The sequence below is a fragment of the Argopecten irradians genome, chromosome 15 (assembly GCF_041381155.1).
Source record: "Argopecten irradians isolate NY chromosome 15, Ai_NY, whole genome shotgun sequence".
Taxonomy (NCBI): Eukaryota; Metazoa; Mollusca; class Bivalvia; order Pectinida; family Pectinidae; genus Argopecten; species Argopecten irradians.
This window is the reverse complement of record NC_091148.1, coordinates 21566697-21631076: the sequence shown is the minus strand read 5'-3', so window position 1 is coordinate 21631076 and position 64380 is coordinate 21566697. Positions and strand designations below refer to the sequence as shown.

Genomic DNA, 64380 nt, shown 5'->3' with positions numbered 1-64380 from the left:
CTTAAACAAAATACTCAACATCTAATTATAGCTCAAACTCGAGCATAATATACAGGGACGACACCGGATATAGGAACAAAGTGTCGTCATTACGACGATAGCACCTCTGTTTCATCACCACGCATGTGCATTTGTCAATGAATCTCATTCCCAGATTGGCTGATCTGATATGTGCCGTTTGTTATAATGCTTCATAATTTTCGTCCTAAGTCCAGCTAGTCATCTTCTTTTCGCAGCGCCAGAATGAAATTACGATTCGTAAAACACAAATTAACTACAATGATGATGTCGCTAACTATAGCGATACTAACTAGTTAGTTAGACATAAATTTTTCGTCACTGTGGTTTTCCCTACATATTCTAAGTGGGGTCGCGCTGGCAGAGTGTTTAAGATATCCCAACATGTTACCACAAGCCCTACTTCTGGGTCGCGAGTTCGAATATTATGTGGCGCAGTTGCAAGGTCGGAGTTATTTCATGTGTACTTTTTTCTTTGAATTTTCCTGATCTCATTTATTGGTTAATGTTTACTAAATTTGCCTTACTTATAGAAAATCGCTTACACTTTCATCTAATATTTGCTTAATTATCCATTTTTCATTTTCATAATGTCTTTATTTTTGTGCACCGCTTAACATTTATGACGTAATTTCCTTCTCTATCTTACAAAATGGTAACGAAAGTTCTTCTTTTTTGCTATTAAAAACACTGTTTTCTCAAAAAGAACATAACGGATTATGTAAACATTACATGTATGACCTGAAAATATAGACAATTCCCTACATCTCTAAGTAAGTAGGCCGAATTTGGTTGAATTTTATCGATGGATTAGATCAAGAAAATTCAAAGAAATGAAGTAAATACACAATGTGTATAGGAGAAAAACGTCATTGACGAATACTTATGTCCCATGACTGCAGTTCGCTCCGCTTAGAGTTCGGAATGTAGAGGAACATGCTTATGAGCTACATATAGAACTATAATTTGATTTGCTTACAGAAATAATTGTGTAACATATACAGAAACACTATATCATGAGGATGAAATTACTTTGCTTTGAACGAATGGTATATGGATTCAATATACGGTTTATGGATATTTTCAATATCTTGACATCATAATTGTAAAATCGATATATGCATATATGATTTGGTAATTGTAAAGCAGGAAAGTGTTGCATTTTCATTGCTCGAAGTTTACAGAGACGAATTTTTGCCGATACAAGGAGTATTAGTAAATATTAGGGATGTCAACAAATACTCGAATATTCGTTGAGTCGGTTAGTATTCCCGAATTCGAATTAAAAAAACGATATTCGAAAAGAGAGGAAAACATCAATGCAAGTATTAACAACGTATCGTACATGTATATCTACAGATAAAATGCGTATGTATAGTGTCCCGACTATTATATGTGTTTTCCTAAAATACATCATCGATATCCCAAGGGTTCCGATCACCAACTATCTCTATACCCTTGGACTATGTCATAGTAAGAGTGGAGGCAACAGAACAGAATAGGTAATTTAGGCCTTTGAATCACATCAAAAGGGCCGTATAACTGTACACTGTGGTTGAATGTGTGGCTTTGAAATTGGGCGTCGCTTTCTCTGAAGTCTTCAATGGAAATTTTTGCTGGCCTGTGATTTGTTCAGATTTTTCTCTCTGATCTGCTTTCTGCTTTACTTTGAAATAATCCAGTGGTGTAGAAATCGTAAGTGATTGGAACCCCTGGAGTATCGAGGATGTGATACATGTGACTATATATTTTGTACGGTCTGGAGCGTATTTTAAAGATCTTAAGTGAAAAAACGACGACAACAGGTTTTTTTCACCCAATGATAATATAAACACAATAAAAATGGTGAACAGATGTCAAATTCGGGAAAGATCAAACATGACGTATAAATCAAGTTTCGCGGCATAAAAAATAGGAATGTGTTTCATCTAGAGACTAAATACCATTATTGTACCCCAAGTTTAAACTTCACATCGGTTGGATTGACGATTCACGTTTTTTCAGTGTCGTTTATATAATATATATAATAATATATGAGCATGAGCAATTTACAATATTTTCAACATCTAAGCTATCTTAAGAAATTATGACACTCAAAACACTTTTCAAAAATGCAAACATGGTGTTACTTAGAGGGGAGATGTATTCTATAATGGTGTTTCGGACTTAATAACTAACACCGATACTTGATGGCGTAAACATTAATGCAAATTGATATCTTGAGATAAAGTTTAACCTTTTTCTGTGTCTAAAACGAAAATTCGAATGCCATTATTCGAATAATTTTGTTGATATTTATATACATCTCAGATAGGCCATATTTGACTATGTTCTTCTGTTTAATTGCCAGGTAAAATTATTAAGCGATGGTTATATTAAACAAGGTCAGGTATAATAAATAAAATATATAATATAATTACCTTAAATTATGCCCAGTTCGTCATTATCTCGTTTTGAGTGATAGCTATATCCGGTTTCGTTCTATAGCCTTTTCATGTACACCACGTCGATGGAAAATATACATACAATGCAGTTGAAACGCATTGTGCTCTAAGGACTGCATGCAACTAGTTGAAGAAGTCACTTGACTTTTACTCTGTATTTTAATCACTCTGCGTAGATGTCTGAAGATATCTTTTTACTACATCTACACACATATATATATTAATAATTTAAATATTTTGTGAGATCGTATGTCATTTTAACTACCATAAAAACTCTAGCCTCAGGTAGACAGATCACATCATCAAAAGGCTTTAACATCAAATTGCACAGTCAAATCTGTGTGATGAGACGCTCCAAGGAATAGACAAAAATGTGTCTTATTAGACAGATGTCTTAATATACAGGTTACCATAGGATCGCGACACCACATATATACTTTTTATTTCCATGAATATTGAAACAAGCAAAAACACTGGGATTAATTGATTGGCTTCCTTGTTACGGAAGCTGATGCACGTGGCGGTTATTTTTCGGGTAGTTTTGTGTGAAGATTTGCGTGATTTCACGAGCTTTTGGTATGGTTACGAAAAATTCTTTATCTTAGGATATAAGTTTTACAATGTGTAGACATCTCATTCATTCTTTACTACACTAGATCTGCAATCTGATTAAAACACAGATCCTTATAACCACTACGTTCAATAGAGGATCTGACAATATCCCATAAGGGGTCACGTCCAGATGACCATTATACCACGTGTGTTTCAGAGCAAATGCAGTTTCTACACCTTATAACAGCAATTAACAACGTCTTTTCGCCCCAGTACACTTAAACATACATATACAATTAGCTTTGTTGTGCACTTCGGACGAGATGACTACATACACGAAAATAATTTGGACAGCTTTTTCAAACTATTTCGTCCCCAGTCAAGATTCTGGCAGTGCCAATTTGATTGGCTATTTCAAAAGGTCATCTTGACGTGACCCCTAAAGGGATGTTCTCAGATCCTCTTATCCAACGTAGTGATTATAAGGATCTGTATTTCAATAAGGCTGACTTGATCTGTTGAGCAATAACGGATTGAATTGAATTGTTGGACTAGTACCTGTATACCCAAGTCAAAATGTCACAGTAGTTACTAGTGAAACAAATCATGACAAATGGAGAAAACTTAGAAACGGGTATATTGCCCCATCACTGCCCATTGCCTTTTAAGGGTTTTAGTGGTGAAATCTGACGATGTGATGCGCTACTACTGACATTACCCACATCCCTAATACTCCAAAACTCTTTAAGCCAGATGATATTACCATATAGAAGAATATTTAAACGCCTCAACCTGGATGATTTACCTATAGAAGATAGAGTAAACGTGCTTTAGCTGGATAAAGTAGAATGTAAAATTCCTAGATGATATTCACATAAAAATTATATAGTAAAACTCCTTTAGCTGGATGATATCCACACATAGTTAATATGGTAAAAATCTTTTAGCTTGATGATATTTACATTGTAGTTTATATAGTAAAACTCTTTTAGCTGGATGATATCCACATATAGTTTATATAGTAAAACTCTTTTAGCTGGATGATATATAAATATATAGTTTTAGGGTAAAACTTCTTCAGCTGGATGATATCTACATATTGTTTATATACTCCTTTACTCCTTTAGATGGATGATATTCACATATAGTTTGTATTGAAAAACTCCTTTAATTGGATTATATTTACATTGTAGTTTATTAAAGTTAAACTCTTTTAGCTGGATGATATTCACATATAGTTTATATAGTAAAACTATTAAACTGGATGATATTAATATATAGTTTTAGAGTAAAACTTCTTAAGCTGGATGGTATTCACATATAGTTTGTATTGAAAAACTCCTTTAATTGGATGATATTTACATTGTAGTTTATAAAGTTAAACTCATTTAGCTGGATGATACAGTATTCACATATAGTTTATATAGTAAAACTATTTAAATTGGATGATATTCACATATAGTTTAAATAGTAAAACTATTTAAACTGGATGATATTCACATATAGTTTATATAGTAAAACTATTTAAACTGGATGATATTCACATATCGTGACGCCCTCAGCATATCATCATCGTCTCCGCAAACATGAGCTGGCTTTGGGGTCTATTTTTCTTTGCATTATTAGATAATCACGGATAACATCCGCTTACAATCGGAGACTGCCATGTGCTAGTGTAACGCTAGAATAAATGGACTGATAAGTATGTTTCATTTGTAGCATTATAAGTGTACTTACAGGGATAGATAAACGTGTGCTTTATTGATTATAGCAATCTATTATTTTGCATTGATAATTGATTGCTTGTATCTTTAGTTACACATAACTGTGGCCATTGTCTAGCTGAATGAATAAATCTACAGTACTGACAAAAAGACCTGGTTCATATTGAAATGCCACATGCTGCTCCATGCTAGATTTAAAGCATTAACAGGTATGGTGACATCTCGTCCCCACTTAAGCACATCTTCACGGATCAAGGAAAAGACTGAGGAATCTCCATCGCCTATCAGATTTATATATGTCTGATACTGTGATTATTTGCCTTGAGAAATCCCTCCATAACATATTCGACATTATCGCCTGACTGGACTTATCCCAATTCTTGAAACACTGATGTGCTTTTGGCGATACTCCTTCTGTTGCGGCGCGACTACATATATCGCAGAACGTGTATCTCAGTCTTATATAAAGCATTTCCTCAGGGGTTGCCCCAAAGATGATGGCGACACCTCCATTAGCGTTGCAGCTATGTTTGTGAGCCCCTTTACTCCACAAGCCATCGCATAGATACTGAGGGGACACCTACAATAAACCACTTATTTATAGTCTAGGGGTGTGACATTGCTTATATTGCAACAAAAGATCCCAGAGCAATCTTACCACCTACCATTGAATGATGTATATCAGTCAAATGGATGGTGGGTCTTTTTTGTTCTTTCTATCCTCTTTCATTTTCAGTCCCACAATGAGATACAAGTATGGACCACATGATTACCCTTCTTTTTAAGGAATATCCCACGAACAGCTTTTAAGAAATAGAAATAACAAACTGCCCAAATCCATAACTGTTGCCTGTTTGCCATTTTGTTTTTGCAATTGGTCTCAAAATCAGTATGCATATGACACAAGTAAGTACCAAGAGGATTCTACGTGTGAAGTCTGTGGATATCCCTTGAGTAGTTATCAAGAAATACGAATAACAACCTTTCTGAAAATCAAAGATGGCCGTCTGTCGGCCATGTGTTTATCAGGGCAATTTGAGTAGCCCACCATCTGATGGCGGGCTTACAAAAAGTAAGGATGTATCAAAAATCTATCGTAAGAGAAATATCGCGATTCGATATGTATTTCGATGCACGCCTATAGTCTATATTACAGTCAGACCTTCCATAGCGACCACCATTGTATTTGGACCAACTGTATAAAGCGACTAAATTTTGATACAAATTGACTAAATTAAACACAACTTGATATGTGTATATAAAGGCCACTTGAATTTAAGTAAATACCTTGACCAATATCAATTGGCTATGCAATATACCACGCAATTCAAAACATCTAAATTTGTATGCATATATGTTGTAATATATTGTGAACAGGAAAGAAGAGTCTCTAACATTGATGGTAACTAGGTCTAATCCAAATTTTAATGGATTTTCTAAGTAATTGGAAAGGTAAGTGCACTGTTTCTGTATGAGAGACACTTCAAACAATTTTTCTCCAGTAAAAAGCCAGATGTCCCCTTATTATGACAGGCACTAATTTAAGATCAAATATGGTAATTATTAGGTATTGTTTTGGGCAAGTAGAGGTTAGGGAGAGGGAAACAATACTTCATATTTATCTATATTTGAATACAAAAAAAAAACAAGTTGTAATTGGATAAGCCTAATCGATTCCGTTGGATTAAAGTAGGGTGCCAGCTAATATGTAAATCGAGTGTTATTCTGTTGATTTTCCAAATGTTCCAACAAATCTGCAACTTTTTAATAGTATTAATAGTTAAAAATAATTCTCAGCAAGTCTTGCAACAGAAGCCCTGACATATTTTTCCCTGCTACTCCGGCTAATACAAAACTAAAATCAACATCATAGATCTATAGATCTATTCCTTGATATTTGAATTACATACCTTAATGATGACTTTCATTAGAAATAGCAATTGCCTTTACATCATCAATGGAACATTCTTTTACTTTATTTAAATACTCTTTTCAATTTTTGAGAATGTGTTAGCGCTAATAAAACACGTACCTCGCACTACATAAACGCTACACACCGCATACATTAGAGACCGTCCTTACATGATCCCTGCTGTTAATAGAACATTAATCAAACAAACAAACAAACAAATGCCACTATTACAGGGAGATACAACACGGATATACCGCAGTCTTCCGAAACAAGGGGTCTTCTTAAAATGACACTAGCTGATAACAGGACGAAAACTAATAAACGAATCCAACCTGAAGTGAAAACACACCTTTGACCTTTGTAATAGTTTGACTATAAAACGTTATCTACGATTGACCTTTCTGGGCCTATTTACCAATGACAAAAGTTCAAAAGGCTATCAATGAGATAATGTAAAACATTCCGTGGACATCACACAAATCATGTCTTCAAATGACCAAGGTACTGTACTTTTATATTGTAAATTAATATTAACTGTTAGAAGTCCATACTTGTGACTTTGTAGGTTTCTGAATTAACAACAAAATGTTTTAATACAAATGTAGTAAATTTCTTAGAGTTGTGTGTCCTATAACTTTCGCTCTTTTTGTCATAGTGAAAACTTTTCAAGTGTTTTATTTTTCTCCGTCTGTCTGAGTTTTAAACTTTCTTATTTTACTACTTTTTATAAATTGCAGCACTGGAAGTATTTTCAATTATAAAAGTGAAAATTCTTTTTAACGTTTACAGGTAAAAAAGGCTCGAAAAATGCCGAATTATTCCGGATTCTTCCGAACATCGTCGAAACAATTTCGAAGTAACACGAGAAATGTGAAACCAAGAGAAAATTTCAAAAAAAAATCATAAACAAAACATGTGTTCGACCTCAGCAGACTGGATCTACAAAGGAAATAATGCTCGCACATAACAATATTTGATACACACATTACATTACGGCACTGTGTGGATTTTATGTTTCAAATATTCATTCTGTCGACATATACCAGCATAATTTGCTCATATTAGGCAGAAGGAAAACGTAAACAAACACATAATACGGTAATTACCTGGCTCACCACGTGCAGGTCGTGTCGAACGTCAGTCATGTGATACGATTTGGAATCCGACAAAACTCGAAGTCACTGATCATAGCGGTGATTGAAGGCGCTTTATTCAAAACTAGGAATATATGATCCCTACATTTCGGCTCTCATATAGGCCGACATATGCTCTTTAGGAGCTTAATCATCAAGTTACATGTCAATGTTCAAATATCATATGTTTAGGTGACATATCGTTTCAATGAAATTTGAATGCAATATGACTTTAATGTTCCTTGCTCCTTGTTCTGATATCAGCCTTCGGGCCATGCGACTCCTGAGCTGATATAGTATCGGGCTGATAAAAGGTGCGACATCAAAAGTGTCATAAAATAATCTCGATCTGATTAAAATACAGATCCTTATAACCACTCCGATCATTAGAAGTATTAATACAAAGGATTTGTAGTTTAATTAGATTGAACATTATATGTAAATACTTTTCACAACATATATATTACTTTAATTGACAATGGCAAAAATCATGATGAAAAGAAATAGTGTTGTTGTATTTTCAGTCAAAATGGTCTCCTTTTTACTCGTCATAGTTATGGCCACACAGTTTGGCGTGACGGGGCGAATACACCCGATAGTCCATTCAAGATTGGGAGCCATGCGCGGGATAGTTGATAACAGCGTGAAGCAATACAGAAGTATACCTTATGTTAAACCACCAATCGGTCCCTTAAGACCTTACGTCGGTACAGGCTGTTCCATGGAAGGGTGTGAGAGATACATTGTACTTCAAAATTCGGCCCTTCCTGCATTCAGCCACCGTATCCAGAGACCGACAAATTTTTGCCGAGCTGGAATCAATCTGAAGATTGTCTGTTTCTTAATGTATATGTACCTGGCAATACAACAGTCGGCTCTAATAAACCTGTCATGGTTTGGGTTCATGGCGGAGCCTTTCTTGTTGGTCAGGCCATGTTGTATGATGGCTCCTTTCTAGCAAGTCAAGGAGATGTAATTGTCGTGACCGTGAATTACCGTCTTGGAATATTTGGATTTTTAAGTACAATGGATTCACATCTTCCAGGGAATTATGGTCTATGGGATCAGCGTCTTGCTTTACAATGGGTTCAGGAAAACATCGCACTATTCGGAGGAAACCCTAAATCTGTGACCATTTTGGTGAATCTGCTGGCGCTATCAGTGCATCATTACAATCAATAAAACCTTGGAACAAGGGATTATTTCAAAGAGCAATAGTGCAAAGTGAGACAGCGATGATGAATTCCGCAATTAGGAAAACAATGTTAGGACATTTGCAAATGACGCCGGCGTAATGCTTAACTGTTCGACGAAGACGAGTGAACTTGATGAGGATTTCGTAAGATACATGCTTTCATTATCCTCAAACAAACTTTTAAATGTTTAAAATTGTTTACTTATTAAAGAATCTCTGAACTTCGGTCCAACTGTTGAAGCCAATATGGGACCTGTGATTGATAACATTCTTATTCCCAATAATCTGTTAAAATTGCTAAGCAAAAAGTCGTCACTTTCTTTCAAATTCCTCCGATCGTTAGACTTTATGGCTGGGAATGTAAACCAAGGAGGTTCGCTGTTTCTCCTAAGGCTTGATATCAAAGTCTAAGAATTTCAATGTAACAGTAGGGGTCCCAACAAGTGAATGTGTTGACTATCTGGTGCCTGTGATTACTGCTACTTATACAGCGGCGACAAACCGAACTATAGCAACACACAGAGTGTGTTCCATGTACAGAAAGCCAGACGACGCCTCTCAGGCAAACAGCGTGCTGGACTGCTTTTCAGATGTTAACTTCATTGTACCAGCCACTGAAACATTAAATATTCACCCCGCAGACAACATTTTGACATCTACATACCAGTATATGATCAATCGACCAACTATAGATAACTCTTCGCTCAAATATCTTCCATCTTGGTTCATAGAAGCACCACAGGCTTCGGAAGTGTTTTTCTTGTTCGGGGCTCACGTATTTCAGACAAAATTCAACATTACTGTTTCAAGCACTGACTTGGCATTATCACATCGGATGATTTTACACTGGAGCAACTTTGCAAAAATTGGGTAAGTGTTGTAAAATAGAACGGGCGAGTTCACGTGAACCTCGCGGGTTGAGTTGAGGTACGTAAATCTTATTTATAGAGCCTTGTGCGAGTGTCAAATCATGTTAGCCTTCTCTGAGAGAAACTCTCCGAACCCTGGGTCTGAGCTGGGTTAGACACGGGTAGAATTCAAAGTTCAAATTACCTAATTCTAGTTAAAACTATCGCCGTTTTGTTGAAACACGCACCGTTTGTGCACTCGCCCACCATGTCCCTCTGTAAAATAGAGTCCATGGTTGAAATTGGAAAAGTTGGAAAAGATGAAAAAAAAAAAAAAAAAAAAAACATGCTTTACGGTGGAAGAAATTGTTTACAGTCAAGGTTTTTAAACGGAAATAATTGTTGTGTTGTCAACTATATAAAATTTTTGTTTGCTTTTCATACTTTTACAGGAACCCAAATATTGACAATCATCCGATGTGGATTTATTACGATATCCAACAAAAATACTACATGGATTTCATCCAAGCCGTCACGTTAAAAACCGATCTATATAAGGACCGCGTATCGTTATGGTTAGGTACAACGGCCAACTCAACAGCGGCATGGCAGTCTCCTATCGTCGGGAGGGAAACGTAACATCGTTAAAAGTAAAAATATCATAGATATTCCCAGCGAAAAAACAATACAACCAAGACCCAGCCAGACCTGCCAGATTAACGTCATAACTGAATTACATTTTGAATAAAAAAACCCAGTCAGTTCGACTACTGTTATAGCTGAGTTTCTTTGTTTGTTTGATTATTTTAATGTCCTATTGGCAGTCAGGGTCATGAATGGTCTTAATGGGCCTTAATGGTCACCTGAGTTCATTTAGATTGAAAAAAGACATATAAGCACTAATATACTGGCCCTTGAAGTCGGTCAGTGATTTTATAAATTTGACTTTTAATCTATAAAGAATATTTGCTTACATCAACCCTTTGAACTCCGAAGATCTTTTTGAAATTTTATGTCATTTTGACCCTGTATGGCCCCGCCTATCTGGTCCCTAAAGGTGTCAGCGAGGATTGATATGGAGGGTAAAAAAGTTTGACTCATTTCCTATGAAAATTGAGCAAATAATGTTCATAAATGTATTTTTCATATATAAACAAAAGTAAACTTGACCCCCCTCTCCAGGGGGGAAACATGAGACCCCAGGGTAATATAATTCACAATTTGGATAGAACACCTGGAGACATTCCATCCATTAAGAGTATTTTATTATACCATTTCGAGAATTTAAGAAGAAGATTTTTTTAAGTTTTAGCCTATTTGCCCCTTTTGGCCCCGCCCCTCTGCCTATATATGAATATAATATTAAAGAGACAATTCACTCAGGCAAATTCTTTTACATAACCAAGAAGCAAATATGGCATAAATGTATTACATTTCTTATGAAACATATAACGTAAAACATTGACAAATTCCACGACATTATTAAGTATTTTAATTAATATCATTGAAATATCAAATCGTTGATCAATACGATTAAGCAGGTACAATATGGACTCTGTACCCATACCCGAGCCAAAGTCACGCACGTTAAACAAATGAACTACATAACCACTGAGAAGGTGATAAAATGATTTTTAGGCAAGACAATTCACCTAATACACACCACATACATGGGAGGCCGTCCTTACATGACCATAGCTGTTAATAGGACGTTAATTAATCAAACAAACAAACAAACTTGGGTCTAAATTTCTAAAACGATGGTAGTTGGTCATATCATATTAATTGTATTACTAAATCTGCTTATAAAAACTGATACTACTTAAGAAATTGAAGTAAACAGTGTCGCGACACTCATAATCTGTTCTTTATAAAGCATATATACGTCCATTGTTGGAATATGCATCTGATGTCTGGGATGGTTCATTTAATGATCCTGAAAAACTTGAGAAGGTACAATTACAGGCCGCTCGCATAGTTACTGGGTTGCCTGTATACACATCAAAACAGTCTATCTACTTTGAGACAGGGTGGGAATATTTATCCAAACGCCGCAAGAACAATAATTTAGCAACACAATTTAGAATAAAAAAAACATGGCTTCATGGCTCCTAATATTATTTATCAGGCATCTTACCAAATCAGAATATCCAAATCTTTAGTTATGTATGTAAATACGTTATAGACACAAACCGTTTTTAATTCATTATCTTCCATTTTTTGGTAGACGCCTCATCTAAATTTCACTGTTTCTCTGTTAGAAATAACTATTGTGCATGAAAACCGGGTAAATCTCTTGAAGTAACGAATAAGAGTACATCGAGAAACAATCGTCAACAATCACAGTTTGTTATTTAAATTTATTTAAACAAACTATCTTTATGTATATTTCAGTACTAAGCAGCAACACGCCTTGAATATGTGTATTTCGTACATTTTATATGTATGTTGGGAGAGGGCTTATCAATAAGTTGAAAGAACTTGTGCCCAATCCTTTTGTCAAATACCAAAAAAGGCAAATAAAATGTGTAAATCAGTGACCTGTATTTTAATCAGATTGAAAGGCAAGGTAATAAGATGTAGTTATATCGATGTCCTGGAAGAATCTCGCTCCATAAATGTCCTTCATCCTAGTCATTAGAACATTCAGGATGTTGGTTCCGACCAACATTGGTGCATTGCTGTTGGAGTTGCTGTCTGGAACGACAAGCAGGATGCAGGACTCCATACGCTGGGCTTCGTCAATCCCATACTTCAATGTCAACTTCTACGATACCGTCGTAGGGAAGTTGCTGTCCGTCAGCGCACAGTCACTCGATGTTGGGGACGGTCGATAATTGTTGTATCTCAATGTCGCTCAAACGTGTTTGATAGAAGAACTGGCTGATAGTGGAAACTATCGATCCTGCGTGAAGTAGTGCCTTGGTATACCCGTGCATTTGCCGTTCCAAGTCAATCTTTTGTCTTGGGGCGAGTCATCTCTCTGCCTTTCATCTGCTCCCCCAATAAAGGCTTCCTGGCGTTTAAATGGTTCTTAGAGAGTGATCCGTTCTCACCTTTCAGTCATTACGTAGGTGTCCAGACTGGTTACTACGCCAACATATAGGCTCGTCTTTTTGACTGACATTTTAAAGGTCTTCTCAGTTTACCTGCCGATTCTGGTGATACTTTGGGAAGGGGCTTGTACCTGGTATCTCTCGGTCTCTCCGCTTCTCCTGTCAGCAGGTGGATCATCAACTTCAGCTCGTGTCAAACTAGGATTTCTGTTCAACTGCTGCCTTAGCTGGATTTGTCTTTGCATTCTCTATTTGCTTCTTCTATTGGTCTTTCCGCCCTACGAACAGCTCACTCAGCATGTTATTCTACTCCGAGGTGGGAAAAGTGTGTCTGACATGCCATGGAGATTAGGTCTTCTAATCGACAGTCTCCGTCAGTGAATCTTCATCTTTCCCTTGCCTAGCACTATAAGAGGCAACTTGGACAGATACTAGCTCGTCGACAACTTTATTGGTGCTCTCCATCTTCTGAAGCAGGTCTTCTACACAGTTCCTGATCCCAATCTCATAGCTATCCTGCTAGCTTCGCCTCTCAATGACCATCTCACGGCTGCCGCTATCTGTTCAGGTTTTAATTCCTCTTTCTACAACGATTCCACCTCATACATCTAAAGGTCGTAGGTGACATCCCTTTCCATCCCCAGAAAAGATAGGAATTGTTGGAGGCTGAATCAATAGGAATAGAGAATGGGGTTACTTCTTCGTTGTCTTCGTATTTGTGGCAGCTTCCGAAACTTCAGATTAGGGATCATATTGCTCTGGAACCAGGATACAGTCTGAACCGAAGATGCTTCTTGTCTGACCCTTATCTGCTTAAGAGCTGTAGCGATGTTCATTACCTCCTGCGGGACTAACTTGCTGGAGGATGTGGCCTGGCTGGGTATGTCCATGGTAGTCATCGCTATCCATGAGCTCTGTCTCTGTACCAAACATTCTTCTAAAACAATATATACACGCTTTAATAAAATACTTACCACCTGAAAGAAAAAGACCTTTGGTATATGTGAAGTGTGGCTAGAAAAAGTATAAGTGATGTAATGCAGGATATGATGATAATCGAGGAAATCCAATGATTTAAGACAATGCTATGAATGGTAAGAGTTCCTGAAATTAAGACAATGCTATGAATGGTAAGACAATGCTATGAATGGTAAGAGTTCCTGAAATCAAAAGTACTACTATTGCCTAAGAACACGAGTAATTCTGAAGGGATGGGGAAAACATGTACATTCACTCAAACACAAAGTCCACATTATCTTAACAAGTACGTGTACGGCAAAATGAAAAAGACAAACAACTGAAATCTGAACTCCATGAATCAAGAAACCACACAGTGAACACAGAATATATAAAACATATCAAGTTTCTTCTCCTCTTTCTCCTGAATTTTATCGGCTACTGTCCTTCTTTTCTTTCTTCCTCTAGCCATCGTTTCTTCCAAATTCCGTTTTATCCGTCTCCTTGTCATTCTAAAAATATTTGTCTGGTAAGTATCATTGAAACATGCCTTTACCAACCAAAAATGAAATATGTTTATACCAAACTTTGATAAAGGCTTTGAAGTATATACCAGAAACAACATAAGCTAACCCTGGGGTTAGGGTTAAAGTTATGCTGCGTATTGAAAAATTATATGTTGCAAAAAAAATCGATTAAAGTTAATGGGTTTAATTTATGTTGCATTCGATTCAGTGATTTTCCAACATGTTTTATGTTTAAGTTACATTCAGTTGTAAAACTAACTGACTGATCATGAATAACTAATATTAGATATGTTATTTATCACTCCTAACATACAGTTTAAAGTGAATAGTCGGGCAAGGAAGGCTAAAGTTGGTAAAAATGGTGTGAATGTATCCAGTATAATTTCTTATGAAATAGAAAAATAAAATCTCTCGTTAACATCTCTCTGCATGCGAAGAAATTAATTTCAATTGTAGGAATCCTAAAACTACAGCTATGTCCATGGTTACATTTCCACGGAGCCTCGCTTTCAAAGAGTTATTTTTAGAACTTTTCCATTATGTCAAAGGTCAGAATTGGGCAACGTAAACAGAACTTGACCGTCGTTTGGATATGTGAGGACTTTTGGAAGGTCAATGAACGCTTTTTGGACTGGTTTTCTTTGCCCGACTATTCACTTTAAGGCTATATGACGGTATTTCTAACGGTAATAAACAGACGATTTCAGATGGTGTTACTTTGTCCTGTCACCTTTGTAATTGAAAAAATGATACTATTCAAAGATGCATTATAAGTCCATGGTTAGGGTTAATTTATGTTGCATCAGTGACTCTTAATTCAACATAAGATGTGTATATTGTTACTTAACTTAACCCTTATCAAATGCAACATAAGCTAATCCTGTGATCAGGGTTACATTATGTTGTGATCAGGGTTACATTATGTTGTGATCAGGGTTACATTATGTTGCGATCAGGGTTACATTATGTTGTGATCAGGGTTACATTATGTTGTGATCAGGGTTACATTATGTTGTGATCAGGGTTACATTATGATCTTGACAGTACATTGTAACATACTACAGTGTATTTACCGGAAGCAACATAAGCTAACCCTGTTAGTGTTACTTTATGCTCCACCTTTTCAGAATAGTACCATGCAATATAATGCTAAAAAATATGTTTCTCGTGTAAAAAATAATTTATAGATAAATGATTTTTCTAACCACTGCTTCTTTTAGAAATAATTCTTTTTTTATTATTATTATTATTGGTACAAGTACCTGTGGTTCCTGTGTTGGAACAATTGACGGACGGACGCGGACGGGTTGTTTTTGGCGGCGGGATATTAAAATCGGCCACACCGGTATAGGATATGCGGTTAACCTCTGTGGCTTCCGCTGCGGGTTGTGCGTACGATTTGTTACTTCGGCTATTGCGTCACGACGAGAGCATTTCTCTGTAGTTTTGATTTTGACAATTTCTACTGCCTTAATCCTGGTAGGACAGCCACCATATGCAGCACTATGCTGCCCACCAAAGTCATCTTCAGATGTCAAGGCAATATAATCCATTACACTCCTTACTGGCCTTGACAGAATCCGCCGCTTTTACGATGCTTTACTACTGCTGCCATGTGGTGACAAAAATTCACTACGGTCCAATCAGAGCGCTCGTTTCTTTCTTGAAGGTCGCTAATTTTATAGCGCTACTTTCGCTTTCAGACAGCCACGCTGTTGATTTGCAACGGGCGCTCTGATTGTGCTGTCGATCTTCACCACAGCCAATCAGCGCGCAGATTTCCAAGGCACCGTAAAAGCGGGTCAAGTGACCAAGGGATCATCGACGTATGTCGGTATCGCTTGGTAGGCGAAGGTGACCACAGTTGACACACTTTTTATTTTGCTCGTATATTCTCGAACTTTATGATTTCCCCCACACTTTTGAAATATTTGGGTACCCCTACACTTGACCGCTATATGCCCACATCGGTTACATCTACTGTTTAACGTTGTGTGAGCAGTATCCGATGGATACCCGATCGGGCAGGGTTTTACAGTTAAATATTAACCTGACAGCAGTACTGCCTTCACTGCTATCATATTGTCTCCCTTTCATGTGGATGACTTTAAAAACTTCTGCCTCTGAGGCATTGTAAAATCTCGGCATTTGAGAACTCTTGAGAGACTCCGTATATTTACCTTCAACTTGCTCTGGCTCTTTTACCTTTACCTTGTACTCACCTAGTTGCTTTTCTTTTAAGAGTTTTTAGGTCATCTGAACCGAAGGGTCAGGATGACCTATAGTCGTCATATTTCGTCTGTCGTCGTCCGCCGTGTGCCGTGCGTCAACTTTTCACATTTTGAACTTCTTATTAAGTTCTACCAGGAATTTGGATTTGGCTGAAACTCACATGGTCCCGACAAAGTGTTGTTATTTTTCGGGTCGATCCGAAATCTAAGATGGCCGCCATCTTGAAAAGGCGTTTTGAACTTCTTCTGAAGTTCTAACATTGCGATTTGGCTGAAACTTGCATGAAATGATCCTGACATGGTCCCGACAAAGTGTTATTATTTTTCGGGTCGATCCCAAATCCAAGATGGCCGCCACAGCCGCCATCTTAAAAACACATTTGGACTACTTCCTTGGGTAAAGAGGAACAGAGCTTGTATAGATTTTGGCAGGGGCAGGCCCAATAGCCTAGGGGGGAAAGAGGTAAATCTTTTAAATGGCTTCTCGTCATAGGGTTCTACATGCCATGGATTGTAACCAAGTTTGGCCAGAAACATATCCTTGGGGTAAGGGGAATAGAGATTGTATAAATTTTGGCTCTGACCCCAACATGAACATAACATAAAAAACAAGCTACTGCATCTTTTATTCATAATACATGTAGCTGTAGTGCACCGCCATCTTGTTTTCATTCCACTTTTAACTTTGTTATGAATTCAGTAGACCAAAAATCTGATCATTTGTTTCGGAAGAATATAGTGGCGCATGCGTGCTGCCTTTATACCGTCGACTATTTTTACTCTCATTAAAATGACTATCAAACATAAACATTTGTGTCTATTTTCTAGATATATTTATCTATATTTGCATTGTTCGATATTATATGGAATTGATATAATTTCCGAAATAAGTCATCGAAACTTGTTCCGGTCAACTCCGGTCGAATAGTTTTTTGGCGAGGTAATCACCTCGCCATTGTGATCGTGGTTGCAAAATTCTCTTTCAGTCAATTTCCTCAATACGATTGGCTTAAAACTTGCTCGCAGATACTAGCGCTCCTAACGGCAGTGTATTCAACAACTTTGATTTTACCGGGAATTTTAAATAGCAAATTTTGAATATGAAAGTTACTGAAATAAGCGTATCTGTAATGTTGAAATAGGATTAGTAGATTACTGCTTTCATATCCTTACCATATACATTATCCAAATGATCTTAGGTTGGAAAATTTTCACTTGAATTGTTTACAATGTATCTAGACTTTTCGTCCCGAAAATGTTGTTTACAACGCATGAAGACGTTTCGTCCCGAAAATGCTTCGTTTCGCCCCACGCGTTTAGTCCCTACTAGTGACAATTATCCCGCAACGGAAAAAATGAAATCAATATTTCACCTCAAACATCAAAATTGTTACAATAATGATTTTTGTTCTTTGAATCATATTAGTGCGGGAGCAAATAAATTTCAGGACGAAATGGAGATTTGTTTATCACGGCTGCGTTATGCCACATGTACGTGTAAATCCACAATGGAAGAAAGACAACTCTAACAAAATTTAGGATAAACGTTGTCTACTGCTCAAATAGCGCGTGACAGACGATGAACATTTTCTAAATGTGGCGTAATCTTCCAACTTACGGCAGTTAATAAGGTATGAATATTTACCCCATCCATAATTATCGATAATTTTATAAGCACATGTATACATTATCAGATTATATATACATATTAAGCACATTTAGAGGTTGTCACTAAACCATACTTTAAATACATTTTAGCTTCTTTCATCAAATGTAGGCCTACAGGAGCTTGACGTTCTGATAATATATATACAATGTAGCATATTCAGTAAACTACGTAATTAACGAAGTAAATATTTGAACCGAATGACTCAAATCATACATAAAATGTTCGTATAACTCGAAGTTAGATTTTTTTGGACTACTACATTTGTAGATCGATGAAAATGCCGATTTCTTTTTCATAATTCTACCGTAGAACGGCATTAAAAAGCTGTTTCAATCAACAACAAACGTGGAGAAAACTGTTAAATGTTTAGCAATTATCCTGAGTTATATTTTATCAACAATCATCAGAGATTAGCAATTAAAACTTACATAAACATACTCCCGACTCCCACTTGCATTGTGTGATCACTCGAGCGAAACTAATCTCTACCACATGACACAGTCTTACTAATGCACTCACACAAAAGCATACATGATCACTGTTTTTAGTGCGATTACATCTTTGGGTATGAACAATATATGTTCTTTGATTTTTTTACTCGGCAAAATAGACTTTACGCCTTTCATATTCAGCATCCGCCAGTTTTTAATAACTTATCAACGTGCCCATGCACACCTGCGTATACTTATACTTCTTTGTGCACATTATCAGATACATTATATGACAACTGCTATAAATTACAATCAATTTATGAAGGACAAAACTCTAAAGAACAGGAGGACTAAAGAACAACGGGAAATAAATTTCAATAATATTTACTCTAAACTGGTATTGATATTTATATAAAAAAAATGTTTAATTATATGATATTAGCCTTTTCAGTAATTACTCTGTTAATACAGTTATTGTTTCCTTATGTTTTACAGAATGTCTACATGCAAGTATCATTTCAATTGGAACCAGTCCAGGAGAAAAATTGTGTGAACAAAATGAAAGAAATAATTAATGTTCAACTGTGGTAGCTTAATACTTAATTAATACTGTAATAGTTTTTGATCTGAAAATAATTACTAACATCATGTTCAAATTCCATATATACATTTGTATAATACATTTAATGTTGTTTTAAACATTTTTGATCCAAATAATTACCATCATCATGACATCTTCATTCCATATATACAATACACATAAGTGTTGTGATTTGTGAATTTTACTTTAATATGATTTAAGCATATACTTGGTATTTGTTTATTTTCTATGACATGTACATGCTTGAAATAAAAAGAATAAATAAAACATTAAATTTATAACACTATATGACATTATTTGTTAATATTTTTAGAAAACATATTTAGATTATCGTTAATAATACACTAATCATCATCTTCGGCACAATTTATTCAAAATAAATTAAATGTTAATTCGCATAACACAGGTGGTTTTCCCTCCTTGACGATCAATCTTCTCTGATCACTCTGAAAGTGGTGATTTTACCTTTTCTGCAATTCTGCAAGATCAGCTTACATATTGTTTATTTACCTTGAACATATACATGCACAGTATGGTACCTTATTTATATCTCCTTTCCTATTTTCAATATACCTTGATGACTTGGAATCTTATCTGGCGGAAAAAGAATGTTAATTGTCTGACAACTATTGACAAATTATTTACAGATAATATTGAAATGTATCCCAAACTTTTATCATTTTATATGCCGATGACACTGTTCTACAACAAATGTTACACAGATTTGAACAACATTGCATTACATGGAAATTATAACCCAATATCAGAAAGATAAAAGTTGTAATATTCTCAAAACGTAAATTGGTCCAACAACACCAGTTTACGTTATGGGATATATAATTATTTTGATAAGAAGGGTATACATATCTAGGTAATATTTTTAACATTAATGGTAGCGTTTTTTAAAGAAAAGGAAAAAACTGCAGAACAAACAATTAAATCCGTGTTTGCTATCTTTAAGAAACTAAGGAATGTATCTCTTCCTGTTTATTTTTAACTGAAAATATTTTAGTCACTTGTAATGCCAGTTTTATTATACTCATCAGAAGTATTGGGATTTGAAAATACAAATATTGTAGAAAAATTCATTTGTAATTTCCTCAAGTTAGGAAAGTGTATAAAACAATTCATGGTCTATGGCGAGCTAACAAGATAACCAATTGATATTGAAATAAAATGTAGAATGATTACTTTTTGGCATAACTACATAACATCAAATAAATTATCAAGTAATATTTATAAATTAATGTATATTTTACATGAAAATGGACCAGACGTTTTTTAAATGTCTGTAAGATGTTTAAGATATTTTATCCAGAGCTAGTTTAAATCATGTTTGGATATTATATCAATCAACTTGCTGTTTTACAAAAGAATAATTACAAAAACTTGTTAAAAGTAGACCAATTGACCAATTTATTCAGAAATGGTATGACTGTATTGATAAGTCTTCTAGAGGACTGACATATTCTACATTTAAGACATTTTGGCATAGAAAAATATGCCTCTTGTCTGTCTCTGCTGCAAAACAATACATGTTAACTGATACTGTGTTCCCAGAAACTTGATGAGAATAGCAATTCAGAATGGATATTTTAATTGACATCAAATTAACAAGGAAAAGGTTAAAGATGCTATAAAATCATTTGGCATATAACATCATAGGAAATATTAGAATGGGCTCCCAAGAGTTTAGTATGTGTTTTCTTATTTAACACATTGGTGTCCAAGAAATCCTCAAAAGTCCAAACTGGAAGGAACACTAGCAAAATTTATTTCTTATTGTCCAAAAACAAAAAGTGTTGACTTTAGAAATATATTCCTCCAATCATCGAGACCGAGCCATTTAGTACTTTCAGTACTTTGATTCTAACTTTAGTGTGGCCTTCGCGGAAGTAAAGCGCACAAATGATCCAGAATGTGGGGGGAGTGACAATGATCAACTTTCGTTTTGAACAAAACGCACAGGCCTAATCGTGGATATACGCAATGCTGAACGAACAGATCGTAAAGGGTAAGATGTGTAAATAAACAGTAGGGTGTATTGATTTCTTGTCAAGTATTAAAAAATCATCCAGACGAGTACAGATTTTCACATCAGGACAACATGTTGCAATGTAAAATGTAATACAGTATGTACTTCCGAATTTCAGTCGTACTTCAACAATGTTAAAGGTATAGAACGAGGATACACTTTTGATCATTACGTCGTGTCTTACAAGTTTCTCAATATCATTATTATTGGATTATCTCCGTCGATTATCATGACCTTATATATACCAGTATACAGGATATGTGTGGTTATGTACCTAGGGAAAGGAGAAATGGAGTGCTGAGAGATGTGATCACAAGAGCTTGACATTCTGTTAAAAAATATAGCATAGATATAATACAACTTAAGTCCAAACCTATTTGTAAGCATAGCTGTTGATCTTATGTTTCTGTTTATCATTTAGATGTACATACATGTATAAAAAGTAATATGAATTTAAGGCAAAGCCTCAGAAGAGCGCAGCTACATACATGTATAAAAGATTATAACATCATAACTCTATATTGTCTATATTTTTCTACGAGATTAACAAAAATATTTTCACTGACATGCAAATACTATCGATAGTTAGAAAGAATTCAAAACAATCCAAATGGAATAGTTCAATATACTTCAATCTTGTTTTTATCAGATGCAGAGAAAACTTGGCAACATGCCATGCTATCAAAATACGCGCGAATCTGTGCCGTCATCTTGTGACGTCACTGAGAACATACACTGTATATATTGGACAACTACGTTTATTGCGTTGTTCTTGTATATGTGTAAATTAAAACTACTTACAGTAATTTTAAAGCGTATACTGATAACACATTTATTCTAGTACAGAAATTTCAAATCTCGTCGTGCTGATAACGAGAATTAAAACATGGCTGCCTACATGGAGGCGCGAGACTTTTCCCGCGGGACACAATTTCAAAGTCCAAGGGGTACTGGAGTGTATTGGGATCTATATGCTCACACACGTGTTATGGTTAGAAGAGCTTCGCTCTACGCGGCCTTCGGCCGCGCAGAGAGCTGCGCTCTTAATAATTTGTCAAATGTTAGCATACATACACTACATGTATATGTAGATACCAGTATATACATGACATATGTATAGTCGCCAAGAATGCCACGGTTCGGCAGACAAGGCATATCCGACCACTATGTGTAATGGTGGACTGTAAGCGAGTTTGAACATTTCACATACATTTCACTATAGTGGGCTTTTCTGGCATATCACAGTAAAACCAACTAATCTAATTTCTATTAGAACTGGTTTGTTTCTGAAATATGTGCAAATTATTGTGTACTCTTAGACTGAATTGTCCCTTTGAAGATGCTGTACTGCATGCTGATCGACAAACGGTATTTGTTCTCTATAAAAAACAGGATCAGACGAACAAGGCAGAAAACAATGTCATTTGTAAAGTCAAGTACACATTGGCACCTAATGCATCTTGAAATTATCAATAACGTTTTCTAACTTTTCATACTTAAAATATTTGTCCATATACCAAAAGCAAGACAAACTAAGTAAATTCCTATATATTATTAAATGTAGAAATAATATAAAGTTCAAATCCCAAGTTGGGCAGGCAGTTGCCAGGCACTGACTGCTGGTCGGTGGTTTTTCTCCTGGTACTTCGACTTTCCTCCACCAACAAACCTGACATGTCCTTACATGTACATGACCCTGGCTGTTAATAGGATTAAACTAACTAGACCCGCCCTGGATAATATGAGAAAAGAATTGAGTGTTAACGAGAGTCTGTTCTGCACTAAGGAATTTGGTATGAGGTTCAATACTTTCACTCCCTGGCTCTGTGCGCAACATCAAATAGTCCTACTGGTATAGTTGATTAGTCGTTTGATGTACATTTGTATATCAAAAGTATAAAATAACAGTACACTGGTAAGTCATTTGATTGCCTAGTCTGAAGAGTCATCGGAACATGACCCCTAGTGGGATGTTGTCAGATCCTTTATGAAAAGAAATGAGACTATTATAGGATCTGAATTTTAAAGAGATTTGGTCTAAGGGCATATTGTATATAGGTCTACAAAGATTGACTTGAGTCTTTTTTTTATTATCGTAAGCTTGTTTCTAGACTTTGGAGTTTGATTTCTGAAGGCCAAAGCATTACAGATGGATTTTAATTAATATCATCTGGCTTTTTTTGTAGATGTTTCTGAGCTTCATGCTCGACTGTTAGACCACCGTCCAGTTTTACAAGGGCATATCAATTACTTTGTGAAAGAGTTTGAGGTAAGCTCCACCTACATGTATTGGTTACAGCTAGAATGCATTGTAGATTATACAAATTAATACTCAAACTCAAATGTATTATTTATCAGTTAAAGTTGTCTTATGTTCTGAAATCAACTGATTTATGTCATTTAATTGAATATTTTAAAGGGACAATTCACTCAGGCTAAATCTTTTACATAACCAAGAAGCAAAATATGGAATAAATGTATTGTTCTACATTTCTTATGAAACATATAACATAAGATATTGACAAATTCCACGTCATTGTTTAGTATTTTAATTAATACCGTTGTCATTACAAATCGTTGATCAATACGATTAAGCAGGTACAATATGTACGCTGTACCAATATCCGAGCCAAAGTCACGCACGTGAAACAAATGAACTACATAACCACTGTGGAGATGATATAATGATTTTTTAGGCAAAACAATTCACCTAATAAGGTAAACACACTTCTGTCAGAGCGATTTGAGCAGTTCTAGACAAAAGTAGCATTACTCTACGAGCAAGGGACTGGGTTCGGCATACAAGATATTCGACCACAATGTGTAATGGCGGACAGCGAGTGAGTTTGAACATTTCACACACATTTCACCACCATGGGATTTTCTGACATATCACAGTAAAACCGACTGATCTAATTTCCATTAGAACTGGGGGTTTTCCGATATATATACAAATTTTAATGTTATCGTAGAATGAATTGAATATTTTAATGAGTAACTAAATATTAATTCTCAAAAAGCATCTGATTTCCCTTTTTTCATACCTCGGGCATATATTTGATCAAAGACTTTAATGATAAAGGCAATAAAGGTACAAGTACAAACAACAATAGATCAAATGACTACCCTTGTATTTTTGCAGGAGAAGAGAGGAGATCGAGAGAAAGAACGTCTGGAAAAAGCATCAATAGAGCTAAAAGCAATGAACGAAACCTTGCTTCCTGAAAGTTTGGATGCTATGAAGGTGTACTTGGCTAATGTGTCGGCCAAATGTAAGTAATTATTATATATTTAAGAAGCAGTCATTAATACAATAAAATACATTTATAACGAACACGCTTATTTTCCATTCCCAGTCAATGTTCCTATAAGATGTTTGTACATAGTATTATGTATATAACGACCTATGCTTATATCAAAGTGATTTATTTGGTCCCCAGAGGTTCGTTATAACCATGTTTTACTGTATCGCTAATATTTTTTCATTTCCAGTGTAAATGACATTCTTTAGCACCCTAGTTGGCCTTGTCTGTTCTTAGTGTAAATGGAATTCTTTCTCACTTAAATCACTTTCTGCAATTCTGTATTTCCATATTACAGAGTTATCAGGCAACATGGGTAGGTATTGATTGTAATGTCATGCATTTGCTAGTGTAACGTCATGTTTTTCGTAGAAAACAACTTGAATTGCGCAACAAAATTAATGGATACCTATCCACAAGGGAGGTAACTGTAATATACAAAGACTGAATAGTAACCCAAATCAACCCTCTCTGTTGAGAGATAGAAATTGTGCAGAATCCCCAAACTGTTTGTGATAGGAGGCACAGGTGACTGATTCCATAAACAGTGATAATAAATATGTGACCATTAATTGTGTAGAATTTAAATATTTCTCTATGATTTTTTGCAGTGAAAGTTGCCACAGAGGTTTGCTACAAAATAGAAGAAAAAGGAAATAATGTTGAGGTAAACATTTCTGTCGGTATATTTTGTTATATACACGGAAAGTATGTTATATTATCAAAATTGAGTTTGTCATTGGAAACTATTTTATTTCCAAAGCCCTGTTTAAAGATGCTCTACCGCCAACAGAACATAAACGTTACTTCACATTTGAACAATAATTGGTGTTTAATCATGTATATATATTTCTAATTAACACAAAAAATAATATGAAACAATTTATTTTGCTTTTGGTGCATGCACAATCAATACTTCATTCCTTATGCATAGTGCCACAGAATTTTTTCGGGATGCAACTAATTATTTTAAATATTTTTTGTTGTGAAGTAAAATCAGAAGTTTAAACTTTTCAACGGCGGTAATGATGTAAAGTAAGTTACTTTTGAAAACTTAAGAAAAATTCATCTGCTCATGTTTTTTATTGCGAAAAAAATGCCATTTGTTAGTGGTGAAGCATCTTTAAAAAAAAAAAAAATTACATAGTGTTGCAGTCATTCATTTATTACTATGCATTTTGAAAGAATGAATACAGCATAGATTCTTTAATTTAATTAAGTAATAATATAATTTAAGCCAATTGATTTGAGGTTAACTTTGTGCAGTAATAATGTTGTGAAGGGATATACAGCATTCAGTCTTTATCTGGTCCTGTATAGTACCATATAGAACCCTGCATGGGCCCAGTAATGTTGTGAAGGGATAGACAGCATTCAGTCTTTATCTGGTCCTGTATAGTACCATATAGAACCCTGCATGGGCCCAGTAATGTTGTGAAGGGATAGACAGCATTCAGTCTTTATCTGGTCCTGTATAGTACCATATAGAACCCTGCATGGGCCCAGTAATGTTGTGAAGGGATAGACAGCATTCAGTCTTTATCTGGTCCTGTATAGTACCATATAGAACTCTGCATGGGCCCAGTAATGTTGTGAATGGATAGACAGCATTCAGTCTTTATCTGGTCCTGTATAGTACCATATAGAACTCTGCATGGGCCCAGTAATGTTGTGAATGGATAGACAGCATTCAGTCTTTATCTGGTCCTGTATAACACAACTATAGAACCCTGCATGGGCCCAGTAATGTTGTGAAGGGATAGACTGCATTCAGTCTTTATCTGGTCCTGTATAGTACCATATAGAACTCTGCATGGGCCCAGTAATGTTGTGAATGGATAGGCAGCATTCAGTCTTTATCTGGTCCTGTATAGTACCATATAGAACTCTGCATGGGCCCAGTAATGTTGTGAATGGATAGACTGCATTTAGTCTTTATCTGGTCCTGTATAGTACCATATAGAACCCTGCATGGGCCCAGTAATGTTGTGAATGGATAGACTGCATTCAGTCTTTATCTGGTCCTGTATAGTACCATATAGAACCCTGTATGGGCCCAGTAATGTTGTGAAGGGATAGACAGCATTCAGTCTTTATCTGGTCCTGTATAGTACCATATAGAACCCTGCATGGGCCCAGTAATGTTGTGAAGGGATAGACAGCATTCAGTCTTTATCTGGTCCTGTATAGTACCATATAGAACTCTGCATGGGCCCAGTAATGTTGTGAATGGATAGACAGCATTCAGTCTTTATCTGGTCCTGTATAGTACCATATAGAACTCTGCATGGGCCCAGTAATGTTGTGAATGGATAGACTGCTTTCAGTCTTTATCTGGTCCTGTATAGTACCATATAGAACCCTGCATGGGCCCAGTAATGTTGTGAAGGGATAGACAGCATTCAGTCTTTATCTGGTCCTGTATAGTACCATATAGAACCCTGCATGGGCCCAATTATGTTGTGAAGGGATAGACAGCATTCAGTCTTTATCTGGTCCTGTATAGTACCATATAGAACCCTGCATGGGCCCAGTTATGTTGTGAAGGGATAGACAGTATTCAGTCTTTATCTGGTCCTGTATAGTACCATATAGAACCCTACATGGGCCCAGTAATGTTGTGAAGGGATAGACTGCATTCAGTCTTTATCTGGTCCTGTATAGCACCCTATAGAACCCTGCATGGGCCCAGTAATGTTGTGGAGGGATAGACAGCATTCAGTCTTTATCTGGTCCTGTATAGTACCATATAGAACCCTGCATGGGCCCAGTAATGTTGTGAAGGGATAGACAGCATTCAGTCTTTATCTGGTCCTGTATAGTACCATATAGAACCCTGCATGGGCCCAGTAATGTTGTGAAGGGATAGACAGCATTCAGTCTTTATCTGGTCCTGTATAGTACCATATAGAACCCTGCATGGGCCCAGTAATGTTATGAAGGGATAGACTGCATTCAGTCTTTATCTGGTCCTGTATAGTACCATATAGAACCCTGCATGGGCCCAGTAATGTTGTGAAGGGATAGACAGCATTCAGTCTTTATCTGGTCCTGTATAGTACCATATAGAACCCTGCATGGGCCCAGTAATGTTGTGAAGGGATAGACAGCATTCAGTCTTTATCTGGTCCTGTATAGTACCATATAGAACCCTGCATGGGCCCAGTAATGTTGTGAAGGGATAGACAGTATTCAGTCTTTATCTGGTCCTGTATAGTACCATATAGAACCCTACATGGGCCCAGTTATGTTGTGAAGGGATAGACAGCATTCAATATAGAACCCTGCATGGGCCCAGCTTGATCAATACATTGCATTTCAATTATCATTATAGTTAAACTTCAAGGTTAACTCTTAACTTTTTCCATACAGTACTATATGTGTTGCAGAAAAGTAAAGAAAAACAAGTTTTAAGCTTTAGAATGTTTTTGAATGCTGATAAAAATGGACCCATGTCCAACACAGTACTGGTACATATGTTCTGTTTTCCAGAGTGCAATTTTAGAGGAGGGTCGACAACGACGAAACAGAGATTGGGAAGCATATTATGCCAGTCAGCTGAAAAAATGTGAAATTGTGGATACAGATTTTGAGGAACAAGTGAAAACATTACATCATCATTATAATGAACTGGAAGACAAGTTAACGAACTCATCAAACCTGGCAGCTCAGTGAAAACTGGTCAGATTAAAATTCTATGATTAAAGTGCAATAGTCAAACCTGTCTATACTGAACACTCATGACAGGAGACAACAAAAAGTCAAACCTGTCTATACAGACCACTCATGACAGGAGACAACAAAAAGTCAAACCTGTCTATACTGAACACTCATGATCAGGAGACAACAAAAAGTCAAACCTGTCTATACAGACCACTCATTATCAGGAGACAACAAAAACATAGTCCTTTTTTGCCATGTTGTCTTTATAGACATGCACAGTTGTGTTGAAGTTGGCCATTCTGTACCATAAGAAAGTGTTCCTTTTAACCAGGTGGTCTATATGAAAAAATAAAGTTCCTGCAAAATAATTTAGTTTGCATTACATACATTTAGTTTGCATTACATACATTGTATGTGTTCCATTGGCTATCCTCCTCTGTCACTTCCTAAATATGACTTACCCCCTCCCCCAACCAGCCAATGGGGCACAAGTTTAAAATATACAAGGTTGGTTAGATTAGAGTTATTTCCCTTGAATTCCGGCTTTCTCCTTCACAAATAATAGACATACATGTATAGTGAAACAAACATTAAATGGAGATGGGAGAGTTCATTCACCTGTATAAAATATCAGAACTGTCTGTATGTCTATTCCTAGTACAGGTACGCATATACTACTACATTGTATAAAGGAAACTCCTAAGGAAAAAGTAAAGAGAATAGAAAATGATTGTTTACTGTTACAAATCATTCCTTTCTGACAGAAACATATATATACTTATTTAATGATGTTTAATTTATATTTGAAAAAATAAATATATCGTGTTCAACAGTTGATGTAGTTTTTCTATCATATTTTTTTTGTATAAAAATGAAATAATGTTGAATGTGATAGGGAGTTACTTCCCTTTACGGCTCTCTGGAGCTCTGCTACATTGTACATTTGTATATTGTAACTGCAGAACAATGGCTTCAAACTCACAAATTATATGATTTTGATGGATGATTCTAATTTGTCTAAATAGAGTGATATATCTTTTAACACTCACTTGAACACGGGGATCTGAGAATTAGTTACCGATTATATAATCAGGGACCCACTAGAGTGCCCTAAAACCACTTTCAGACGTTTTAGAGGTCTAGATAAAAAAAAAACGATAAAAATCATACTCAGGTGTATTCATCAAATGCAATATCAACCCCGAAACCAGCGCGAAAAGCACGCGAGGAAACTGGACTGAGTCAGTCCAGATGCTATATTGCGAGTCCAGTAACCTGTGTCAAAATTTGATTGAGGGAATCTCCCCTTAGATGTGACGTCATAATTTCTAAAGCATAAAGGGATTTTCCTTCTTCAATGACATCAGGATAATTGCGCAATAATATTAATGTCACTATTTTCAACTTCATCGGGGTATGAAAAACATTTTGATTATAATTAATATTTGAGACTACAATATAAAACAAAATACGTTTAGACGTACAATTCCATTGATTTCCCAATGTATTAAGTTTTGTTTAAATTAAATACCTATCGTCATTGTATCTATTGTGACGTCACAATAACATCAGGGTTTCAGGCCGGGACAAAAGTTAAACTTAGAAACGCGCTCCCCATTAAAATTTTCAACACATATAATACTGTATATATCATATAATGGCTTTTTGTTTTAAATTATACCATAATTATTTTTATTTAAGCGGAGCAGATAAGAGAGAAGAAAAATGTAGATATATATAAATAAAAGGGATAGTGGACATAACATCAGTAGTTTACAACTTATTTACAATTATTTGATACATGTTTTCATATAAATAATTTAAAACATTTTCGCCATTTGACACGTTAAAAACACTAACTAAAGTCCAAAACTTTCAACTTTTCTAGAGGTATGAAAAGAATAGACCAATCAGAAATACGGATGTAGTGTATGAAAACAAAGAAAACTATAGCTTGTCACTGGACATTTTGACGGGCTTTTCACCAACAAGGATTTTCTTTCAATGACATTCATATTAACAAACTTGGTAGCACTTTATCGCAACGTGTTACAGGTCCAATTTCAGGACTCTATGCCTTCCAGATCTTCAGAAGAAGTCGTTTGAAAATTTTAGGATTTTTGGCCCATGTGACCTTGAATGAAGGTCAAGGTCAATCATAGTATCAAACTTGGTAGGCATTTATATCAGCATGCTACAGACTTAATATTAGGTCTCTGGGTCTTCTAGAACTTGAGATGAAGATTTTTGAAGGATTTTTTCGACAAAATTGCACTTTTAAATTTTGACCCTTATTCCAACCGGAAGTTGACATTTTACAGAAAAGTGTTACGTTAGTTATTTACTCCATTTTTTTAAATTTTACATAGCATATCCAAAACATAGCGTAAAGCCGTCAACGATATATTGACATTGATTTAAAACCGAAAGTTAGGTCATAGCGGCCATATTGAATGTTCCATCGGCATAAAAAATGCTGCTGTCACACCTTCAACGCATGCCCTACAATATGGTGACATGTATATACATGGGTTTGTCTCTTACCATTTCGGAGATCCTTTGTTTACAAGTTTTTGTGCAGAAGAATAATAAAAAAAAAACAGAACAGCAGGTCTTTTCACCCATAGGTAAAAAGCCCTAAATGGGCATGAATAATGAAAACAAAAATAAGTATCATAAGTTGGTCGATCCAAGCCTAATTCGTCAGTTACGCTCAATGTTTGTCAGTTACCAACCATTCACCTAAAAATCATAACTCAGTTACGCACATTTGAATTTCAGTTACCCACTAAATGTCAATTTTGTGATGGCTTGTTTCGCTTATTCATAGTCATTTACGTATGCGTTACGCTTCAAATTTTGTTTTTATACCAAAATGATTCATGACACACAAATAAAAACCTTTAAAATATCGCAAATTACATAAACTGAGGCATGTTTAATCTGACCTAAATCACCGTCACCATTTTTGTAGAGCGTAACTACAGTTACCAACACTTGGTTGGGTACAGTGATTTAGGGAGAGATTATTTATTATAAGCTGTAAGCAATTTGAGAATCTTCTCCCTCAGCGTGTTATATTCAAGTAATGCAATGCAACCACGGGGATAACCATGTAAAATAATGTATTGAAGGAAGAGTTGTCATATCCTAAATCACACAATTAGAATACAACTCACGACATTCTCATGGCCTAAATTGTCTAAATTAAACATTATTGTAACGAAAACTCTTTTCATAGAATAAAAAAATTCTCTATAAAATTATACCTGGATACGAGATCCAGTACGCTTAATTATCACTTTTTTGTGTCACAAAACAGCGTCTAATTTATTCATCTTATTTCACTGGATTTAAAATCGGTCAACCACCACAGTTTCTGTTTATTTATAAAACTTGTGGTTGATTCAAGTTTGATGTATACGTCTAAAAGCGTTATCTATGCGGTTAGTCTTTCCGGATGTTTACGGATGTGGTCCTATGTTTCAATGGTTACACAACATCATTGATGGAAAAGTTGTTAGTTCGTGGATTATTCATTGGTCTTCAGATCCTGGGAAAACTAAATAAGAGGTTCAAGAGGGGTAACTTTAGGTATCGATAATTATGGACATTTGATGAGGTCCATATGGTGTTATACCAACCTGGTAGACTCAAATAATAACATTGTTTTATAAAACATTTTCACTGCAGCCCTACTATGTAAGCTTACCAAACGCAGTTGACATTCATCAGTCTATATTTACATTTTCATTGCAGGCCCACTATATGTAACCTTACCAAACGCAGTTGGCAGTCATATAGATAATGAACTTCAAGCGCTTATTATGACGCCATTAACATTGTGATGTCACAATTGTCATGCCAGCGATCACGGCAGGCGGTTGTTCAAAAGACTGTTCCATCCATGACGATAACGAATGATTAATTCATCATAGATGCAAAATTCCTTGGAATTTCATCATAAAATTGTAATCAAATGTAAATATAAGCATTGAACGTCTTTCAGTTGTCATTCATAGCCACTATGAATACCAACTGAACAGAGGCAAATTCAACATGAAACGCAAGTGCGCGCGTTTCATGGAATTTGCCTCTGTCCAGTTTGCGTTCATATTGGCTATGAATGCCAAATGAAAGACGTTCAATGCTTAAATGAACTATCGTCCGCTTATTATGACGTAAATGTCATTGTGACGTCACAATTGTCGTGATCACGGAAGATGGTTGTTCCGTCTTTGACGTTAATGAATTTTTGTATTGTTTTAAATGCAAAATCTCTTGGGGTTTATTATAAAATTGTTATGAAATATTATATTTATCTATTATGGCCTGGTTGAGAGGGCACTATTGCCTCATAGTATTGTCGAGGGATGGAATAGTGCCCGAGCCGAAGGCGAGGGCATTTTCCCATCATGAGACGTTCACGTTGAATTTCCCGCCACTTCAATAGTGCCCGCTTGTCCGGGCACTATTGCAAATAGTACCCATGTGTGTAGCCAATCTGAATACAGTATTCTGTCACGTAATGTACTAAAAACACTGAGCGTCTTACAGTTGGACAATATGAACAGACAAATTATATAGAATATTTATATAGTGAGCTTCATGGAACTTGCTTTTGTCCAATTGGAAGTCATATTGGTTTTGAATACCAACTGAAAAGGCCCCTTTTAATATCTATATTAGATATGAACTGCAATTACTTTGACAAATATTAATTACAAGAAAAACGATGGATATACATTGATGTAGGACGGTTCCTTGAAGAACTCAAGACATTTAATATGTATTGACTTGCACGTGACCATGAATTAGCAAGTGCTGATAGTAAAAAATCAGAGAATATGTAATATATTCTTACATGAAATACTTAACAGGTTGCCAGACGTAATATTTTGGCTATACAATTGGTTGCGTAAAACAAGTTGTTGGTCGCTTCATGTGATTGAAGAGATATAGTACACGTATATAGCTGGAGTACAGTATTTTCATTTTGCATCATAGAAAATAAAAAATTGATATATCATACATTCTCAGAGGAAAAACACAAACAACACTATCAGAGGAAAAACACAAACAACACTCTCAGAGGAAAAACACAAACAACACTCTCAGAGAATAAACACAAACAACACTATCAGACTATCAGAGGAAAAACACAAACAACACTATCAGAGGAAAAACACAAACAACACTATCAGAGAATAAACACAAACAACACTATCAGAGGTAAAACACAAACAACACTATCAGAGAATAAACACAAACAACACTATCAGAGAATAAACACAAACAACACTATCAGAGGTAAAACACAAACAACACTATCAGAGGAAAAACACAAACAACACTCTCAGAGGTAAAACACAAACAACACTATCAGAGGAAAAACACAAACAACACTTTCAGAGGAAAAACACAAACAACACTATCAGAGGTAAAACACAAACAACACTATCAGAGGAAAAAACACAAACAACACTATCAGAGGAAAAACACAAACAACACTATCAGAGAATAAACACAGACAACACTTTCAGAGAATAAACACAGAAGATAGATACAAACAACACTTTCAGGTGATGGATATAAACAACACTTTCCGATGATAGATATAAACAACACTTTCCGATGATAGATACAAACAACACTTTCAGGTGATGGATATAAACAACACTTTCCGATGATAGATATAAACAACACTTTCAGGTGATGGATACAAACAACACTTTCAGGTGATGGATACAAACAACACTTTCAGGTGATGGATACAAACAACACTTTCAGGTGATGGATACAAACAACACTTTCAGGTGATGGATACAAACAACACTTTCAGGTGATGGATACAAACAACACTTTCAGTGGGAAATACAGACAACACTTTTAGATAATAAATACAAACAATACTCTCAGAAGATAAATAAAAACAACACTCTCAAAGAATAAACATAAACAACACTTTCAGGTGATGGATACAACACTCTCAGAGAATAAACACAAACAACACTTTCAGGTGATGGATACAAGCAACACTTTCAGATGATAAATACAAACAACTCTTTGCTATATATATATATGTGTTTGTGTGTGTTATCCTCGTGTGCTTTTCGTACAATAACGCGCTATAAACTGTGTCAAGTTTTGCTTATCAGGTGTTGGCAGGCTGTAGTTTGACCGATGGTTTTCGTCCACGAACTGGTTTTCTCAATCCTTAAATCCTGACACCTTAATTCGCAAACATAGCAATGAGTGTAGAGTATCAGAGCGTAATCGAAGATCTGATTTTAATTAGATTGCAAACATAGTATTTTTATTTCGAGAGCATTATTGAGTATATCCCTCGCTTTAGTTAATCAAGGGGCCATAACTCCGCCAAATAGGGTCCAAGCCCTTAATTGGCACATTTAACCATGTGACCAAGTGCAAAAAATCGCGTAAGATTTGTATAATAGCAGTTATTGCACAGAAACCAAGCGTTACTGAACGGAAACAGTCGAAAATTGTATTTTTCGTTATTAAAAGGACCATAACTCCGCTAAATAATGTCCTATCAAAGTGTCTTTATTGAACTTTGTGGCAGTTATTGCACAGAAGTCAAACCAAGCGTTACAGATATATAGACGGACGAACGGAAGGACAGACGGACGGACCCAAATAAATATCCCCTGTTTCGGATAAAAAGATCAAGCACTGTAGGAAGATTAACCATTATGGTAATTAATTACATGTATATGAACATATGGTACCGGTGTGAGATGAGGTATACATGTGCCAACTGTGACCATCTATATATAATGTATCAAAAAATATTTGTCGTATGTGATTTTCGAAACCGAGGAACAAGGGGACATATACATGTAAAAGCTGTGACTAATCTGTTAATATTTATTATTATTGTTAAAATGAATAAATCCGTTGACGATGTGCTTACCGTGATAACTACGATAAACATGCGCAGGCACCAGTTTGTTTATTTGTTTGTGTTTCCTCAGTTTCCACTCTATGATAAACATGCTATTATTTATGGAAGCAGACAACAACAATAATACCATAGACACCAACCACGAAGCCACGACGGGGAGAATCAGCTAAAACTGTTAAAAATAGAGTCACCATTTATTGTATGTGTTGTGGTCTTTTTAAAAATGAAAATATATGTAGGCATGGATTCTTTTGTTGATATCAAAGATGTTACATTGTAGTTTTGATACCTTTTTCAGAAATAATTGCATAATGAAATGACAAAAAAATAATTGTGGTAAAGTGTATGTTCTAGCAAGAACGTAATCTGGTTAAAATATCGATCCTTATTATCACTAGATTTGATAAAATATTGAACGGAGTCGGTATAAGGTTCTGTATTTTAATCAAATTGGCAAGATAGAAAATTTCATGTTTTAGCTGGAGCTAGGTCAAAAATACAGTTCACGTAGAGTTTCCATATATACAACTGAGCACATTTTGGCACACTACACAGTCACGTTTCTCTCCTAAAGTAAATACTTTTATATACACACATAAAAATACAATTCGCTTCAATTCACTTTATTGTATAATGATATAAGCCTAAAATGTTATTGTCGAGCTGCAAAAGTAATATGCAATATATGTATGTAACAGGAGAAGAGAAAATGTAACAGCCAGACTGGGATTCGAATCGGGACCTCCGAACACTAGCCAAATTCTCTACCATTGTCCATTGATCTAGCTATATATGTACTTGATGGACACGGATGACCGACCTTACACTTACATAAAATAACTATTATAGATAACAATAACTATTCTAATGAATAGGCCGACTTCAGTTTGAATTTTCATTTTTAATATTGAAGCACTTAGGTAACTTAGTTAAGTTTTGTTATCTCCCTATATTAATGAAGAAACCGATTTCACACAAAACATGCGGTTTATCATTAGATGTAGCTACTGTTGTAGCGGAAAAGATATCATGATCACCTTCTGACTGAAAGTCAGTCAGAAGGTGATATTTTTTCCGCTACAACAGTAGCTACATTAGATGTAGATGTAGAAGAGTATAAGATCTATCGAATTTGTTCTGTAGACAAACTTTTATTTGTAGCATATTACATTGAATTTGAGAGAAAAAATCTACACGGAGAAAATGATTTACATGCAATAACATATGAAATTAATCTCATTATCTTCTAATTAAAATTGTGTAGTTCGCACATAAGTGTGGGTGGCGGCAAATCTGCGTAGCTATACTCGACTCAGTGCCTAGACATGGTTATCTTATATGATATTTGTGAGAAGTTGTCTGAGTATTCCAAAGTTATAACCACAATAAATATTAATATGATTTTATTTTATTACAATTTGTAGACACATGTTTACTCACAGAATGGATATAGAGCTCTTTCTATTTTAATTTCAACAAATTCTATTGCAAGTAATTATATAAGATGCAAATGGACTTGGCATCAGGTAAAGCCTATCTTAGCAATCTCCAAACAAATCCGATATGGTACAATTATCAACAAGATATTATAATATCAAATATAACATCTTGAATGAATATTATTATTACTAGTGTATCTCCTTTACCAATCAACCTATAAAAAATCGGGGAAAAAACCCAAAAAACTTTTAGTTTCAGATATGTATACTTTGATACATTTTGCAATAAATATTATTTTCTTCATCACAATGGTCACAGCCATGTAATAAGAGTATTTGTGTCCAAATACGAGTAGGGAATATTATTTCCTTTCTATAAAGGTTGTTTTAGTTCCTATATAATAAGTTCACTATTTTAATCAGTATGCTTCATTTAAATGTGAAGAATAATATATTTCAAACTAATGAATAGAGGTGGTTTTTTTATCCTGTTTTTATTTTTAGAGCAACCGGAGTCTTGTTCTTCATATATATTTTTTTAATTTTTATTTCAAATTGATCTAACATGAATGAATGCAATTTCAAGAATGTTCTTGAACTTGCATTTACATATTATGAAATATCATTTTGAGTTATACAAGACAGTGCTTGCTAAATTAGTCCATATGCACGTATTGACTCAACTTTTGATCAATATGCTAGTTTGCTGAATTCTATAATTTATAGTTCTAACCATTTTACAAAATTAAGTTAAGTTTAATTTGTTTATACAACAACGAATGAAACAACAAGTGGATAATGCATAAATAAAACTCTAACGATATAGTCTGTTACGTACGTTGCACATGTAAATTTATATGCATGTGCATGTATACTTTTTGATAGATACATGTACAGGGGGTAGGAAGCGGGGGGGGGGGGGGGGGCAGGGGGGCAACTGCCCCCCCCACCCCCCGTTCCGGACGGGGGGGGGGGGGCAAACATGTCTTTTTGCCCCCCCCCCCCCCCCCCCATTTTCGCCGACTGAAATGTTCTTAAAATGCATATTTGAAAGAAAAAAGGGTCATCCTGCACATTTTTGTTCTTCATTCTAAAAAATTTTCCGCTGCGCGGCGCATTTCCTAAAACGTTCAAGCACATAATGTTCAAACCTTTAATAGTAGAAATTCAATAGACATGAACTATACTATAAATGTCCATTAAGGGATTCTAGGTACTACATTTGTATTTCAAAAAATGTCTCTTAAAAATTACTTTGTTTATATGTCTTAGCAAGACAATTAATTTATAATTATTTTGAGTTACAAAACAATGTGCCGATGGTGTGAATACGGTATGTTCAGATCGAGCAGGTTTGCACAATGATTGACGACACAATTATCGTTTCTAAATGCAGGTTACTTTAAATCGAAAAATTACCATGGTAAGAACGCTTTAAAATCATTAAAATACATCGTAAAACTCATCTCAGCCATACTAAATCGTAATTTCTTTCCCGGGGAGACCCCCGCACCCTCCAAACACCAAAATTTCGAGCCTTCAGGCGCTCGCAAATTCATCAAAATGCATCGTAAAACTCATTTTAGCCATTCTAAATCGTAATATTTTTCCCGGGGAGACCCCCGAACCCCCCCAAACATCAAAATCTCGCGCCTTCGGGCGCTCGCAAATTCATCAAAATGCATCGTGAAACTTATCTTAGCCATACTAAATCGTAATATTTTCCCGGGGAGACCCCCGAACCCCCCAAACACCAAAATCTCGCGCCTTCGGGCGCTCGCAAATTCATCAAAATGCATCGTGAAACTTATCTTAGCTATTCTAAATCGTAATATTTTCCCGGGGGAGACCCCCCGAACCCCCCCTAACACCAAAATACTTATCTTAGCCATTCTAAATTGTAATATTTTTCCCCGACCCCGACCCCCCCCCCCCCCAAACACCTTCGGCGCTCACACGCTAATTTGGCCAATTTGCGTATTCGTTAATTTCCTTTTAGCGACCCCCACTGTCTATAAATGTGAACAAGGATTATATTTAATGATATATGAAAAAGGTATATAAAATATATTTGTTGTGTGTTGAATTAATCTCCTCCTGTAGGTGCGGCGCGAGGGGGGGGGGGGGGGTGGTTACAAAATATTGAGGACCTTTGCCCCCCCCCCCCCATTACGTTTCATCTTCCTACGCCACTGATGTATCTTTATAATTGTTCAAATTAACAAAAATACCACATTTTTTAATTATTTGATTGAACTATTGTGCATAATTAAAACGATTTCAGCATTTGTTTTTTTTTTGTTTTTTTTTACAAAAGTTAAAAAATAACAGCAACCTTGCCTATGTACATGTACATGTAGATTATAATATCTTTATTTTGTTCCTCACTCTCACCGAGTAAATTAGCTTGCCCATGTATCGTATCTTCGAAAATCAATATAAATTTATTTGTTATTATTTTTTGTTGTTCAATGTTTTGCTGTTATAAATCCTGGGGTGTAAAATTCTAATCCATGCTTTTACGTGTTCCGTCATGCGAATGTGTGCAAATATTACGTACGTTAACGTTGTTGACAAGTGTGAATGAAAACAACAACCATCCACGCATGCGCAACACAACTTGTTTACAACTCTGTTCGGATAGTCACGTGACTTTTACCAATATGGCTACTGTGATGTGCCCCGTCCTTGGGTTTTTAAGTAAACATTGCTTCGAATACACAGCAAAAGATGTCGGCCTGATATAGCAGCAAGAACACAGAGGAAAGTATTGAAGTGTTAATTTTGATATCATTACCTCCGATTGTCGTTAACTGCGCACGATAAAGCATAGACATCCAATCCATATTAGCAGGTGCCCTGCTAAGTTTCGGTGTGTTTATATGCAGTCAGTTGTAAAATGATTACAGATTTTTTTCATCAATTGAATGTACCAACCCTGACAAATCAGATGATTTTCAGCTTAATTCGTTAATCGATTGGTAAATCATCCATATGCTAACATGTATTAGTATTTACGGAGTGCCTGCTACGTATTGGCCATGAACTTGCTAAACGATCAGCTGTGCTCGGAAGGTGGGGCTCACCCACACAAAATGCCACATGTAATAAGCTTGATATGAAGTGAAACGGGGAGAAGAGAAAACAAAACTAGTCATGGATTCAGCCTCGAGAATGTCACTAGTTTTCGAGCGGCCTGGTTCCGACATCAAAAAGGCCGGATACCTGAAAAAGCTGAAGGTATGTGGATTCACAGGACAAGTAATTAACATTTGTACTCGATGACCCTAGGTTCGCGATCAGACACTTGCAAGAAAACAATACCCTTGTTCAAAACACGTGGAGGGTCGGTAATGATAACAAGGACTCCTTATTACAGATCCTGATACATATAATGAGATATATAGAAACATGTTTTCAGTAACGGTTATAAGATATTTAATTTTATTTATAACATACGTGTATCACAAAACTAACCGATTATTTCATGAAAATAGAATGTATCACAAAACAAATTTAAAGAGCTTTTCAAGCACAAATGTTTTTTCGACCATTGAAATAAAAAAAAATAATGACAAAATTATTTGAAAAATTATGTGAAATAAAGGCATCTTATAATAAATGTATTTTAGTAATGTTTAATACTATAATTCTGATTAACCTATGACAGCAGTTTGGTTGCTACCAACACTTGACCAATATAGCTACAATGTATGTATACCCTCAATACACCCCTATCCCCACCCTACCTACACAACCCAAGTTGAAGACCCCCTCTCCCCCATTGAACATCCCCACTCCAATCCCCACCCCACCAACACTCACCCATAACCCCCTATCCCCACCTATCGCACATCCTGGACCACACCCCCATCCCCACCTCACCTACACAACCCAAGACCCCCATCCCCACCCATTTTACATCCACACTCCCATTCCCACGTGACCTCACCAACACTCAACCTATAACACCCCATCCCCACCCTCACTCTCACTAAACCCATGACCCTAACCCCCACCCCACTTGGGTCAACACTCAACCCATGACCTAAACCCTCACCCCCACTTGGGTCAACACTCAACCGATGACCCTAACCCCCCCCCCCCCACGGGGGTCAACACTAAACTCATGACCCTAACCCACACCCTCACTTGGGTCAACACTCAACCCATGACCCTAACCCCTACCCCACTGGGGTCAACACTCAACCCATGACCCTAACCCCCACCCCTACTGGGGTCAACACTCAACCCATGAACCTAACCCCCACCCCTACTGGGGTCAACACTCAACCCATGAACCTAACCCCCACCCCCACTGGGGTCAACACTCAACCATGACCCTAACCCCTAACCCCTACTGGGGTCAACACTCAACCCCCATGAACCTAACCCCAACCCCCACTGGGGTCAACACTCAACCATGACCCTAACCCCACCCCCACTTGGGTCAACACTGAACCCATGACCCTTACCCCCACCCCTACTGGGGTCAACACTCAACCCATGAACCTAGCCCACACCCCCTACTGGGGTCAGCACTCAACTCATGAACCTAACCCCCACCCCCTACTGGGGTCAACACTCAACTCATGAACCTAACCCCCACCCCCTACTGGGGTCAACACTCAACCCATGAACCTAGCCCACACCCCCACTGGGGTTAACACTCAACCCATGACCCTTACCCCCCACCCCTACTGGGGTCAACACTCAACCCATGAACCTAACCCCCACCCCCTACTGGGGTCAACACTCAACTCATGAACCTAACCCCCACCCCCTACTGGGGTCAACACTCAACCATGACCCTAACCCCTACCCCACTTGGGTCAACACTCAACCCATGACCCTTACCACCACCCCTTCTGGGGTCAACACTAAACCCATGACCCTTACCCCCATCCCCAACTGGGGTCAACACTGAACCCATATGTAGGACCCCCTCCTCCCATATTGACTGTTATCTAGTCATTCTAATTCATGCTATAAATTGGAACATACATACATGTAACTTAATTTCTGTTTACAATTGTGTAATGTGTTCTAAACTTAATGACAGATTACTTAATTTTTTCAGACAATGAAAAAGAAGTTCTTCTTAATGCGGTCAACAAGCAGTAGTGGCCCTGCCAGATTTGAGTATTACGACAGCGAAAAGAAGTTCCGTAACGGCCAGCCACCTAAACGTGTTATACATCTACACACGTGTTTCAATATCAACAAAAAATCAGACACACGTATAAAAAACGCTATCTCTCTGTACACACGTGACGACTGTTTCTCTGTCATCGCAGAAAATGCAATGGAACAAGATCATTGGTTGGAATTTTTATTGGAGTACCAAACAGAATATTCTGACGGTGTGACGGTACCTCCCAGAATACACTTTGGTAAGTGTTGATATCAGGTCTAGATCTGGAACTTGACATTTTGTCACAATAGCTTCTGTCTGGATAATACTGTATTTGATCAGACACCCTTGATACTCCAGGGGTTACCATCACTATTGTTATATCCACCTCTGCACTTTCTCATGGTAAAACTGGAGGCAGCTCAGGAGAAAAAAAAATGAGATGGTGCTTGTAAGGACAAAATTTGGACAAAGTGAACCATCAGAATAGAATTTCTGTCAAAAGGAAAATTTAATCCTTTTTAGGGAAAGTGTTATAATTAATTATAACTATACAATGCAGTAATTTTGACTCTGTGAAACTTGGGAAATAATATCCTGAAATTATAAAAAAAAAAATTATTTAATTTATTTCAGATAACATCATTGTTTATTGGGGGGGAAATTGAAATTATTAAAGACAAATAAAGATATAAATCAAATTTTATGAAATAATAATAATTAGGGGTGTTATCATGTATATCTATACAATGTATATTGTGATTGAATTCCTGAAACTCATCATGATCAACCAATCAAGTCCAACTAGTCAACAACAACTGCATGCCGTCAAGCTATTCAATAGTTTTTTAGTCAGATATTTTTGATGATGTGAAACAGCATTCTTAGGTACGCTCGGCGAACCAGTGCACATGTAAACAATATCAAAGTGCCAAGGTCACTCATAGATGCTGTGAATGAAGGACTTCAAACAAAGGAATAAAGAAATTGGTTTTTCATTTAAATAAATACTAATTGTAGTGTAAATTTTGGAGTTAAACATATAAATATACAAAGATATTTAAAGAATAAATGAAATAGTTTTTTCTATATTTTAATTATTTCTGAAATAACGATTTCAACACCCAATAAAACCGGTCAGAATCTGAGTATGATTTTTTATAAATCTTTATTAATTACTAAAATTATCAATATCATCAATATCTCTTCAAAGACAACAAAGTTGACATATCCCTATCTTATATGTATCCACACAACATTTAAGAATATTAACATTAAAAATATTACTATTTTCTGGATATTTATGTTTTAGTTTCCCTTTTAGAAAAATAACCCGGGTTACATTAATAAAAGGTACATTATTTGGTTGCTTATAACACTCAAAGGAGATATGGTAGGACCAGTATTTGGCCTTAAATTCTCTAGGCCGAAAAATATTAACTCTGATCCAGATCAATTTCACATCAATAAATACTCTCATACTTGGCCATTTCATCAAAAACATAACTTTTTTATAACCAAGTGTACACGATGTGCTCCACCTATGACGTCATCAAATTTGATGGTTTTCCTCTTCTCGCCAAAATTTGCTAGAAATTCATCATCTTTAGGTTATACTAGAAAAGGCTTGAAATGGATTTGGCCGCCACCTTGGAGGCAACTTTATATTTTGCATGGATATGCGTAAATACACGATAAACAACGTGTGAAAATTTCTTTCTGCTCCACGAAGGCGGCCACTTCAGTTTTAGAGAAAACCACTCAAAAAGTATGATTTTTCAATGATTTTTGTGAAAAATGGCGGGAAACTGCATGTTGATGACGTCATAGTAAACATAATTGGCACGTGCGGGTATTTTCGGGATATAATGTGTTAGCAAATGTATTCAACTGTTATATGGCAAAATATGTTGTTCTTTACTGGAGAATTGATTTTGCCGCCATATTCAAGTCTTAACATACCTTCTCCTTTCTTTTGAATTCATAAGAACACTAACATCAAAAAAATTTCATGATTAAATTTTCATGCAATGCATCAGACTTTAGCAAGTCTTCCTAATTATATAAGGCTATTGTAGATTACATGGCAATATAAGTTCATTTGTCACTTTAAGTTGCTCATACATATTTAGATCTATATTATAATTATATTTTGTAAGTTTATGTTGAAAATTTTTGTACTTTTCCTCTTTCAATATAACGCAGTAATCAATAAACAAAAGACACAACTCCCAGTGACAGAACAAGGGAGGAAACTTGTACTCAAAACTATTGACTTTTACTTCGCAATAATATCATCAGATATAGTTTGTCAATGCAACAAAAAAAACCTTTATAAATGTTAGAAGAACTTTTTTTTTCAATTATCTTCCTAACATTTGATTACATTAATCGATCAGCAGCATGAATTATGTAAAATTGATGGGGAAAAACCACAATCCAAAATCAACCAAAAGTCTGCCATGGAGGAAGACATCGAAGAAGGCGTTGTTGTGATTTATGGGAGTCAAGATAACGCGTAGTGATACAAAAATCATTGAGTCCCAACTGAACACTCAAAACACAACGTTTATGGTGCATATGCATGTATGTACAAATTCAATGTTTGTATTTTTGAATACTGAGGTTCAATTTATTTATACCATCAAGTAGAGCTGTTATCTTAGAGAAAATGTGCATCGCGATATCGTCAAAATTTGACGACATCGTCACGATAATATCGCGATTTTTGCCAAGTAAAATATAAAAGGAATTTATGGAGATATAAGTCATGTTTGGGGGACCAATCATGAAAGTACAATATAGAGTGTAATTTGTAAATAAATAAAGTGAAACATTCATCAAAACAAATATTTATTTGTTATACTTTTAATTAGATGTTTGTTTACAAGTCAATCAGATTCTGTCCGTGTCCGACAGTGCAATGTTTTTGTTTCCTTTTCCAACTAACACATGATGGGTTACGGCTGAACGACGAATAAGTCCGATAGATATAATTTTTTTTAAAAACGATATCGTCGTCTCTTCTCTACAATCGTGATATATCGCGATGCCGATATATGATAACAGCTCTACCATCAAGTAATATGTAAAATGAACAAAACAACATTTAATTTTCATCTCAGAGTGGTCTTTTTGTTTAGATGTGCACAGGTTCGACGAGCGTACCTAAGAGTGCTGTTTCACAGCATCAAAAACCACTCGGCGATGAAAATTAAATGTTGTTTTGTTCATTTTACATTTTTTGCTGATTTTGTTTACAGAATATGTGTGGCAGGTGACAATTAAACAGCGAGGCCTTGGATACACGATACCAGGAATGAGCGGCAATTACCGCATGTGTCTGTCAACAAACGACATCTGTCTTGTCAGGAACAACTCAGATGTATTTGAGTTCACTTTCCAGGTAATTTAAAGGTTTCTTTTTAGTGTGAAAAATAAAACAAAAATAAGACTTATGACAATAAAGCTGAAAAACAAATTTGTTAAGAGTTTTTGGTGCATGGGTTCAATTTGGTACAACATCTCTGTGGACATGTTTACTTCTGATGATTAATATTAATGATAGGTAGATTAATTGATAGAATCGTTTTATAAGTTCATGATGGGACAACGAAATCACAACCCTTGGGGGAATTCATGAATGTCGCATCGGAGGCTTGCTGAGGGTTGACATTTACAATTTCCCCAACTTCGCTAGACAAGGGTATTTGTAGCGTCATTCATGATGCTTTGTGTTCGACATAAACCAACAAACTGATCAGCTTGACTGGCATGTATTCATTCTCCATCATATACATGGCATGCACGCAAAGTGATGACATCATAGAACCGGAAGTAACATTTACAAGGGAGTGTCCATATGGGGAGAAACCATTATTTTAATAATATCTATATTATCGTTACAGTTGTTAGTCTGATTCTCTCTTCCAACAATCCTTGGCAGATATTCTGCTTCAACACTGATGTTCCCGCTCTGCGCCCCTTCCATTTAATGTAATAAGCAACCAATTAAAAAGCTCATATCATTGTTGTATGGTTGTAAAAATAGCAGTACCCTATGAAACGAGCATGTTGTTTGCGACAGAACCAAAATACCAAACGTGTTTGTGAACTATTTGTTTATAAGTAAGTTCGGACATCAATTTTTGTGTTTCATGCTTATGCAGTGTCCAATTTTTTCATTGAATTGTTTAACTTTGTGAAACAGAATTTAAACCATGCACATATTTACTTTCCTATCTATTTTGAGAGCAATGCATCCAAGACGTTCATTTAGCTGGTCTAAAACATTTAATAATTGATTAAATAGTCAGTAATATGACTTTCCAAGGAGTTCATGTTTTCATTGGTTACCTGAACCTAGCCGCATCCAATCAGAATTTGAAAGCAAAAACCTCAGTTTTGAAGTGAGATTTGCTAAGAGATTACCCTTGGCTAGCGAAGTTGAGAATTCACCTGATTACCCTTGGCTAGCGAAGTTGAGAATTCACCTAAGGATTATTATTTCCTTGTCACACCCTCAAGGAAGGGAATGATTATTTTATTTTTCTCCCACAAACAAAAGATCATGGTTATACTACATGAATTTATGATGTCACATTATTGTACATGTTTTACTGGAACTTTAAAGGTTAAAAGGTTAGCGTTCACAATCTGTCATACTTTGGTGGTCGGCAGAGAAATCTCTCATGGCTAACATTGGTGACAGATCAGTGAGTGTAGGAGGGTAATAAGTGGCAGCATTGCACACAATAATATTTGTGTCAGTCATTTGACACTGTTTTCAAAGAGGAATACAAATCAAAAATACAATAACCAATAAAATAGTTTCAATCTTCTTTTCAAATAAACTTCTCTTGAGAGCACTTTAAGCAATAATGATAACTCTTATATAAAGAATTTACATACCAGGTACCTGCCAATTAATTTCGCGCTAATCAATTTCATGAGACATCACATGGGTACAAAATGGGATGAAATTTTTATGTATAGAAATTAAAGCTTTGATATTAAAGAGGTAAGTGGTACTTTGGTCTTGAAAATGGTAGATTTAATACTTTAACATAAAATGTTATATAGACTTAACATGTATGCCTATGCTTAAAGTGAACAGTCGGGCAAGGATGGCTAAAGTCGGTAAAAATGGTTTGAATGTATCCAGTATAATTTCTTATGAAATGGAAAAATAAAATCTCTTGTTAAAATCTGTCTGCGTACGAAGAAATTGATTCAAAGTATAGAAATTCTAAAACGTCCTCCCGGCTCACTATGTCCGTGGTTACATTTCCACGCAGCCTCGCTTTCAATGCTTTCAACTTTTTTTTACTTTAATGGTCAGAACTGGGAAACTAAGCAGACCTTGACTGTCGTATTAATATGTGAGAACTTTTGGAAGGCCAATGAATGCATTTAGACTGGTTTTCTTTGCCCGACTATTCACTTTAATCTAGTGTTTAAATTCTCGCTAATTATAATAGTTTTGTTTCAGTTGGCCAGTATCCGGCGGTGTGGTCATTCTGATGGCTACTTCTTCATGGATGTTGGACGTTCCGCACCAACGGGCGCAGGCGAGCTTTGGATTCAGGTGGACGACACTGTCATTGCACAGAACATGCATGAAGTCATCCTCAGGTATAATGTATAAAACTGTTATAAACTTATGGGATTCAAAGTCATAGATATTTAGTCGATACCTGTCTACTTATTAGGTCATCTGACCTATTGTCACAGATACAAAAGCTACTCTCCATCTCCCTTAGATGGATTTTCATCCAATTTTGGGTACATCATTGGGGAAGTCGGGTTCATAAAGAGCCCCTTATCTCCTACAAAAAAAAAAAGCTGTAAAGATCCTGGTTTGTGACCGTATATGTCTATGTGTCAATGGATGAAAGGTCCTTCCAAGTTCAACATGATGGTTTCCAGACAATAGATGTCCGTTTACAAAAAAAAAAATTGAGATTTTTTTTAGACATCCATAAAAATGTCAAGCTATGATTTTTGCAACACAAAATAGGTCAAAAGTGTCCCCCTCAAAGGTCGCTTTTGCTATAAGTTAGCTTTGGGGATGTCAAGTCAAGTCAAAACTTGACGGGTAGAGAAGGGTATGGAAGTGACATGTAGTGCTTTAAGAATATTCTGAATGCCTGTTACAATGTGACTTGATGTTCTATTCACTATTGTTTGTTTGTGTTTACAGTGCTATGAGAACATCGGCCAGCAGCAGCGATCAAAGTCACTTCCGACCGCGAAGTAGCACTAACACTTCCACAATTAACCGTCCCCGAGATAGTGGCCATGAGTTTAACGGGCAGCCAGCGGTTCGGCCACGGACAGGAAGTGAGGGGCAGAGAACACAGGGACAGGGTAGTCCACGACGACGTCCCATGTCATCCATGGTCTACCGACCATCCACAAGCAGTATGGATAACGGCACTCAGCAGGCTACAGTCGGACAAAATCCTTTCCAGTGAGTCTTAAATGTGCATAAGTTGTATTAACTTGATTATGGTTATGAAATGATAATTAACATGCAATAATCATGTCTTTGACATATTACATATTACTGGGATTTGTTCTGCAAACTTACTGTATAATTTTATGGGTTCTTTTCTAGATTACTTGAGTTCAGGACTTGGGATTCACACTTAGGTTTATCATTGTACAGTATAATATCTATGCAAAGAATAAGTCTGGGATATTCACATTTAATAGATAAAGTAACTGAACATTTTATACTGATATTTCATTGCCATTCTTTATAAACATGCTCTTTATATTTGCTGTAGCTCACATTCGTTTGATACCCCTGAAAAGTCTCATTTCTATGAGAACCAGAATATGGCACATGCTCCGCTAAGCTTTCCAGTACAAGGTCACCGTGTGCGTTCTGACAGTGCAGGGTCACATGGATCTCGCTGCAGTCAGCTAGCGTTGTCACCAGATGCTTCTCTGTATGGCTCCAGTCCGGGAGATCAATTGTAAGTTCTTAATATTAGTTTAGTTGTAGTCAAAGTTGTTCTGCCACTTTTTTAAATAAGTTCTGAAAGGAGGAATGTCCTGAACAATTTAGGTGTGAGCCTTTACAGGGTGTTATGGAGGGTGTGCTCTGTAGTATATTCATGTATTTTAGTGAAGTTGTCGGTCATTTGACATCCTCCAAAACTACACAGCATACATGACAGGCTTTTATTTATGAGAGCCAGAGCTGTTTATTTATAACGGTATAGTTAGAGGGCCCCCCGCATCGGAGATGCGGGTGCCCTATAGTAATCAGGTTGTCCCGTCCGTTCGTCCGGCCGTGCTGTCCGCTTCCGTTCAGGGGGGGGGTCACCCTGGTCCGTCTGGTCCTGTCTGTCCCGTCCGTCCAGTCTGTAACGTTTTTTTTTCTTTTGCACCATTATACATTAATTGATTGGGCGTATTTTTCACCATTATTTTACATGATGATTTCTCCATCCATCCCTACGATCTGCTTGGTAATTTTTTCAGGTGAAATTTACAATTTAAAAAATCGGGCCATCTTGGGATTTTATCATTTAAAAAAATCTACAATGTTGTTGTTCTTACTGATAAACATTTTGTTATAACATTATGATGCATAAGTGTTCAGAATTAAACAAGGAGTAATGACTGTCAAAGGTAAGGTCATGGGCCAAGGTTACAAATTTTTTTTCTCATTTTTGCTACAACATTTATAATGAAGCAGAGTTGTTCAGAACCTAAACAAGAAGTCAATCACCAAAGTTTTGACTGACCCAAAGGTAAAAGATATGGGGTCACTGAATCAAAGGGTTGTGGACTTTTTCCATTTTTTGGACTTATTATCAATTTGTCTATGGTGCTTAAGATATTAATTAAAGTCAATATTTGAATCAAATGGCTACATGAATGATTAGAATCAAACAAGGCGGCAAAATCAGTCATCTTGGCACGTCAGACACTAGCGGGGGTCCTTTCTGAGTGTCCAGGTTCTATTTGTTTCTCAGTAACAATCTGTCTTGTGGTATTGGGAAACATATATTGCCATAATTTTATCATGAGGAAAAAAATCTCTACTTTCCAATCCTCAATGTCATCATACATGTATCGTGTTATTAGACTGTTGTATTATATTATATGTAAGAATACTTAACCTAAAGACACTGAAAGTAATTCTATAACAGTCTATACACCATAAACCATTGAATTGATTGATTGATAGAGGGTGCAAATTTTTTTTTACTTTGATTGGTTTATTTCCAGGTCACATCGTTCTATGACCCCCGAGTCGATGCGCCCTCCAATTACTGAAGAGTCGTCGTACTTTGATATGTCCCCGGGGGCGGGGGTGAGATCCACCACTCCATCCCCTCCTCACCCGTTCCCTATGGACAGAGTTGGTAAGAGCTTTTAAAATTATTTATCGTTATAAGCAAACCTAATAACTGAAGTATCTTACTACTGATTTGTTTAGTTATTAAGGGTCCTACATTGACAATATAGGAGGCCGGGTTATATTACTTGAGGATTAACCTCTTACTTTGCTTAGTTTATGAGATGATAAACCCAATGGAGCACGAGGTAAATTGCGTATTATGTACAATTGACTAATTGCTCCATTGGGTTTATCATCTTATAAACTAAGCAAAATAAGAGGTTAATCCTTATATTTACAATATTTTATTTAAACAATAAAATCAACAAAAACGTCAGATACAATAATTTACCTGTGTCATTCTCCGTCAAATTTATACTGCCGCCATGTTTATCCATGCACAACAGCCATTCAGAAAAGCACGCCGTTGACTGACCGCTTAATCTCACCCTTTTTTTCCATGACGTCACAGAAATAATCCTCATATTTCAGTTATTTTATTCATGTCAAATAGCAATAATACATTTACAATAATAAATGCGTCTTATTTTATGTCTTAGATTGTCTAGTACATGCGTTATTTGTAAAGATAGGCATGTCAAAGGAAGTCCGCCAATGTTTACAAGTCTTCATACACACCGAATCGGGTCACGTTCTGCACTCAAGTTATTGGGAAATAAACAAATCTGCCCCAACATAGTTTATCGATACAGAAACAGTGGCGTTTGTAAATATTGGGCCTATGTACTCTGTCTTTACCTGTTGTAGAGTTACCTCCCTTGTGGTTAGGTATCACTGGACTTCATTATTTTGTGAGCAAAAAGCACATCATATTCTCTGAGAACTATGATGTTATGCTCACAAACACTAGAGGTCACAATACCTACCCACAAAGACAGATGACTAAGTTACTCTCGTAATATTTGAATACAGAATATCTGTACCTCAGATAAAGTGATACTGTAAGAAAACTAGGAAGCTTTTACATGTATTTTATCTGAAGTCAGATTTACCTTACATTAAATATTTCTAGACAAATCACAAAGTATAACATCGGAAAGTCAGGAGGGGGCTTATAAGCAGACAAGGGACACATTCTTAAAGGCCCTGGTATAGAGAGAGAGAGGGCTTATTATGCAGTATTTGTGGATCTTTGTGCGAGGAATCTCCAGGGAAATGTTTATGATATTTATATCAGTAATTAGAGCTGTTATCATATATCGGCATCGCGATATATCACGATTGTAGAGAAGAGACGACGATATCATTGAAAAAACTTATATCTACGATATCGTCGTCAGACGTAACCCATCATGTGTTAGTTGGAAAGGAAACAAAAACATTGCACTGTCGGACACGGACAGAATCTGATTGACTTGTAAACAAACATCTAATTAAAAGTATAACAAATAAATGTTTGTTTTGATGAATGTTTCACTTTATTTATTTACAAATTACACTCTATATTGTACTTTCATGATTGGTCCCCCAAACATGACTTATATTTCCATAAATTCCTTTTATATTTTACCTGGCAAAAATCGTGATATTATCGTGACGATATCGTCAAATTTTGACGATATCGCGATGCACATTTTCTCTACGATAACAGCTCTATCAGTAATATAACCATCGTGTTACAGCATCGGAAGCTATAGCTATCACAGGTTCAGGTCGTCATGAAGGATACATAGAGATGAAGCCTAGCAGTTCTCTGGGAAGTAGTGTGGGTGGAAATGATACGGGGTACATGGATATGGCCATCAATCATGCTGTGTCACAGGAAAAAGGTAACACTCTATTCAACAATATACCAGCTATGTAAAAATTCACATTTATCGGTATTGAAATCTGAATTTTCTCTTGTTGTTTACAGATAATGAAACACAGTTGTTTTACCAAGGTCAATTTTTCCTACAAGGGTATATTTGACTCTGAATTTATCGACCTCTGATTTTACCATCCACTGGCATTGCAGATATATCATCCTATATCAAACATTGATCTTAAGCTATGTTAAATTCAAGAAATAATTTATAAGAAATCATAATGTAAAATACTAATATGCATTGTGAAATGTTTAGTTTGAGGAGATAAAAACCTAGCATCAGGCAGTTATATAGGTGGTAAATTGGGGATGGGATATCTTTTTAAACAATGCTGATATTTAAAATTGGGTGTAAACATGCTAGGTGGTATAATGTTGTATAAAACTTCAGTTACAGGTAGCAGTGATAACTCCTACATGATGATGGGTCACCATGGCAACCGACAGTCCTCCATGTCTGTCCCGATTCCACAGCGAGGTCCAAAGGAAGGCTACATGGACATGAATATGACCCCGACAAGTCAGCCCCTCCCCACAGTTAAGGAAGGGGGCAGTAAGTTGTATTTCATTTATCTACTTAGGTGGTAAATCATATTCAAATTCAAAACAAGAGTATGTATTAGTCCAAAATAAGCCACTGTTTGAAAATAGGGGAGGCCACAGGTTATACAGACATGACATTATGGAATGTAAAATGTGATTGCTTTAAAACTAATGAACAGTACATGTATTTAAAATTTTAAGTTACTTCTTCTCTTGTTAACAGGTGGTGAGAGTTGTCTCCCCATGACTCCGACTGATATGAGTCCTAGATCTGCCGCTGACCTTAAACCAGCTAAGGTCGTGAGTTACCTGTCTGATGATTCGATGTCTGGAGAGTTTCCTAAACGAGCCTATTCCTTGGGCAGTCGGCCAGTCAGTAACAAGATGATCCATCGCCACACCCATGTTCCTGAGCCATCTGTCCCTCTCAACCTCAAGGTCACGGACAATGGACGCAGCTCCAGTGCACCGCATCTGATTGTCCAGAAAATTAAAAATCAGGCGGCGGCTTACATGCCCATGGACGCCTCTTCTTACAGCCCGTCGGTGAAATCGGACGATTCTGATTCTTTTATGGAACTTGATTTCTATCGTCCACGAACTGCAAGTGAAAGTTATGGTTACCGACCAAGAGCTTCAAGTTTTGGTAAAATGTATAACACTCAAGGTCATAGGCCAAGGTCATCCAGCTACGGTCATAGTTCACGGGGTGGCAAACAAATGGGTTCATTTGAATCTGTACGAACCACTTCAAAGGAATTACTACATAAGCGATCATTTGAATCCCTTGGAAGGTTTTCCACTACCTCTTCTAAAAATTCTTCGGCGGAATCGCTACGGAAACTGGAAACATCATCAAAATCGTCACAGCAGTCAGATTACGTTGATATGAACATGAATCGTAACTCTGATCACAGTGGTTACATAGATATGTCAATTGGGGGTGAAGGTCACAGTGCGGGGTCAAAGTGCAGTGGCACATCACGAAGCTCATCATCCCAGAGTCTGAGCTCATCACCAGCTGTGAGCGGCTTTATTAGTCCAAGTCGACCGGAGAAATCTTTACCAGATATAAAAATCATCAAGGCTTCTGGTCATGTGGTACAGAAACCAATCGGATATAACCCTTCTCACCATTCAGGGAGCACTTCACATGCTACTACTTCTCATACAGCAAGTTCTGCTCATGGAACTGACGGACTCCCGAGCCAAGCCGCTCTCTTCAGTCCGGTGGCTTTTAACTCAGGTTCTGGTGGGTCTCGTAGTCCTTTGGTAAAAGGTCGGAGCCCAGCCAGCTCTGGAAAAGAATCTGAGGAGGAGAGTTATGTCCCTTACCAGCCAGCTTCCTCGGACAAAAGTGACAGCAACACAAAAGGATCCAGTGGGAAGGATTCTTCTGGGTCAGAGTCTGGAAGATTTTCACTGAGGAGAAAGAAGCATAAAAGTGATAAAAGTGAAAAGAAAGCTTTAGAAAAACAGAAAAAGGAAAAGGAAAGTGCCGAGAGTAAAAAGATGGGAAGAAATAGTCCAAAAGACGGTAAACATAGTCCAAAATCAGAATCTAAATTTCAGAAAGCAGCAAGTATACAGGATGAGGTTTATCTGGATTACGAGCCTGGTACAGCATTTTCTGGTGAAAACCAGACCCCAGATGGTCGTGCTAGCATCATGAAGAAGCCGGAATCTGTCCCATCATACACCTCACAATCAGCGCCAGCCATTCCTGTCGCAAGTAGTGATTACATGGACTTCCAGCCAGAAGTTATACGGAGTAGTCAATCAGATGTTGGCAGGAAGGTAACAGACTCTGGTGCAAAATCCATGGAATGTTCTGAAAAAAGTAAAAAAGATGATGGTTCATCAGCTCAGCAAGCAGAGCCTACAGAATTGGTTGTGTTTTCTTTAGGCAATACAGACGATTATATGACACATTCTCCGTTGACATCTATGGAGAATAAACAAGAGTCACATGACAGTTCTGTAGCCAATCAGGAATCAGCAAAAGCACCACCTGATCCTGGTGTTACGGAGTCGTACCAGTACATGGAGTTTGATCCTTCCTCTCATCAGGTGGAAGAAAGCAATGACGAGGTAAAAAATCCAACTCGTGTTAGATCATTTATTGCTGAAAAGTCTATGGAAAAGGATTTAGATGACAAGAAATCTAACCAGGCCAGTGTTAAAGGTAAAAGTGTTCTAGGTCAAGTTGATAAAGGTCAAATTGATGATAAAGGAAGCAAAAGTGACAAAGTTAAAGAGAGTGATGTGACAGGGTCACATATTCAAAAGTGTCCATTGCAGAAGGAACAACAAAATTCACCAAAAGTTGTGAACAAGCAATCAAATTTAGACAATGCTAAAGGTAATGTTATAGAGAAACAGAAATGTGATAGTCCTAAAACTGTGAGATCTGTGAAACCTAAAGACAAACTATCAGACAGACGTCTGGAAATCAAATCTGTGGTTGGCTCTGTACTTCCTATTCATGAAGAAGAAGATGACGATGGCTATGTCGGATTAGATTTTAGTAACAATAATAAACAATCCAAATTGTCAGAAGAGCCTCCTTTGGATGTGGATGACCTTCGACCTCTACCGGTGCGAAGCGAGATATCTGGCCTTGAAGGACCTTTCTCAAAGGTCACCTTAAAGCGTCTTGTATCTTTGCCAGCTAATGACGAAAATAAATCAGACGATGGATTAGATAGACAGGTGCTTGGTCGTAAAGTCAGTGCTCCAACCATTGCACAGTACAACCAGAAATTAGAGTCAAACATGCGAATGTCACCGGTGAGGAAAGGAAGCATATCTTCAGTCTCAGAGGAATCGACCAATGGAAAGCGAGAAGATGGGTCATGGGAGTCAATGGACGCGCAAGGTAACGGTGCCGTAACAACAGGACAAAGTCCAATGGGTTCAGAACTTCACAAACAGAAAAGCATGCCCTGCATGACACTACCAGTAGCCAATGAAACCTCAGCCCCTAATGTACCTATTAGCTTCTTCAATAGCCCGAGGAGTCGTCACAGTTGCTCAGATCTGACAGGAGCATACGAACAGATGACGTACCCATCAGGAAATAATTTAGAATCTGTTCACCAACAATCCTCATCTCAGCAGCAGTTGACTCCTCCAGGGTGTCCGCAGTTAAATTATGCTTCGTTAGATTTAGGATCATCAGAGACTGTCGACAGTAACGACCCCAAATCCCCTCGTATAAAAAGCAGGCACTCGTCTGCTGATGAGCCTGCAACAGGTCCGACTTTATCGTATGCTCAAATAGATTTCAAAAAGTCTGAAAATCTCAAGAGTGCTTGTAACAAAGATGTGTTGTTTTCATTTGATTGATATGAGATTTATGTGTAAGTGTGAAACGTTTGGATGATTGTGTGAGTGTATTGGTATATTTCTACAGGGTTTTGGCACAAAATCATAGCCCAACTGAATATATTTGTTATACATAGGCTCTTGTCTTCTCAATCTGTCCAACATCATATATATGTACATCATATACTATATTATATTGCATAGATACATAATGTAGTTGGAGCATGAAGTTTGATTATAAAACCTATGATATAAAATTAGTAAACTGACAGAAATACTTTGTGATCGTGGCAAGTAGCCAAATTGTGACATTTTCAAGTTGTGTTAATGTGATTTTCTCCATTTTTATCGTACAAAATTTTTGGCATATATGATAAAACAGTTATGTACATTAATGTAGTAAAAATATATATTAGATGTATTTAAGGATTGATTGTCAATTTTGTTGCTTGCATTGACTGATGAAGAAAGTTAATCTCGTGCAAATGAAGTGAACTGCGAAGCAGTTCATGTAACATTTGCACGAGATTAACTTTCTTCATCAGTCAATGCAAGCAACAAAATTGATAATCAATCCTTATATTTACGTTAACCAATTTAAATATCCCGCTTTTGAAAAAAGTCAAATTATATGTATTCGGTATAAGATTATTATACAATTTGCAACATTGTACCAGTTATCGTACATGTATGTACAGCTACGGAACAGCCGCCAGTCAGTTCTTTTCGTCACCAAGGCAACATAAAATGTAGTTCCGAAAATAACTTCATTCTTTGCGCGTTGTTACAATTAAAAACGGCGATTTTGAAATATTGTTTTGATGTACAGGAATTAATGGCTTAAATTGTATCATAAAAACATGATCATGTAGCTTCAAATAAAAAAAATACTGCGCAGTACTAGCAGTGTAATCCGGTTGCTCGATTTAGCAGGGGTCCGGTTTTGAAGAAAATGACGATTGTGGTGAAAATGCTGAATAGTTGGTATCTAAACATAATCAAATCTTTTAAAAATCAATTGCGATTGTTATGGAATGTACATGAATGTTGTATTTCCGTCTGGTAATTGTTTGTAGCTGGCAGTTAAATGTTTATTAACTAAACCTGTTGTGAAATCCAACCCCTGTGTCTATGGTATGCGATGCAGTCCAAGAACCATGCTTCAGGGGCTCAATAAAACGTGTTAAAATGTGGGATTTAGTCGCAGATCACTGGAAGACTTGTGTGTTATTCTTGAAATGTGATAACTTCTCTGTCAACTGGAGTTTTAGGATTAAAATTCTGTATAAAGTAAGTAGAGAAACATTGATTTGAAATGTTCGTGGTTTCCAACGACCCTCGAATGCCGTGGGTTTTGACACTCGCAGAATCGTTTCGTTAGGCTTATGTCACTGAAATCAGCCTGTTTGGTATTTGAGCGTATTTTTATGGAATCTATCGTTTCTAAGCTTACATGTATGTCACCGGTTCACATATAGATCTATATATTGTACACATTATCCTAACTATTTGCGTTTGATCATCGCTGCGCTCAGTAGCCTATGTTCAGCATTTTCCGGGGCTTGAGCCTAAGTCATCGTTTCTTCAAAATACGTGTAAAATATCTGTAATATCATATTACTAACAATTTCTAATATCACTTTATCAAACATTTCTGTCTGTGTTTCTAAATGTACAGCGATAGGCCACATCCCAGAAAGTTCATTCAAAACTGAAGCGGCGTAAAACTAGGTTAAAATGTAAACAATGTCAAAATGTATTCTCACGCTGGTCAGAGGTCAGCGCGTGACCAAGCATCTTCATTGGGAAATGAAGTGATCGGAGTTTACTAGTTTCATTGAGGCGGAGCGAAGTGAAAATGTAAATATTGACATATGAGACAAGAGCCTGTGTTTAGTTTTGTGAGTTTGTGCCAAATCCCTGTGTGGAAAATACCCCATGAGCTCAGCCTCCTTAATATTGTACATAATTGTTTTACAATGTCTCATGGAACAAATTGTTATTTTAAATTACATCAGTATTTGTGTGAAAGAAAATTTCACCAATATATGTTCCATTCGTGTCAAACAGCTTCTGTTGTAAAACAGAGGCTTACTATTATTAGAATTCCTAATGAATTGAGAAATGTCTTTTATACGATCTTAAAAGTTCTAAACAGTAAATTCTTCGATTTGTAGTTGAGCTGCTGTCCATTTTAATACTGTAAATGTTTATGTTTTAGCAACAGAATTTAACACACCTACGAGAGAAATATTGCACTAAAATATAGTTGCATTTTTAATGCAATAATTGCATTTTCTTTTATTGTAAATATATATACAATGTATAGTATGGTAATTTATAAATACAGAAAGCTAATTGTGCTAATCTTTCAAATCTTGTGCTAAATGGTGTTTTTTGCTATAATACCTATGTTTATAGTATTAAATCAACAGGAAATGTTCAGATATTGGATGTGGCATCCATTGATCAACAAGTGTATGTATTCTGTATTTGCATAAGACAGAGTTATCTGCCCTTGTGAGTAGGTATCAATTATTACGTTAAGTTTTTATGCACTTCACTGGACATATTGATACCTATCCACAAGGGAAGTAACTCTGTTATTGAAGACAGAATGAGTCTTGTCAGAATCCATTATGATAACGTATCTAGAATTCATACTCAAATTTTGATTATTCAAAAGGAAAGGTCTCGTGCTGCTTTCTGTCAAAGTTCTCTCCCATTCTGGATTGACAGGTTTTAGTCAAAAGGAAACACAAAATAGTGCTACACATATTCTGTATTTGCATATTACAGGGTTATCTATCCTTCTCGGTAAGTATTGATTGTTATGTCGTGTGTTTGTGAGCATACCGACATAGTTTTCATTCAAACTGAAGATTTCACAATCATTACCTATGTCAAGTGTAGACAGCTTTGCAATATGTTAAGATCAAATAAGGAACTATTTTTTTCTACTTAATGTTCCAAAGGTTTCCCTATACATGTATAAGCATGTTATATACATTAGTATGTATGGTACTTTAATGACATTTTAGGGTTATACATGATATATTTGATACCCATAAATTAATAGTCAATACATGTATGTAGCCAAGTTTTATCTTCACAGCTATGCCAATTTAAGACTTTTTCTCTTTCCGTTTTGGCATCTAATCTTCAACCTTAAATTTGTTGTGATTTTACTTTTTGTTGTAAAACGTTATGTATTACAAAGTAGTATTGGGGATATATTAACCACAAAGATACAGGAAATGTGTAGTGTTTTGTAGCACTACATGTACAGTGTATGAAATACGTTGTGTTTTCAACAAATATTATCTTATTGATGAAATTTAAAATTGAGATATAAAGTATAGGTGAACCAGATTCTGTTGATATTTAAAATTTGTCCCGTATGTTTGATCCTCTCACTTTACAATAATAAAAATACATGCTTTATGTACCTTGTTATGATACTGTGAAGGTACATGTATTAATAATAATATCATGTTGGATATCAGGAATTTTGTACTTGTTCCTCTTAAACTGCTGCACTGTGAATAAGATGTAGGCACTAAGGGAGTATACATTTAAATGACCACAGGAAATCAGTACATTCATTTTATTATTTATTTAGAAAAATACAGTTTATAATTACTGGCATTGTTCATATACTACTGACTGAAATGTTAAATCCAAAAACTGCCACTACTATTTAGAATGAGCTTTAATTTGAGAATATGTATAGAGATAAGCTGTGTGGTGATGCTATGTCGACCAGCAGGGTTTTGTTACTGGTGTGAATGGACTTATTCACCCCTGTTGTTTCTAAATGAACTCTTCCAGTCTTTAATTCTGACAAGTTCATTGTGTCTGCAGGTGTGAATGAGTTTGGAAAGATGTTGTTAATGATGAGTGTTGTTATTGTGAGAGATTATGTTGAAGTATATATATGCTGTTGTCCTATGTTCTTTATCTGTGATTATAATTATTACTCATTGACCCCTGAAAAATCATAATGAACTCTCCTAGCCTTTGAAATAGAACAGTTCAAATGTGTTTTCAGGGGTGAATAGGTTAAATTTCTATTGGCTCCGTCTTGGGTCAACTATTGGTGTGTTTCTAAGGATCAAGACTAGGTCAACTTGTACATTTCTACTAGTCAAGTCTAAGTTCAATAAAACAAATTCTGTCAATGGATGAAACTTAAACAAAAATCCATTCATTTGTGGGTAGGTTTCAGCCAGCTCATTGCCTTCCCTAGCCCGACCTGTTAGGTTAGAACATACAGATTAATCTGGAGGGACATTCAGTCACCTGACCCAGGTATTAACCTATGAGTCATGTGACTGAATCAGATTATTGATCAAGTCTTAGTTTAACTGGAAATTTTTTGTAGGCCAACTCTGAAATCTAACGTAACGGTACAATTCCTATGGGTCAAGTAAGGTCAAATCTTGGGTCAATTGGCTAATTCTATCAGCTGTATCCAAATCCAGGTCAAATAGTAGACTTTATGAGCTAGATATGATTCCTTTACATAATACTCCCAGAAAAAAATATGCTCATGAACCTTTGTTTGTTTCAGTAAGACTTTTATAAGTTGAGAATTTTCAGATTAAGAAATTTTTAGTTAATTCATCAAATTTGGCATTCAAATACCTTAATTTCTTCTTTCTTTTTTTTTGTTTCTATTCAGAATTTGATAAGGGGTATAACCTTGATGGAATTCAGTAATACTCAGGTTTAAGTCATTCACACCAGAAGACATATTTACACTCTTCTAAGAAAAAAGCCAGACATCGCGAAATTTGCCAGTCCGGCGGACATGTCTGGCAAAATTTGACTCAAAACGCCTATTTTAAAATCTGGACCAACCATCCCGCAATTATTGTGTACCAAAAGTCGGTAGAAATGGCGTCTCTGTGTCTGAAGTAGTATGTAGGTGCCAAGTCTGGCAAGAACATAAACTGGGTAAGATAATCATGAAAACAGCTGCCTGGATACTAATGGCAGGAAGTTGTTTACTTCAAAAATTCACATTAATGTTCGGTCCAGCAAATCTTGTTAGGTTCGTCTTACTTACAGTTGCCGGTCCAAATGTCCGGCCATTTTTTTCAACTTTCGCGTTGTCTGAAAACATGAAAAGTCCATTAGGAAGTAACGGGGTGAATGATTGAACTCATGCTTAAACACTAATACACAGAACAAAAATTGTTATGTCTCCTGGTCAAAGTTATGTTTTATTCTTCACGGTTTTTCATCTGACTATTTTTGTTTGTGTTCTTTTTTATCTCTCCTATTCTTCCTTTTAATGGGAATCACCTCAATATTTTATTTTTCATAAAAGTTTCATTTTATCTGCAGTTGTTTCAAGCAATAATTTTGCTATCTGTATTTTAAGTCATCTGTTTCCCTTTATAACAAGTCTTTTACATTGTATAGAGTTACTTCTCTTTGTTTTCATTCTGTCTGTACAAGTGAAACAAGGGGAGGTAATTATATAACTGATAGGTCATATATGTGGCAATAATTAACTTAGTTTGATAAAGTCTTGATATTCAAAAATCTTGTATGCATTTAAGAAAGGCAAAAATTGTAAAATTAACAAGTTTAAGTTTGGTCAAAATTGGAGAAAGTCCTTTTTGAATATATCAAAGTAAAGTTGTGATTTAAATAAGAACTGTTTTAAATCATATAATATAATTTCAAAATATTAATTTTTCATTTGTCTGGGCATTTCATTAATGACATTTTACATATAAAAATAATTAGTTACCATTCACATGCATGACCTTTCACCTTTGACTGCTTGAACCCACAAAAAATATTTATTCATTCAAATTTGATCTAGTGTACTTCATATTTCTGCACAATAAGCACATACACTCGTATAAATCTCTTTCCTGTAGGCAGTTGGCCAAGATGCTGTGAAAATAAACCGACTAATTAATTATTATAACTTAACATATTTCAATTCACTGAATTGTCTTAAAAAACATCATTAACTACTTGTTATACCGGTAACAGAAAACATAATTGTCAGTATTGATAAAATTTTGTCAACAGAAGTCCCTAACATGTGATTGGCTCTGGTTTTTAGTTATGTAACAAGTTTTAAGTTATATTTTTCAAGTTTTAAGTCATCTTTTTCAAGTTTTAAATCACCAATGTCAAGTTTTAAGGCATCATCATCTCCACAAAAAACAAACTTTTAAAAAATAAGTAATACAAATCTTTGAAATAGAATCATCAATTCTTATTTAACATTTTATTCACAATAAAAATCTTAATTCCCTTTTTAAGGGATTCCATAATTCATTAAATATATTCATGTGGTGTCTTCTATTAAACAAAGCATTTAAAAATTGCAGGATAGCATTGATTATATATTGTATTTTTAAGATAAATGTTTTCAATTGAAATCATAAACCCCAGAATATACAGCATCTTTGAAATCCCATGGGTTACTATCACTGACATAATATCTATGTGTGGATATAACGTCAGTGACAATTACCCATGGAGTATCCAGGATGAATATAAAGATGAATTCTCTTTAATCATGAATTCATTGAATTTCAGTGGTCAGTGTGTTAGACATGAAATGCAACATTGTTAGATTTGTTACTGTATTGTTAAATATATTGTGGCTGTGGCTGAAGCTGGTTCTATTTAAACTTTTTTTTAATTGTTTTGCCTGTTTTGTCCGTCGTGTACATGTGTTATTCTTGTGTTGTGAAACTTTCTGATAAATCAGAGTTACTTCCCTTAGTTTTACTCTGTCAGTATTGTCAGAGTTACTTCCCTTAGTTTTACTCTGTCAGTATTGTCAGAGTTACTTCCCTTAGTTTTACTCCGTCAGTATTGTCAGAGTTACTTCCCTTAGTTTTACTCTGTCAGTATTGTCAGAGTTACTTCCCTTAGTTTTACTCCGTCAGTATTGTCAGAGTTACTTCCCTTAGTTTTACTCCGTCAGTATTGTCAGAGTTACTTCCCTTAGTTTTACTCTGTCTGTATTGTCAGAGTTACTTCCCTTAGTTTTACTCTGTCAGTATTGTCAGAGTTACTTCCCTTAGTTTTACTCCGTCAGTATTGTCAGAGTTATTTCCCTTAGTTTTACCCCGCCAATATTGTCAGAATTATTCTCCGTCTACTCTATTTGACTTCCTTTCACCGCACTCCCTGTCAGTACTGACAGAGTAACTTCCCTTTGTTACTGAATTTGACGAAGGAAATTAACTATGATTGATCAGAATGGTTGTCAAGTGAGTCATTGCTTTGGCAAGAGACCCGGGTTTTGGTCGTGCCTTATGCTATTGTAAAGTTTGAGTTTCCATTACTACTACGGACTCTACAGGTAATCGACACTGAAAGCTAGGAGCTCTGGAGGCCAAGTCAAAGTTATAAGGGTTTTCTCCAGAGGTTGACAATATTGTATGTTCAAAGAACATAGGTAAATAAAATCTATGTATACCTGATTTATATTTATCTGAAGTTTTTATTAGTTCATCTGACCCGAAGGGCCAGGATGACCTATAGTCGTTATGTTTCGTCCGTTGTCGTCCGACGTGCGCTGTGCGCCGTGCATTAACTTTTCACATATTGAACTTCTTCTCAAGTTCTACCATTGTGATTTAGCTGAAACTTACATGAAATTATCCTGACATGGTCCCCACAAAGTGTTGTTATTTTTCGGGTTGATCTGAAATTCAAGATGGTCGCCATCTTGAAAACACATTTTGAACTGCTTCTCAAGTTCTATCGGTGCGATTTGGCTGAAACTTGCATGAAATACATATGTAATACTGACAGGGTCCCGACAAAGTGTTATTTTTCGAGTCGATCCGAAATCCAAGATGGCCACCACAGCCGCCATCTTGAAAACACATTTTGAACTTCTTCTCAAGTTCTACTAGTGCAATTTGGCTGAAACTTGCATGAAATGATCCTGAAATGGTCCCGACAAAGTGTTGCTACATCTCTGGTTGATCCCAAATCGAAGATCGCTACAATGACACGATATCCAATTCATTTCCTATAGGACTATTGCCAAGGTAGACAGATGACTATTAAAGGCCCACTACCTTTCCGGAGTAAAATTTAAAGGTTTCTTAAAAACATTAATAACAAAAGAAAATATATATCGATGGCTTAAGATGAGGTTACAACACCAAACATATGCAAGATTTCCTGTCTAATGTACGATAACTGTGGAGATTCATTTCGCTGTTTTGCCGTCTGGCAGTGATATCCAACTACCGCGCGGCACTTAGGACGACGGCGGGAAACATAAAACGACCCGCGTTATGAAAATTAACATTTTATTTATTCTAATTTAACAGTTCTGAAGGTGATGATAAGTGTGCTAGTAAACGTATAGTTAATAACTTCTGCGACTCTACAAAATTATTGATCTCGTTTTACATTCCTATTTCAAAAATTAAAAGCCGTTTCGGAAAGGTAGTGGCCCTTTAAGGCCCTTGGGCCTCTTGTTTGACAACGAGTTTCTTTCTTTCTTCGGTTGAGATCTGGCTCC

General features: G+C 36.2%; 3 protein-coding genes across 5 annotated transcripts; all 3 read left to right on the top strand.

Annotated features, from left to right (window-relative positions):
• The first annotated feature begins 7457 nt into the window (after positions 1-7457).
• On the top strand, positions 7458-10511 carry LOC138308667 (bile salt-activated lipase-like). The gene is given in 3 exon segments (XM_069249702.1): positions 7458-8915; positions 8918-9074; positions 9176-10511. Coding segments are annotated over 3 exon segments (612 nt in total). The 5' UTR covers positions 7458-8674; the 3' UTR covers positions 9390-10511.
• A 10668-nt stretch (positions 10512-21179) lies between these two features.
• Positions 21180-28625, top strand: LOC138308873 (biogenesis of lysosome-related organelles complex 1 subunit 5-like). 3 transcript variants are annotated; one of them, XR_011206158.1, is made up of 6 exons: positions 21180-21312; positions 23520-23602; positions 24476-24605; positions 25247-25302; positions 28128-28402; positions 28496-28625. XR_011206158.1 is itself a non-coding variant. In XM_069249909.1 (5 exons), exons 1-5 carry the CDS (start codon positions 21288-21290, stop codon positions 28308-28310), a joined length of 477 nt encoding a protein of 158 aa, XP_069106010.1. In that variant the 5' UTR covers positions 21180-21287; the 3' UTR covers positions 28311-28625. The 3 variants fall into 3 exon arrangements, 1 of the variants encoding a protein (XP_069106010.1); XR_011206157.1 differs by having other exon boundaries at positions 28449-28625; XM_069249909.1 differs by having other exon boundaries at positions 28128-28625.
• Positions 28626-39249: 10624 nt separating this feature from the next.
• LOC138309040 (insulin receptor substrate 1-like) lies at positions 39250-63322 on the top strand. The gene is made up of 10 exons (XM_069250140.1): positions 39250-39905; positions 41746-42058; positions 45063-45205; positions 47291-47433; positions 48002-48271; positions 48591-48782; positions 50047-50183; positions 51802-51948; positions 52378-52539; positions 52753-63322. The coding sequence occupies exons 1-10, from the start codon at positions 39822-39824 to the stop codon at positions 55875-55877; spliced, it is 4716 nt and encodes a 1571-aa protein (XP_069106241.1). The 5' UTR covers positions 39250-39821; the 3' UTR covers positions 55878-63322.
• The last annotated feature ends 1058 nt before the right edge of the window (positions 63323-64380 follow it).

Excerpts from the sequence above, each read along its gene's own strand:
- LOC138308873 (XM_069249909.1), top strand. The coding sequence starts at position 21,288 with ATGCTGAACGAACAGATCGTAAAGG. Across the intron at positions 21,313-23,519 it reads GAACGAACAGATCGTAAAGG|ATGTTTCTGAGCTTCATGCT; the intron begins GTAAGATGTGTA and ends CTTTTTTTGTAG. Across the intron at positions 24,606-25,246 it reads GGCTAATGTGTCGGCCAAAT|TGAAAGTTGCCACAGAGGTT; the intron begins GTAAGTAATTAT and ends GATTTTTTGCAG.
- LOC138309040 (XM_069250140.1), top strand. The coding sequence starts at position 39,822 with ATGGATTCAGCCTCGAGAATGTCACTAGTTTTCGAGCGGCCTGGTTCC. Across the intron at positions 45,206-47,290 it reads TATTTGAGTTCACTTTCCAG|TTGGCCAGTATCCGGCGGTG; the intron begins GTAATTTAAAGG and ends GTTTTGTTTCAG. Across the intron at positions 50,184-51,801 it reads GTTCCCTATGGACAGAGTTG|CATCGGAAGCTATAGCTATC; the intron begins GTAAGAGCTTTT and ends ATCGTGTTACAG.